Below are 68,958 nucleotides of genomic sequence, written 5' to 3'. Positions count from 1 at the left end.
TGTGTGTGTGTATATATATATATATTATTTTGTATTATTATTATAAATAATAATTAATAATAGTAATAAACAACATGTGTAACCACTATTCACATAAAATTATATTTGAAGCACCTTGTTTTCACACACACACACACACACACCTATATATATATATATATCCGCTTTCCTCTCCTCCCTTTTAGTGAGTGCTGGTAGCCTAATGTTAAAGAAATCACCCAGAAATTATTCTGCTGCTGTTTTTTCACTGAAACACAATCTGAAGCATCTTTATGCAGCTCTTTTCCATTAAAGGACAGTTCATAGTGACTACAGCTCCAAAACGAACATTAAAGAAGTTCATACTATTCACATCTCCCGAAGCCTTACAAAATCTCTGAGGGACAGACTGGCATATTTTGTGGCATAATTATGTCCATCCATTTTCTATACCCATTTATCTTATGTAGGGTCATGTAAGAGTTTTAGAATAAAAATAAAGTTATAACCTGAAGTTATTTGTTATACTATTTCCTTTTTTTTTTTGTAATAACTGCTTCATTTATTGTATTTTATCATGTTTGGAGCTTCACAGTGAAGGTCAGTTGCTCAAGAGCTGCTTGAAGATTAAGTAATTACAGTAATGACAGATTGTCGATTTTTTTTTGGGGGGGGTGAACTATTCCTTTAAGAATCAAGGCTTATTATGCCTGAGCCATTCTTGGCTTCAGTCTGAATTGTAAAGAAACACTCCAGGGAATTTAACCCCAGTGATCAGCAGTATAAGATGCTTTCAGTGGAAAAAATCTGCTAAACGACATGCTGAAGGTCTGACGTCTGAGCCAGGTGTGTAGTGCTCAATCTGTCAGCTCTCAGCTGCATGTGCTGGAATGTGAAATGATGTCCCTCTTTATCGGATGTCGTCGTAAAATGAGGCATCTCGTCCTAAACCCCTAATCCTGTCCAAGAGCTGAATGGAGCTGTTTTGTTGAAGTTAGCTAGGTGTTCTTGTGTTCTTGCTTTTGTTGCAATACTATGTTATCTTCGTCTGCGTATACAGTGGGTACGGAAAGTATTCAGACCCCCTTAAATTTTTCACTCTTTGTTATATTGCAGCCATTTGCTAAAATCATTTAAGTTAATTTTTTTCCCTCATTAATGTACACACAGCACCCCATATTGACAGAAAAACACAGAATTGTTGACATTTTTGCAGATTTATTAAAAAAGAAAAACTGAAATATCACATGGTCCTAAGTATTCAGACCCTTTGCTCAGTATTTAGTAGAAGCACCCTTTTGATCTAATACAGCCATGAGTCTTTTTGGGAAAGATGCAACAAGTTTTCACACCTGGATTTGGGGATCCCCTGCTATTCCTCCTTGCAGATCCTCTCCAGGTCTGTCAGGTTGGATGGTAAACGTTAGTGGACAGCCATTTTTAGGTCTCTCCAGAGAGGCTCAATTGGGTTTAAGTCAGGGCTCTGGCTGGGCCATTCAAGAACAGTCACAGAGTTGTTGTGAAGCCACTCCTTCGTTATTTTAGCTGTGTGCTTAGGGTCATTGTCTTGTTGGAACGTAAACCTTCGCTGCAATATAACAAAGAGTGAAAAATTTAAGGGGGTCTGAATACTTTCCGTACCCACTGTATATGAGGCTGTGTTGTTGCTTGTTGTAATTTAGTGGAGCTTGCCAAGGAAAGGAACACAGCTCATACTTAGGTTGGTTTGTAAATTTGTACATAAATGATACCTCAGATGATCAATTAAAATAGCTTTTCTAGCTCGTAAGATTTGTAATGTTGGCCTAGCAGATGGCAAACGGTAAATAAAATCCTGTAAAGTTGCATTGGAGGAGGGAGTTGTATCTAGAGACCAGAATGCCACATATTGACTTGAGGCTATAGCAACACACTCATAACCAGATTCTGTCTAATCTTGGAAGCTTAAATCTTGTTAACCAGAACTCTAAAATGGAATTAGTGTACATAATAATAATGCCTTTTATATCATTTTCCAGGCATACGCTCGCTTTGCTGGAGCTCCACTCAAAATTTACAAGATTTCTAACCCCTGGAGAAGCCCCACAGGTAAGCAGACAGAGTTTTAACAATCTGTTTCTTGGCAAACACTCCACATTAGCGTGTGTTTTAACTGAAGCACACAGGCCTCTTCCTCTTTCCTGCCGAGCTGCTGATAACTTGCATCTGTTTTTTTTCTCTTTGCACATTCTTGTCTGTCTCCATTATTATTTTCCTTAGCTCCTGAATTCTTCCAAAGATTCTTCTTCAATATTATATTATAATTATTATTATATTATTAATTATATTATTATTCAATATTCCATATTGAAGACCAATGATCCTTCAACAGGTTTATACTGGGTAGACCCTTTGACTTTGCAGGAACAACATATGTACTGTATTCATTTTGACATTCTTTACAAAGAAATAAAATAAAAATAAAGATCATCTAGAGAATAACAGTTAATTAGCCTGTTTATCACATTTTAGCAGACATCATCTTTGGATGTGTAGAACCTTAATAAATAAACAAATTACTTAATTCCTTTATTTATTTAGAAGATCATTTTATTTATTTATATTTTCTGGAAAAAAAAAGAATACTTATTCAGCAATCATGCATTAAATTGACCAAAATTGACAGCAAAGACTTAAATTGTTAGTATATAAATTTTATTTCAAATAAATGCTTTTCTTTTACACTGTATGTTTATCAAAGAATCCTGAAGAAAATGTATCACAGTTTAAAAAAATATTTTTATTAGTAATTTATATAAATGTATATATAATATATTAATCAGCACAACTATTTTCAACATTGGTAATAAGAAATGTTTCTTGAGCAGCAAATCAGCATCTTAGAATGATTTCTGAAGTATCATGTGACACTGAAGACTGAAGAAATGACTTTTTAAAATATATTGAAAACAGTTATTTAAATTTGTAATAATATTTCACAATATTACTGTATTTTTGGTAAAGTAAATGCAGCCTTAGTGAGCATAAGAGAATTCTTTCAAAAAAATGTAAGAAAATCTTACCGACCCCAAATTTTTGTCTAGTAGTTGTATGTTGGTCGTTATGTTATATTGTTATGTTTTCTAAAGATCACGCATTTCTATTATTGATATCCAGAGTGATAATCAAAAGCTTAAATGACTGTTTCATTGATCATCTTTATAGGCCTATAGAAAATAAATTTTTTAATGATGCTCATGTCTTCGCTGAAGGTTCACTTCCTGCTCTCAGGACCAAAGATGAAGGCAGCTGCTCTCAACCCAATCAGATCATCATTCAGTTGAGGAAACAGGTGATTATCTCTTGCCCGCAAAACCTTGCTGCTGTCATGGTCACATTTTGCATTTCATCATGCATTATACAAGTGTCCCTGTATATTTCACGTCGTCATGTGCTCATTTTGTACCAAACAAAGCTTAATTTTGTAGTTTCGGGTTCATTCGAGTACCACAGTCTTTCTAGTTAAGCCTGCTGCCATTTTAAATGCTCCTCTAATTTTTTCATTAATCATGTTTGATTGCACAATGAAGGTATCCATTAAATTTGAATGGAATTAGACACAATAAACATGTGTTTTCAGGAAAGGTTTTAATTAGGTGCATAATCAAAACCCTTCCTAGAAACACGTTTATAGTTTCTACCAGTAGTAGTGCTGTTCTACCCAGAGCCATTTACAGAGTCAAGAGCATATACAGATCAGGTCAGTGCTTGCAGCTTTATTCACAAAACACTACACAGCTTTTTGGAGGCTAAAATACTTTCTCCTATAGAGTGCTGCAAGTAAGTTAAGTAAGTAAGTTAGCATTTTTGAACTTCTGGTTCCATAGTCCCAAAGTCAGTGGGTTTTTTGAATAGGTTTTTGGTTAAATGCCTGGAATAACCTCTGTGGTTAACACAAGCTCAAGATATTTTCACATTTTATTGTACGACATAAAAAAAAATGTTTTTAAGCTTTTACGTGTCTTGAAAAATGGCTCTTGCTGAAAAGTAGCTAAATGAGAATTCAGAGTTTGTCAGAAAAAGAAAAAGTTGCAAACTATTCTAACTCAGACTCTCCCACTTGTAGATTTTAAATAAAGATTAAAAGATTTGTCAAAAGCGACTGTAGTGTAGTTTGTTTATAGCCAAACTTTACCTTTTTGCTTCTGCCTTATGCATTCAGGCTTCAAAATTCATAAAACTTTTATTAGCAAAGATTTTCTTGATGAACAAAATTTGTGGGAATCATAAACTTTTGTTGGTCACAGAGCTTACTTTCTGCAATAATCAAAAAGCCGATGAAAAAATCTTATTGGCGTAGCCAGATCTTCAGACTGATGGCAGAAGGTCTGGACTCCATTGTAATTTTAATTGGTAAAGGACCACCGAAAAGGCCGTCTGAGACATGTAAAACAACCAATCACAGTTTGTTTTGTTCAGTGTCATGTTTAGGGCTGTGAAAATGTAGTCAATGTCCCTACAATAGCAGATCGGCAAGCAATCTTTTTGTTTCCATTAAGTGCCTCAAGCAAAGCTCTTGCCCATCTTTAAAGAGTCTACGCCTTGAACTTCACATACTTGTCAAAGTCCAGTGTTAAGTTGATCCTGATAAGTGCTCATTGTCACAGTTGTAAACATGACTGCCTCTTCCATGAAGGGGTTTAACATCACAATGCCTTTGGTTCCAGGTGGAATGCAAAAGAATGCGACACATCTCACAGAAATCCTGTAGAATTCAACCAATCAGATGACAACTTCGAAACTCCCAAAGTGTTTACCTTTTTGTGTGCCTTGTGCATCAGATGCCAGTGGTCCATGGGCTTGGCATCTGAGGCTGAGTCTTTGGTAATGCTAACTTCCAAGTTGGCCTACAAAATCCCAGCAGCACCATATAAATAAGCCATTCATCAGTTGTAAACACTGGCTCTGCCAGTGACTTTGGGAAGGTTGTCCTGTACCTGTTTTTCCTGAACAATAGCAGACGTAATAGTAATACTGGAAATTTGTGTTTCAGAAATACAATGCCGACTATGATCTCTCGGCCAAGGAGGGTGCAGACACTCTGGCCTTCATCTCATTACTGGAGGAGCGACTGTTACCTGCACTGGTGAGATTCAAATCCTGAACCTCGAAGAGGAAAGTTTTGATGGGTACTAGCTCGAACTCTCATGTCTCCCGGCAGATCTATGCTTTATGGATCGATCCTAAGAACTACGTGGAGGTGACGCGCCGCTGGCATGGGGAGAATATGTCCTTCCCACTCAACTTCTTCCTGCCGGGCCGCATGCAAAACAGGCAGCTTGAGCGACTCCGCCTGATCCGGGGAAACAGTTCACTGGAGGCGGGAGAAGAGGCAGAGGAGGAGGTTGGTGGAATTGTGGATAATGTGCTTGATAGTGTTTGTTTTTGCTGTGCGATATGCATCAGATGGTGAGTGGGCTGTCTTTGTTGTGACAATAACACCTCCTTGAGACACCAGGGCGGCTGTTAGACTCTAGCCAGAGGCAATAGTGTTCTGGTCCCTGAAGAGGACACTGATAAACCAGCAGATGTGTGGAATCTGGGCTCAAATAGAGCAGAAGTTCCGTTCTGGCAGAGAATTCTATGCTAGATAGTTGCTAGTCTGATGTTAGGAAACAACTCTTCTTATTTATGACACTGTGAATCACAATGTGCATGCTGGGGTTATGCTCCCTGTGACTGAGCAATATATTGAATGTTATATTTACGATGAATTTGCTTGGGATAATAAACAAAGTTTACTTTTAATGCAGTGTTAAAGGACTAGTCCAACAAAAAAATTAACATTCTGTCATCATTTTCTCCGCCTTGTGTCTTTCCAAACCTGTATGACTCTTTTTTTCTACAGACAATGAAAGAAGATATTTTGAAGAATGCTGGGAACCAAACTGTTTGGTTACCAGCATTCTTCAAAATATCTTCTTTTGTGTTCTGCAGAACAAAGAAAGTCATACAGGTTTGGAAAGACATGAGGGGAAGAAAATGATGACAGTTCTCATTTTTGAGTGGACTATCTCTTTACTAGCACATTCACACCAAGAAAGAAACGTATATTAGCGTCCACACACCAGTGCATTCTGTTTATTATTAGCCCATACTGCAGCTATGTCTGCACTCAAGCTCTTTAAAGGTGGATTCTGATTGGCTGTCAATGTTTTTATCGTTCATCAGCTGTAAAAAAAAAAAAAATTCTGATAGTGATTCCAACAATAACATGAATAGATGAAAAGAGGACATACGAATCTGTAATCTAGGCAAGTTGTTTCTTCTACATCCTCTCAGTCTCTATTCTCTGTAACTCTCTCCACCTTTCCCTCCAGCTTTACCATGATGCTCTGGAGTGCTTGAATCTTCTTTCTCAGCGTCTGGGATCGAACAAATTTTTCTTTGGAGATTCGTAAGTGTTTTACACATCAAGGTTGATCTTTGAGCTTTACGCTCAGTTGATTATGGGTTAGGTTTAGTACATACATTTTCTATAAATTTTTCTATACATTTGATGTTTTTTGTATGTGTGTTAAAGGCCCTCTTCTCTAGATGCGTATGTGTTTGGTCATCTAGCTCCGCTTATTAAGATCCGGCTGCCTAACTGCCGACTGCAGCAGAACTTGAAGAATCTGGACAACTTGAACACATTTTGCTGCAACATCTTGAGCTTGTACTTCCCCAGCGAGAGTAAAGGTGACCAATAACCACAATAAAGTGTTTGCAAAGAACAAAAAGTCCATTCTTCTTTCTGTAGAATAAGAGTCATTGAGTCCTAATGTTCGTGTCTGTTCTGTTTGCAGAGGGCGTCAATCGTCCGATGTCCAGCACACAGCAGGGGAGCGACTTTGACAACGAGCCATACAAGAGACGCAAGCAGCTGCTGTCAGTGCTGGTCGCCGTGGCAGCGATGTTGAGCTATGCTCTCCTCACGGGCATAGTAGCTATTGAGCATGTGCAGGAGGAGGAGCATGTAGGCTCCGCCTCACTCAGAGGCCCCTCCCATGAGGAAGAAGAGGAGGAGTGAATGAGGATGAATGAAAGTAGGACTTTTTAGTTGCACTGGGATGGTCACGTCTACTTGGTGGAGCAACACACAGGAACAACATATTGTTGGGGATTTATGTATTACTTATTCCTTGACTTGAGTTTTAATTGCGTGATAATCTTTGGTTTTATATCTTTGTTAGACGACTTTATTTTTTTCCATAGAGCTGCACTTGTTGCTTTAATCTCTTGACTGGGTATATTCACCTGTGTTTTCTTTTTTACTGAAATAATAAAAATCAGATCTCTTTATAGCTACTAATGTTAAGCTAAGTTTAGGTGAGAAAGCACTGAAAATTTATTTCATTGTGTCGACCAACTGCTTTATTACAGAGGGGTTTAAACCCTTTTGATAGCTTTATGATAATGAGATTGAGAGATTTACATCTCTTATGTGCTATTGCCTTGTTTGTTTTGAAGCTCAGCGTTTTTCTTGTTTTAATGCACATTTTATTTGCTACCTGCATAAATCATCTTTTCTGCTCTGCTGTCAGTACTGGTCTGCTGTGAGATTATCTCATGTTAATGTGATCCTATTGAGTGAAATAGGAAAGTTAGACTCTTAAAGGCATAGATCACCAAAACCAAATCATTTATGCTCCATGTCTCATTCCACCTTAGTTTCTTATGTGAAATAAAAAAGGACATATTTTGCAAAATGTCGACATTGATTTCCTCACAATTGTGCAGATTTTGTGCTCCAAAAGGAGAAAAAGTAGTTCAAACAACTTGTGTGCTGTTTTCGAAGTATTCTGCAACCATGCAATAGTTTGGTTTATGTAAGAAACTCTCCATAATTTATAGAATTATTCACTAAAAATATCCCTCTTGGGTATTGGATCTTATTCAAATTTGGATCAGCATGCTTGATCACATGACGTGAGAACCAATAGCATTTGGCATCACTAATTTGTGTATTACACATTTGAATATTGTGCCAGAATGATCCAAAACAGTATTATGGCACATTGTATAGAAAACATAGTCTTAAACATGATTGAAAATATGTCTTTTTGTGACAATCACACAAGGGTGAGTTAAAGATGACAGAATTTACATTTTTGGATAACCAAACCCTTTGAAAGTGACATTTTCACCTTACTGCAAAGGATAAAGAGAGAAACTTTCTTACATTATTGAGGATTAGAAATTGCACTTTTTGTAGGAGACTGTAACAGATTATTAAAACCAAAAGTTAATGTCCAAAGGAATCTTGCTGACAGACCACAAAAAAGGGTTAAGATGTTTCAGTTCCTGTAACTTTTTCATAAGGATTTCTGTAAGGCTAAATTAAACTACACAAGTTAATATTTCTCTCTATATTAAACTCTTTGAAAGAGAAACAATGGATTGTTGAAGATGGTTGTTTTGGGTATTGTTACTTAATGTTTGTATTTTGCCTAAATATCTTTGTTTCACACCATAAAGCTTCAAAACTACAGTAGTTCACTGATATGTGTTGATATGTGTGTATTCATTCATACACGAGTAATTTGATCTGTTATGGATAAGGATGGGGTTCTACAGATAGAAATCAAACTACAGACTGAACAGCAGTTCTTCTCTTTTTTTTCACTAACTGAAATGGGATGTAAATACATACTGCTTATTGATTTCTATTTTCATAATTTAAGGGGCTCTCTCTCTCTCTCTCTCTCTCTCTCTCTCTCTCTCTCCTGCACAGCGCAGGTTTGTTCCAGTGGAAAAATTTCGTGTTTCAATGCATCGCCGACGAATCTGTTCTGGATATTTTCTTTATCACTTCTGCGTGTATTATTTGTAAACATGAAAGTTTGGGTCAGTCTCTTCGTGTTTACGTTCGTCTGGCTCGCAGCGTGCGCACAGAAACAAGACGTACCGGGTAATTATTCCGATTTTTTTAAACTTTCATAATTAGTTACACTGGCCTCTCTCGGGTAGTTATCAGTTAATAAACTTGATCTTTCCTATATATTGGCAGATATATTTGAGAGTTATAATTTCTATGTTTTCAATTCGCATTCACTCTTTTTGCTGTCTTTAGTTTGTATTCGCTCTGTTTTGAGAAAGTTTGAGAAACATACCTCGTCCAGTTTCATAAAAGCTCTGATAGATGAAGAGTCAGTGGACATGATGAGATTGACTGTAATAGCTAGGCTATAGTAAATTCCTCATTTACTCACTCTCATGCTGTTTTTTTCAAGTCAGTTTTTTTTTCAATGGGTCAATTCACCCATTTAACAAACCTAGTCTGAAGGATTAATTCACAAATAGATCTGATCCAGTTCTCCAGTTCAACTCCCCGACTTTTGATCAATTTTACAAATTTTAATTGTTTCATTTTTATTTAACCAGCCAAATAATGAACAAGACGGACTTATGAGAGTTATTAAGAATAATTAAAAATAAATGCAATGGATTACATCAGATGGTAACTAGAATAATGATACATAATAGAAATGATGTGTTAGAAAAGATGTGCATAAATTCTAAAAGGTTTGCTAAGATATTGGTCATTATTTAAAAAAAAAAAAAAAAAAGATTGTTGGACTTTACATTGGTGCTTTTATTGCTTTTCATTTGATATCTTATTAGAGTTTGAAAGCTGTGGTCACTATAAACTGTCATTGTACAAAAAAATGAGTAAAGTATTCTGCAGAAATTCTCCATTCTTGGGAGAATATCAGCATATGCATTTGGAACAAGATGACAATATTCATTTACTGTTCCTTTATTTCTAGCTGTCTCTGTTTCTCTCTGTTAGTGATAGACGTGTTGAGTTTGGAGGATGTGAAGCAGACCGTGGCTGCGGTGGAGAAGATCTCATTAGCTCTGAAGACTCTCAGTGATGTGTATGTGATGTCTTCCTTCCGTCTGCCTCCTAAACTGGGTGGAGTCCTGCTGGGTCTCTACAACAAGCAGGATAACAAGAAATACCTGGAGGTTGCCATCATGAGCAAGATTAACAAAAGTAATGACCATTTGTTTTGTTCTTGCTTTTTCTCTGAAACAGCTTTTCTATTCCATTGGCATCACTGCGTTGGCTGTTTCATATTGTTGACCAACATCCAACAGCTTGTTGCTTATTGTTTCAACATACGTACATTCAGATTTGGCTCCATTTTAACCATCCAATCATTTTCTGATGAATAAAATCAAGTCCCGCCCTACATTTTTTTTCTCATCAAATATTCTGTTTCACTTATAAATACATCACATCACAGAGATAAATGGGTTGCGGATGTGGTGTCTGCTCAGAACATCACTAAAAGGTTTGTTTTACTGTAGTTCTGGTCCGGTATGTTCGTGAAGATGGGAAGCTGCACACAGTCAATCTGCAGAGCCCAAATCTAGCAGACGGACAGTCTCAGTCTGTTATACTCCGTGTCGGTGGCTTGCGCAGAGAGTACCTGAGCCTCGAACTCTATGTGAACTGTCGTCTGGCTGACTCTGCCCAGCGGCTGCCCCTATTAGTCTCTCTGCCCAGAGATGCAGAGCTGGTGGAGATTCGTAATGGCCACAAGGCATACACTCGGATGCAGGTGAGACCAACATAATATGACCTTGATAATATGAAATCAGATCTTGGGAGAGCTGAGAGAGGACATCAGAGAACAGGTGTGAGTGAGTTAGTGTATATATGTGAGGGAATCTACTTCTGAGCATGTTTGATTTATGTGTTTTTGCACTATTTAGGTGAAAGAAATGTCTCTCATCAGGAATGCTATTCTGGAGTGCCAGATGTGTGGTGAGTAGCAACATCAAACTATAATACCAACCTGACAAAGCAACAAAAAACAATTTTCAGTCCTATTTGTAGTGCAGTTGGGTTAAAAAAAGAGTGATAACCAAACTAGTTGTTTGTCATGCCTTTGTACATACCAAAGGATTCCTGACATTAATAGATTTATACTATTTTTATACAAACTGTTTATTACATGTGATCAGTGAGTGAGTGATCATTCAAAAGTCTGTGGCTGGCAAGATTTTTTTTTTAAAAAGAAGTCTGTTATGCTTAACAAGGCTGTATTTATTTGATAAAAAATACAGTAAAAAAATAGCAATATTGTGAAATATTAGATATTAAAAATAACCATTTTCTATTTTAAAATGCAATTTATTTCTGTGATGGCAAAGCTGAATTTTCAGCATAATTTCTCCAGTCAGTGTCACAGTTTCATCCTTCAGAAATCATTCTAACATGCTGATTTGCTGCTCAAGAAACATTTCTTATCATTATCATCATCATTATCATCGTCGTCCTGTTGAAAATTGTTGTGCTGTTTAATGTTTTTGTCAACGCTGTGATTTTTTTTTTGTCATTTTGTCAGGTTTGTATGATTAATTGAAAATTCAACAGCATTTCTTTGGAAATAGAGATTTTTTTGTTTTGTTAAAGGTCCTTTGATCAATTTAATGCATCTTTGCTTAATTTTAATTTCTTTAACAAAAAAATGATGCTGACCCCAAACTTCTCAATGGTAGTATGTAATTACTTATTTGCCTGCATATTTATCAGTTTAGAATGAAGGTGAAATATGTATTATTAATTTAAAACAAATTTGAAAATTGTCTCCAATTTTTTCCATGCAAACTGAAAGCCTCTCCACAAACCTTCCAGTATTTAACACAGCACACTCTATATAATGTATCCCATAATCCAATGCAACTGGACTTTCATTCCATGATATTAAATATTTTTTATTTAACACATCTTTTGGTCAAAAGACACTTTTACTTAAAACTGAGTTAGAAATTCAATAATGAGGTCTTGTGACAATGTTTGAAATGTTTATCTCTGCATAATTCTGTTTCAAATAGTACTTTTTCATAGTAGGCAGTGTGCAGTGTACACTATGTATGCGGGAAGCAATATTCTAGTATTCCATTACGAATATATCCAGACAGAGTGCTTTAGATTCTTTTGTGTATGTATAATTTGTATGATATTAGATTCCTTGAGCTTATTGATTGTTATTGACTTTTTATGATAATATGTCTCTTTATTTTGAAGGATTTCATGAGCCGCATTCACTCTGTCAGCCCAACCCCTGCTTTAAGGGCGTGGCCTGCATGGAGACGTTTGATTTCCCAGGGTACCGCTGTGGCCCCTGTCCAGAGGGCATGACAGGGAACGGCACACACTGTCAGGATATAGATGAGGTAGGTGAGGGCATTTAGCGCTGGTTTTATCTTCGTATACTGATAAGTCTTGGTCCAGAAACCACTGTAACTGTTTATGTCCATGTTCCAAAGACTCTTGAATAAACATGCCTTTGTTTTGTATTCATGAGTGTATTAGCATGTCTCTCCCCATCAGTGTGCAGAGGCTCAGCCGTGTTACACACCAGGCGCATGTGTCAACACAGCAAAAGGGTTTACCTGTGAGCCCTGCCCACCTGGACTGTGGGGTCCTCCTCTCTCTGGATTCGGTGTGGAATATGCTAAGAGTCAACGTCAGGTACTCTGCATTTATTTGATCAGAGATACAGTAAAAACAGTAGTATTTAAATGTTTTTACTGTCATGTTTCATGAATGTAATACAATTAAAGTTGTTATAAAATGAACAAAATGAAAAAAATCCTTTGTTGTTCTTACAAAAATGCATTTGAAAGGTTAATTTTGAATGCTAGTGTCTATAATTAATCATTTTAGCCATATATTTGAACAGATGAAAGCAGCTGGAGTATCAAAAAAATGGCAAAACTTTTAAAATAAAGGTGAAATAGGGAATTTTGGAGAAATATGTCATTCAAAATTTGAATGTCAGTGTGGAATATGCTAAGGGTCACCACCAGGTACAGTGGCCCCAAAAAGTATTAAGACACTTAAAAATGCCTTTCCATTAGATAGAAAAATGGCAAAACAAATAGCAATCAATATCTTTTTCTTATGAATTTGTTTCAGGAATGCTCTGATATTGATGAATGTCTTGATTTGGCCAGTGCCTGCACACCCAACTCCATCTGCATCAACACCATTGTGAGTCCAGTACTTTTTCTCTGAAATCATACAAAGTGTATATGTTAACGTTTTTGAACTACTTCTCCCTTCTCTTAGGGATCATATCAATGCGGTCAGTGCAAGTTTGGATATGTTGGGAATCAGACAACTGGATGTTTCCCTCGGAAATCGTGCGCTATGCTCAGTTTCAACCCCTGTGACACTAACGCTTACTGCGTCATTCAGCGGAACGGCGACGTCACCTGCGCTGTATGTCTCCTCAGTGACCAGTACCTGTCACTCATAACTTATCAAGGCTTAGGACAAAAAAGAAATCAGATTTACATATATCATATCATATCTTTTTTACATCGTTCTCAAGTTTTCTGGTAAATTTCTGTATGATTCTCTTAGTGTAATGTCGGATGGGCCGGTAATGGTCACACATGTGGGAAGGACACGGATATTGATGGTTATCCGGATCGCTCCTTGCCATGCATGGACAATGACAAGCACTGCAAACAGGTCTGAAACTCACAATCTTTTAACCCACCATCCTTCTCCCTGCACACACTGATGCTGTATAAACATTCACTGAATTGATGTGACTCTTTGATGTGACCATATTGTTCTATTTATTCTGATGGTTTATAGACTTGATTCTTTCCAGTTCATGTACGATTGCTCGTACATCTTGTACCTTTCATGGAAATTAAGCTTTTCATCCTAGATTAGGTAATGTGTTTACATAGACCAAGTTTGTTTTTGCATTTGCTTGGACTTTTATATGATAGATTCACCACAGCTTGCAGTCAACTTTTCCCAAGTCTGAACACAGGATTTTATGCTCTTTATGCTCTTATGCAATTGCTTCAAGTGTTGCACTAGGGATATTCATATTCTGTGTTTTTCAGGACAACTGCATCTTCACGCCCAACTCCGGTCAGGAAGATGCAGATAATGATGGGATTGGAGACCAGTGTGATGAGGATGCAGATGGAGACGGAATAAAAAATGTAGAGGTGAGTTTGTGGCCCACATTGTTATCATTGTTAACTAAAACTATTCAAAATCATTTTCGTTATTTGAAATAAAATGAAATATAAATGTTAGCTAGAGACGTTAAACTTCAAAACTTAAATGAAAAGGAGAAATGTTGTCTGGGAATGTGTACTAAAATAACAACAAACAAAAAACTGAAAATTATTTGAAGCAATATAGAAATCTGAAAAGAATTAATAAAATTACAAAAGCACAGAACAAAATTACTCAAATTAAAATGAAATTTTAAAACATAAAAATTAAAAGCTAATTCAAAATATTAATAAATACTAAAATACTATAGAAATGATTTTTTTTTCTTGTTTTTTTTTCAGGATAACTGTCGGTTGGTTTCCAATAAAGATCAGCAGAACTCTGACACTGATTCATTTGGTGACGCATGTGATAACTGTCCCACCGTTCCCAACATTGACCAGAAAGACACTGACAATAACGGAGAGGGAGATGCATGCGATGATGACATCGATGGAGATGGTAAAGACTGTTCAGATTGATGAATTGATCTGCTTTGTGTCCCTGCAACATCATCCTTTGAGAATGTGATGTGTGTGGATGTTTTGCAGGAATCCAGAACGTGCTGGATAACTGTCCCAAAGTGCCAAACCCAATGCAGACAGACCGAGACAGAGACGGAGTGGGTGATGCATGTGACAGCTGTCCTGAGATCAGCAACCCCATGCAGGTACTGAATTACATCTTAGTTTATATTAAACTTTATACTTTGTACATTGATGGAGTCTCAAAGACACAATTATCATTTTTGGGCGAACTCCTAATGTCATTCCAAACCTGTGTTTGTTTGTTTCTTTCTTTCTTTCTTTTGTGGACGACAAAAGAAGGCCATATTTGACTCCCCCTCCCAATTTTGGTCTGTTCCTTATACAAAGCTATCATGTGGTTTCAGAAGACTTTAAATATTACTTTTTAGGTTTAATTTGTTTTTATTTATTTCCAGTTAGTAATTTTAGTGCTTGAACTTACACTCATTTTGATTAGTTGCCAAGGCAAATTTGATAATTTTTTGTTAATACTTGTATTTTATTTTATTTCAACTTTATTTCAAGTATAATAGTTTTAATTTTAGTTAATGATAATAACAAAACTTTTGTTAACTGTTTGTTAAAGGGAACTATGCCTTTAACAAATAATTTGAGTAACTGAAAAACAGCTAGCTTTTGCAGTCTTTTATATGTACTTTTATATCATTAATCGTATAAATAATAAACGTAATTATTTCTATTGCAGACAGATGTAGACAATGACTTAGTCGGGGATGTTTGCGACACCAATCAAGACACGTGAGTGAACACAACTCAAATGTAAATTCAAACATATAAATCACACAATTGGTAGATTATTCATTGACCCGTTAACCTGGATATGGTAACACTGCTGCCCTCTAGTGTGTGATAGTAGCTCATATAGTTTATTTTCAGCTCAGACACATATTTCAGCTCATAGTGTTTAATGTTGTGTGTTTGCAGGGATGGAGACGGACACCAGGACACTCGAGATAACTGTCCCGACATTCCAAACAGCTCTCAGCTCGACTCGGACAATGACGGCATCGGAGATGACTGTGATGATGACGACGATAATGATGGGGTCCCAGACAATCACGCCATCAACGGCATCGGACCCGATAACTGCAGACTCATTTCCAACCCCAACCAGAAAGACTCAGACAGTAAGAGCATTCATATTCACTGATGGTGAATAATCCTTCTGATTAATGACTCGCATTTTTACTTTCTTTATTGTCTGTTAGGTAACGGAGTCGGTGACGTATGTGAGAATGACTTTGACAATGATGCGGTGATGGATTCGATTGACGTGTGTCCAGAAAGTGCTGAAGTCACACTTACAGATTTCAGAGCCTATCAGACAGTCATTCTGGACCCAGAGGGTGACGCTCAGATCGACCCGAACTGGGTGGTGCTCAATCAGGTAAAGCATCATGGGATTCCTGCTGCTCTCATTGACACAGGTTCATCATGTTGCACCACTTCTATTCCAGAGATTTAAATTTTACTTATAAACAATAAACTGATGTTTGGGTGCCTTCTGGCTTCAAGTGTGAATGAAACATACATTATATGAGTTTTTAGCCCTCCATATTGTTCAAATCACTCAATTTTGCATAAAAGCATACTAAATAAATAATACTCCTCTCTAAAGAAATTTGAAGTAAACATTTTAGAATCTGAATACGAATATTAGAGCTTGTTTTTTCTCAGTGGATGCATAAAAGGCTCATATTTAAAGATATATTAAAGGCAAGGACTTGATTTTTGATTTTGCATACCTCCTGTATATATTGTCACTATCAGATATTTATAACAAAACAGGTCAAAAATTGAATTCAAGACTTTGTCCTTTCTAATGATTTATAGTTTGTCAAATTTAAATTTAAAGACGTATTACTTTACTTATGCAGTACATAGAAATGGGTCTCAGCTAGAACTGGTTATGAATGATGTCATGCATATAATTTAAAGATAGTCTGTAATTTTCTGTACTTTTCTAGGTGGCAATAAAGAATGAATTAATACAGATATATTTGTGTTTCAGGGTATGGAGATTGTTCAAACCATGAACAGTGACCCGGGCTTGGCAGTGGGTGAGTTTGGTTTCAGATAGTGGTTGACCGATATTGTTTTTTTGACAGCCGATGCCGATATCTTACAGATTTCAGAGCCTATCAGACAGTCATTCTGGACCCAGAGGGTGACGCTCAGATCGACCCGAACTGGGTGGTGCTCAATCAGGTAAAGCATCATGGGATTCCTGCTGCTCTCATTGACACAGGTTCATCATGTTGCACCACTTCTATTCCAGAGATTTAAATTTTACTTATAAACAATAAACTGATGTTTGGGTGCCTTCTGGCTTCAAGTGTGAATGAAACATACATTATATGAGTTTTTAGCCCTCCATATTGTTCAAATCACTCAATTTTGCATAAAAGCATACTAAATAAATAATACTCCTCTCTAAAGAAATTTGAAGTAAACATTTTAGAATCTGAATACGAATATTAGAGCTTGTTTTTTCTCAGTGGATGCATAAAAGGCTCATATTTAAAGATATATTAAAGGCATGGACTTGATTTTTGATTTTGCATACCTCCTGTATATACTGTATTGTCACTATCAGATATTTATAACAAAGGTCAAAAATTGAATTCAAGACTTTGTCCTTTCTAATGATTTATAGTTTGTCAATTTTAAATTTAAAGACGTATTACTTTACTTTTGCAGTACATAGAAATGGGTCTCAGCTAGAACTGGTTATGAATGATGTCATGCATATAATTTAAAGATGAAGTCTGTAATTTTCTGTACTTTTCTAGGTGGCAATAAAGAATGAATTAATACAGATATATTTGTGTTTCAGGGTATGGAGATTGTTCAAACCATGAACAGTGACCCGGGCTTGGCAGTGGGTGAGTTTGGTTTCAGATAGTGGTTGACCGATATTGTTTTTTTGACAGCCGATGCGATATCTTACACTTCATAAGATCTCACAGCTGGATTCGACTAAGCTTGCAAGGTTTGTGAAATTAGATGTTCATTAGTCATTCAAAGATTTGTTTAAATGATATAAATGCGTATTTGCTGAATGCTGACGGCAAACGAGAAAGTATTATAATGTTTGTAAACTAACAATATAAAAGCAATATTTATAATACTTTTTTGTATACATTTTAATTCTTTTGTTTAACAGTTCTATCTGATTATTAGTGGACAGAACTGTTAACGATGACAGCGAACAAGCGGGAGAATGTGAGCACTGTGTGTTGTTCAGGCGCTGCATCGGCCAAACAGAAAAACTTATCGGCCAATGCCGATATTTGAAAAATGCCAAATATCGGCCGATATATCGGTCGACCACTAGTTTCAGATTTCAGAAGCTAGATGCCCAATGGACTTGCAAATGCAAACTGTAAATCGGTTCTCCACAGGTTACACAGCGTTTAACGGTGTGGACTTCGAGGGAACATTTCACGTTAACACCGTGACTGACGACGACTACGCCGGCTTCATCTTTGGCTATCAGGATTCATCTAGTTTCTATGTGGTGATGTGGAAGCAGACCGAACAGACATACTGGCAGTCGATACCCTTCAGGGCCATGGCTGAACCAGGCCTGCAGCTCAAGGTGAAAATGTTGCCTTTGATTCATGGAAATATATTGGCTCGCTAATGTCCATATGAGGTTTTGGGAAGTAAGACTTGAAACTGTGTTTGCGTAGGCGGTGAAGTCTCGTACTGGCCCCAGTGAGTTTCTTCGTAATGCTCTGTGGCACACGGGGGATACGGATGGAGAGGTGAAACTGCTCTGGAAAGACCCACGAAATGTCGGCTGGCAAGATAAAACCTCGTACCGGTGGCAGCTCAGCCATCGGCCACAGGTCGGCTACATCAGGTGAGACCTCCTCCAATTGGGGACAATTGCGTAGCAACACAATATACACTACTGTTCAAAAGTTTGGGGTCAGTTAAATTTAAAATTTAAAAAATGAATGCTTATATTCAGCAAGGATGCATTTAATTGATCACAAGTGACAATAAAGATATTTATAATGTAACAAATTATTTCTATTTCAATTTTTTTAAAATTTCTATTTATCAAAAGAATTAAAAAAAAAGAATCAAGGTTTCTCGTGGGTCAACTGCTGTCAAAATTGATAATAATGAGAAATGTTTCTTGATTACCAAATCAGCATATTAGAATAATTTCTGAAGGATCATGTGAGAATGAAGACTGGAGTAATGAGTTGTTTTAAGTTGTAATCAGGGTTAATATAAGTGAACTAAAATCATAAAAAAATTGTTACTTGAAATAAAATAAACTCAAAATAAAAATAAATTTGAAGAAAATTGCCAATAAAATGTTTTTGATTTTCATTTAGTTTAACTTGATGTACTAAAGTACAACTGAAATCAAAATGAATAAAAACATTATAGACATAATTGAAAAAAACTAATAAAATAGACAAAAACAAAATTACAAAAAATTTGAAATGAAAACAGAAAATATAAAAATATACTCAATGCAAAATATTTAGTATCTCAGTGATACTAAAATAAATATTGCTGTTTTTACTGTATTTTTAATCAAATAAATGCAGCCTTGGTGAGCATAAGACACTTCTGTCAAAAACATAAAAAAATATATATATATTTTTTTTTACACTTTTTTTTTTTTTAAATATCTTAATTGACTGCAAGCCAAAAATTTTACTGTTGTCCATTTTAAATTATATTTAAACTGGTGTATTCCTTTAGTAAAAGTAATAAGTTGTTAGTCCCTGCTGAAACAACTTTTTTGTCTGTACGATTGTGGGTCACTTTTGTCGTCACAAGAGGGTGCAATACCAGACTTGGTCATTGACTGCACTGGCAGCTGATGGAAGTTTGTGCTGGTATGCTGGAGAGAGGGTGGTGGGGGCGTATGACAAGTTATCCTTAAAATTTCTTCTCAGTTGCCCCCCCTCCTCTTGCCCCCCTCACACCCCTGAGACTCTGCTGAGTGGTTGGGCCCCCTGGCCGCCCTTTGTTGTGGTTGCCATGCCAATGAAATCCTTGGCAAGAATTTTCTTGGTGCCTGTTCATATGCAGATCCAACGGAAACTACTGTAGTGGACGGGCCGTTAAAGAAGAGAGAGAACGGACCACAGAGGACAGTTAAACATGTATTGTGTATGATTTCCTGTACTGCGTAATTTCTTGGCATTGTGTTGTAAATCAGATGCTCTTTGCCAAAGAACCAACTCCAGCAAATGCTCAAAAATTAGTTTTTTAAAAAATTGTCATAACAGAAATTGACTATAGTAACTTCTCATTTGATGGTTAAGCAGTTCTGAAGCTTTCAAACTACATGAATATTTAACACTTCAGATCAGAACTTTCCAAAGTTTCAAGTAGTTATAAATACCTACAGGAAGAGAGAGAGCTGTGTGGCGCTCAATATGTGTATGTGTTGTGTGTACGTACACGTATATGCAGTTTTGTGAGACAATGTGTTGCCGAGGCTTTGTAAGGGCCCTTTCAAACACACACACACATAAACACACCTGCTTTGTATTCAGTGAGAGGAGTGAATAGAGCACAGTACGCACACACACTCACACTGGATTGTGCTGCAGACATGCTCCACTCATACATAATGCAATTTAAGTCGGGCCTGCTGCTAAATCAAATCAGATCTCATTTATTATCAGGTAATTAGAGGGTGAGCAGGTGAAGTTTAGCAGCCTGTAGCATAAAACAGCTCTCGGCTTCATTCAGACCAGAATATTCTAGAACAACGCTTCTCAACTGCTGGGTTGTGACCCAAAATTGGGTCAGCATTGCTAAATGCGAATAATTAAAATCAACAAACCTTATAAGTGTGCATTTATGATGGCAAAATAAAGAGGGTTTTAAGTGAGAATATGTTTCCCATTTTGGTTGTGTCCAACAAGACTCTAAAGTACTTTGGTGCACATTTATTTTTCACTTGGTAGAAGATGATCTTTTTTTTATATTTTCTACATTTTAATAATTACATTAATATATTTTTTATATACATTACCATACAGAGATTTGACAAAGATTTTTTTTGTTTTTGAAATATCTTTTCTGCTCACCAAGGCTGCATTTATTTGATCTAAAAATATTGTACAGTCACGCATAAGAGGGCTTTCATGTGTGTTCATGTTGTGCTCCTGTTGCAGGGTGAAGCTGTATGAAGGCACAGAGATGGTGGCTGACTCCAATGTTGTGATTGACACCACTATGAGAGGGGGACGCCTGGGCGTGTTCTGCTTCTCTCAAGAGAACATCATTTGGTCCAATCTGCGCTACCGCTGTAACGGTAAAGATGAATCCACTCTTTGATATTTAAATCATGATCCCCAGACCCCCAAATCCAACACTCAAAGTCTTCAAGAAATCTACAAATTCTGAATAAAAGTTGTTTATTGACCAAAAAAACTGCATTACAACACTAAAAGCAAAACACTCACAATGCAAATGAAACATATATTTTCCAGATACTGTTCCACAGGACTTCAGTACACACCGTAAACAGGTTCTAATGCACATAAAGGTGTGAGGGGAGTGAGACGCCCTCTGTCTCGCTCTAGACCCTCTGAAACCCAGTGTGGCGCCACTGAACTCCTGTGTCGAGGGGCCAAACAACCAGGACAGATGTGAGATTTATCCAGCGTCTGTGTCACTCCGGATGAGGAGACTGAATGAAAGGAGAAAGACTTTTATTTGACGTTTTGTGTGTTTATGTGTCATCGCGGGGCCGTATAATGTGTGAGTATGAGTGTATTTTTGCGAGAGTCCTGTAGCGTGTGTTTACATTAACAAATGTCTTGAAATAAAGGGATTTGATGTATTTTCTAGAACACAACAAATACCCAACAGTACCATGGTTCTATAATCATTATTAATACATTACAAAAACAGAAATCAATTCTAAAAATACCCAAATTGACAGTTTAATATGTCAACCCCAGAATTCTCCTGTTCTGTATGCCGTTAATGATGAATGAGAGCTAAGCTCAAGCATACGTATAGAAATATATGAATTTAACATTAGTTAAAATAAAGTTATATTAAACATTATATTTTAATATATTAATATTCAAATACAATCTACTGTATGCTATGTTTGGAGTAGCATGCTTGTATACTCTCAAACACAGTTTGTGAATTTTCTGTATGCATAAATTTAATGAACACCTGAATTATATATTACATTTTTCTAATTGTGCAGTATACATTGTAGACTGTATGCAATGTAAAAAAAGTACACAGTATACGATGCATACTGCACAATATTCAGTAAGTAGTAAGCTAGTAACTGCCGTATACTCACACTGGTGTTGAATATACACCTGCAGTCTGGCGCCGCCCTAGTGGTCGAGCTCTTCATAAGCTGCTGTAGTGGCGGGAGATTGCAGCGAGGAGTCGCGTGTTCCTCGTGGTCAGGGAGGCCGGGACGAGTGCAATATTGGCGGGAGATTGAACAACAGTGCACAACATCCCACACCTGCCAGACCGCAGGACTACAAACACTCTCCTAAAGACTTCTTCAAAGAGCTACAACACATACACATTGTTTTTCTATAATAAGTTGTAATGTATTGAATTTGAAACACTGAAAAAAGTTATATTTAACTTATTTAACTATATTTAACTAAGAAAAAAAGGTAAATGTTTTTAATTTAGTAGTGAGGGCCAATGAGGCAATTCGGTTTTGGAGCCCATGAGGCCACTAAAGCCAAACACTGTTTGCATCTTGTAAGACATTATGAATATGAAGTACTTTCCCACCAACTTTTTTTGACTTAAAAAGACAATCAGTCAATAATGTTCTTATTAACTCATATCAGCATGTTAAAACCTTTAATGCAACAAAACTATCACAATACATCTTGTGTAAATATGACTAAGTCTATAGTGTGTGGGAAAAGTTATATTACATTTATTTAAGTGAGTTTAATGTTCAGTTTGCGCAAGTTATGATGCAATTCGGGCATCAATGGCATTACGATTATTCGTTTTGATATAATAATATTGACAGACAAATATTTCACGTTTAACTTATGTTTTCTTTTGTTTATGAAGTTTAAAAACGTGAAATCGTAGAGGCTCGTTCCAAGTATCCCTGACGAACGTCTGCTCGCGGAGAAGCTAGACAACCGGTTGCTTAGTAACGGGCTAATCTGTTGACCAGCCAATAGTCCAGCAGACAAAACTGCACAACACAAACGATAGCGTCTATAAAGAAAATAAAGTTGTTTAAGATTAAGTCACTTAACTAAATATCCTCAACAAATAATGATAATAATCATAAAATAGAAAGTTTTTCTCCTGGCCCAACCAGGCGTTCATGACTCACCTACAATTTCACAAAGCTCCTTAAACAAAACCCTGTGTTAGAATCACATCGCTGTTTGTTAAGTTTTTCTTTTTGTATAGTCCGGTTTCGTGCTTTTGGCGCGTCTGCAAGCTCGGTGGTTCTGATTTTGGCCAAAATGTGAGGGGCACAAAAGGACCTGCGGCCGCGCAGCGCCCCGCCTCCATCCAGCCAACAAAGAGCCTGAAACTCACTGATGCATGCATGCATACTGCAGACAACAGAGCAGATCACACTCTAACACACACACACACGGACAGACAGACAGGGTCCCAGATCACACTCTGATGCATGCATACTGCAGACAACAGAGCAAATCACACTCTAACACACACACAGACACGGACAGACACACACACACACACACACACGGACAGACAGACAGGGTCCCAGATCACACTCTGATGCATGCATACGGCAGACAACAGAGCAGATCACACTCTAACACACACACACACACACACACACACACACACACGGACAGACAGACAGGGTCCCAGATCACACTCTGATGCATGCATACGGCAGACAACAGAGCAGATCACACTCTAACACACACACACACACACACAGAGAGAGCGAGAGAGACAGACAGACAGAGTCCCAGATCACACTCTGATGCATGCATACGGCAGACAACAGAGCAGATCACACTCTAACACACACACACACACACACAGAGAGAGCGAGAGAGACAGACAGACAGAGTCCCAGATCACACTCTGATGCATGCATACGGCAGACAACAGAGCAGATCACACTCTAACACACACACACACACACACAGAGAGAGCGAGAGAGACAGACAGACAGAGTCCCAGATCACACTCTGATGCATGCATACGGCAGACAACAGAGCAGATCACACTCTAACACACACACACACACACACAGAGAGAGCGAGAGAGACAGACAGACAGAGTCCCAGATCACACTCTGATGCATGCATACGGCAGACAACAGAGCAGATCACACTCTAACACACACACACACACACACAGAGAGAGCGAGAGAGACAGACAGACAGAGTCCCAGATCACACTCTGATGCATGCATACGGCAGACAACAGAGCAGATCACACTCTAACACACACACACACACACACAGAGAGAGCGAGAGAGACAGACAGACAGAGTCCCAGATCACACTCTGATGCATGCATACGGCAGACAACAGAGCAGATCACACTCTAACACACACACACACACACACAGAGAGAGCGAGAGAGACAGACAGACAGAGTCCCAGATCACACTCTGATGCATGCATACGGCAGACAACAGAGCAGATCACACTCTAACACACACACACACACACACAGAGAGAGCGAGAGAGACAGACAGACAGAGTCCCAGATCACACTCTGATGCATGCATACGGCAGACAACAGAGCAGATCACACTCTAACACACACACACACACACACAGAGAGAGCGAGAGAGACAGACAGACAGAGTCCCAGATCACACTCTGATGCATGCATACGGCAGACAACAGAGCAGATCACACTCTAACACACACACACACACACACAGAGAGAGCGAGAGAGACAGACAGACAGAGTCCCAGATCACACTCTGATGCATGCATACGGCAGACAACAGAGCAGATCACACTCTAACACACACACACACACACACAGAGAGAGCGAGAGAGACAGACAGACAGAGTCCCAGATCACACTCTGATGCATGCATACGGCAGACAACAGAGCAGATCACACTCTAACACACACACACACACACACAGAGAGAGCGAGAGAGACAGACAGACAGAGTCCCAGATCACACTCTGATGCATGCATACGGCAGACAACAGAGCAGATCACACTCTAACACACACACACACACACACAGAGAGAGCGAGAGAGACAGACAGACAGAGTCCCAGATCACACTCTGATGCATGCATACGGCAGACAACAGAGCAGATCACACTCTAACACACACACACACACACACAGAGAGAGCGAGAGAGACAGACAGACAGAGTCCCAGATCACACTCTTAACACACACACACACACAGAGAGAGAGAGAGAGAGAGAGACAGACAGACAGACAGACAGACAGAATCCCAGGTCACACTCTTAACACACACACACACACACACACATACGCACGCACGCACACACACACACACACACACGCAGACAGACAGAGCGTTAAAAAGTTGGTGGCCGCCACGTATTTCAGTGTTTACAGTTATTCTGAAGCACGATTTCATGTGATTTGCATCAAACCGCATCAAACTCGCTCTATTTGCGCACGTTCCGCGCTGGTCAACACCTCCACCTGCTGGGCACTTACTGAACTGCCGCTGTGAGCTTTCGTTTCTGTTTATTTAAACACCAGCAAATATATCTAATAAGTGCAAATTGAGCTACCTAAATTATTGAAATAGGGGCTCTTTGCAGCGTCCTGGAGCTAGGAAGCCCGCTAAATGATGGGCAAACACATCATCAAAGACACACATTTAACACCAAACAGAGTAAAGAGGCAGCGAAATCACAAACAGCCCCTTCGCTTCAACTAGACCCCTTTAAAGCCCTTTAGATTTTCATTAGCACATTCTTTTGCATGTTTTGATGTTATGTCGATGTTTTCCTTGTGACTGCTTTCCACAGTGAATGCTAGGTGATTTCAGGACACACTATGTCTGTCATAAGTTAACTTTAAAAACATTTTGATCAAAGATTAAATTCTTAATGTCTATTAATACAAACTCTATTTATTGGATTCTTTGTGTTTATTAGTTTTAAGTTGTAGGCTATCCATCTTCTTTTGTAACGCAGAAGCAAACTATTTTCTTTGTGTGTGCGAGACTTTCGACTCATTGGAAGTAAATAGCTAGAAGATAAGCATCAAAGTGCAGTAAAGGGTAAAACTGTTTGAGCTGAAAACCGGTGTGTTTATGATAATGATAATAGATTCAAATAATATGATCATAAAATGCCAGTTTATAATATAAAGTAGCTGCTGTTGCACATGAAAAGTAACTGGAGCACCGGAGGCCTTGCACAGTCAGTACAAATGGCAGACAAATGAATAAAGACGCATACCATCTTTAGAAAGTTACATATTTGTGTGTTAACAAACAGCTCCCAGAGAGCGATTGGAGCAGCTCTCTGTCAGCAGGTGCGCACGGCGGGTGATTTACGCGTCTCCCTCGTGCGGGACGGTGACGCAGGGGCCCGGGGGTCACACCGCACATGAGTCAGAAGTGACTGGGAAAGATCTCAGCGACGGTATACAGGAGAGAGTCCCCTGATTCTGTGAGTTTCTAGCTGTTATATTATATATGCATGGATAGTTAATAATTAACAATGTAATTATATAATGTAATGTTTGTGTTTACATTGTAAAAAAAAGTATTTTGAAAGCAGTAGTAGGCTATAGTATTACTGCACCATGGTATTGCTACTGTATTTTCTTTGTAAGGGATTGTGTCCACAATAAAATTGTTTAACAGTACCATAGTACAGTAATGGTAATACTATGGTACTTTCCTATACAATATGGTAATGAGCTGTTACTATATTTATGGTACATGTAAAAAAAATCCTTGGTAAATAATAGTAAGTTTTTATACATTTTCTGTTAGTGCAGTTAGTGTGTTTTTGTTAGTTAGTTCATTATTATTTTTTTAGCAACATATTCTTATGTTTCAAAAGCAGTTATGATTGAGATCATCTATTTTGTTAATTTTTGTGAAATAATAAGCAGTAAGGTTTGACATCAAGAATAAAAATGAGAAATTATTTTATACACTGGAAAAAATAAATAAATTACAAAGTTGTAAATAAAACAGATTATTAGAGTAGCCTATGCTTTGCAAGAAAATACTATTTCAGTTTTAAACTTAATTTCATGTTTAATTCAAAATGTTACTAGCCAAAATTGTGACATTTTAGCAGTTTCTCAGTAAAAATAGTTTCCAAAAAATCTGAACTTTTTTTTTTCAGTGTAAAAAACGCTATTTGTTTACTTTCAAACATACACACACAAACAGAGTAATGCACATGTGCGCGCAGTGCCACAGACAGTCAAACGTCAGTCACGTCTAACAGGAATGCAGGAGCTGATTCACAGGACTCTGTGTTCTGTGTGTGTGAGACTGAAAGAGAAGCAGCTGTTTGTAGGTGGATCCTGTGTCATGAAACGTTTGGTACCCAATGAGCGTTTAGTCACGTTTGGAGTGGAAACGAGCTCTCTTTAAAAATGCTGGCACACCAGATTCAGCCCGTTTCCACATGCAATGCACTTCAGTGAAAGAGGGAATGATTCTGAAGCTGAAATTAGACCGCAGAAGGAAAAGGAGAGCTGTTGAGTTTCTGCTGTGTGTCTCACACCTGCTTCTGTGGCACAGAGCTTTCAGCCCTGTCTATTTCCACTGGGGCAGGTGCTGGAGGATATTTAGACCCCCCTATTTCTGTCCTGCAACTCCCGTAACTGCCATCCCATCAGCTAGAATAAATATCAGCTGTCAGTGTTGGAGCAGACAGGAAAAAAAAACAAAAAAACACTGCTGACATGAATATGTATATGCAATGGAAGTACAATGTGATTTTAATGAGATTTGAGATATTTGCTGAAAATGGTCTCCAGGTTTGCTCTGTTTAAACTTAAAAGATTCAAGTCTGTTTTGACAGATTGTTCATATTGGAGCAAGTGCAAACACACATCTGCTGGAGTTTACTCTTGTGTTCCACCACTGTTTGTTCTTGAGTCTTAGTAAATATCAGTGGTGAGAGTCCAAACTGCGAAATATCCCCCAGCACTGAAAGCATTGCTGATATACCTGTGAAACCTCTTTGCGTGACAGTTTATTTCAGTCAAAACTGATTGAATCTATTATTTCCGTAGAGTAGTTGCAGTATTCAGACTTCAGGAGTTCAAAACATGTACACAACAGTGTGAATGCACTTACTGGCATTTATCAGATTCTGCTTTCTCTCCCAAGGCTGGTCAACATGACATTATCAGTCTCTTGATCTCGATCAAGGTCTCAGGAACTCGATCAGATGAGATCTTGAGGTATGATAATGCCTCCAGATTTGAGTGGATTTGTTTGAGTTTGTCTCTGCCGTGTGGTTGTTTTAATTAGTGTGCTTCAGTGCCCAGAGTTTCAGCACCTGTGAGCAGGCCGTCCTGCTTTTGTCTGTATGGATGGGAATGGCAGCATCAGCTCTTGGTGGGAAACATTTACACACATCATGGAAACACTTTGTGATCATTGATATAACGCTCCTGCTCTTAAGTGCTCCTTCAGGTAAGAATCCCATTTTAGCCTCACAAAAAAGTTCACTGATGGTGTCACATGTGGTACTTTGAAATACACCATGGCAGTGTTATCATAGCATTATTTATATACTGTTAATGATGTTATATACTGTTATCATAGCATTATTTATATACTATTTATATACTGTTATAGTATTTATTATTTTAAATTAGCTTTCATTTTAGTTTTAGTAATTTTTTATGTGCTTTTATAATTAATTTATAATATTTAAATGTAGCTTTTGTAATATTTATTAGGTTTTTAATATTTCAATTTAGATATAGTTTCTTTTTATTTCAGTTTTAGATTTAGTAATTCATCTTAAATTAATTGGAAAGGCAACATTGGTCAATGTTTTTTTTTTAAATCTAACTCATATTTTATTTCTGTTATATTTCAAATAATAACAACCATTTTAGTTAGAATAAACAAGATTGCATTAAAAATTTTTTTACATGGCACTCCAACATATTTAAAAAAAAAATACAATTGGATAAATCCCCACCCCCAAAAAACATCATCATACCATGGTAATTTGTTAGTAAAACCTGTTAATTGTACATTCATTTGGTAAATCTAACTCATATTTTATTTCTGTTATATTTCAAATAATAACAACCATTTTAGTTAGAATAAACAAGATTGCATTAAAAAAATTTTTACATGGCACTCCAACATATTTAAAAAAAAAATACAATTGGATAAATCCCCACCCCCAAAAAACATCATCATACCATGGTAATTTGTTAGTAAAACCTGTTAATTGTACATTCATTTGGAGTCTGACTCATATATCGAGTGAAATCTGGAAATGGAGCACTTTTTTAACATTGTACTGAAATGAGTTTTCTTTGCCTACAGTATGTGCACAGTGTCGAATCTTGAGATGTAATTCAGATTTTGTGGCTGTGACTCTGGAAATTGGCATTATTGGAGGAGGGGGTAAAGAGGGTGCTAATGCCGGCTACTGCAGCGCCCTGTGGTCCTACACGCTCTGCACCCAGCGGACGGCCCGAGCATGCCGTGGAGACCTGGCGTACCACTCTGCCGTGCAGGGTATCGAGGACCTGCTCATCCAACACCGTTGCCCCAAAACAGGCCCCACAGCTCAGCCACGGCCCCTGCCCCGGCCCCATATGCTTCTATGAGAAGGGGTTTATGCAGAGGGAGGGCCGGGCCCCAGAGTACCTGCACTGCGGGGTGTTTGGGGACCCTCATATCCGCACCTTTAATGAAGAGTTCCAGACGTGTGCTGTGCAGGGTGCCTGGCCTCTCATAGACAACCATTACCTGTACATCCAGGCCACCAGCATGCCCACTAGAGGGAGCTCTTACACCACCATACTCACAAAGGTGTGGAAAAAAAAATCACAATCACAATCCTCTTGTATAACTCTCATATAATGAATATAATAATAGTTACCCTAGAATTTATGAAGTAATAATATGTATTTGTATTGTAATAATAATTACTATTCCTCAGAAATGAGTTGTATGTAACTCATTTTAAATTGAAATCTGGTGAGATTTTCTTTAGAGGGTGCACTTCATTGCTGCTAGTAAACTTATTTTGACCAAGAACTGTTCATGTAAAGGCTGAAATATATGGGAGCTTCTGCCACGGAATAAAAATAAAAAGGTAATAGCAACTTTTTATCTCACAATTTAAACTTTTTTTCTTACAATAGCTAGTTTATATCTCGTAATTTAGATTTTTTTTCTCAGAATTGCAAGTTTACATTACTGAAAGTCTGAATTGCAACTTTATAACTAGATAGTAAAGTTTGTAGACAAATTTTAAGTTGGCTTGAAAAAGCTTAGCTAGAAAGTTTGAAGTAGTTTTCATTTTTAACTAGTTTGAAGTTTAAAGTAGTTTTAAAGTTTTGAAGACAATGCAATTTATCAGAAAGATAGATAGATAGATAGATAGATAGATAGATAGATAGATAGATAGATAGATAGGAAATATTAAATTAAATTAGAAAATTTAGATGTAGATTAATAGATTCTATGGTGTTTCTATGTGATTTCTATGGTGTTGCTATGCGGTTGCTAAGGAACCAGGGGTGGTTGCTAGGGTGTTGCTATGCGGTTGCTAGGGTACTTTTTCAAGCCAACTTAATTTTTTTTTTTCAGAATTCAGATTTACATTAATAACTCGTAATTATGAGATATAAGCCAGCAACTAAAGAAAAAGCCATAGAAAAACTTCCATGGAGATACACAACACAACTTTTGCCCCGATTTGCAGTCTGAATACCTCAACAGTGGTTGCCAAAAGTCAGAGCCAGTCTGCAGATTTTGGGCAGTTAAGAGTTGACAGATTTCGCACTCAGACTCAGATTTTTGAGCTTCAGACTACACTCTAAAAAATGCTGGGTTATTTCAACCCAACTTTGGGTCAAATATGGACTAACCCAACCGTTGTGCAAGATCGAGCGGTCTTTGCAATGTGGTCTTTGAAGGTCAGCTGGTTATCAAAAGTTACACCAAGATTTCTGACCGAAGTTGATGGGGTAATTGTAGAAGAACCTAGCTTGATGGAAAAATCATACTGTAGAGTTGGAGTGGCAGGGAAGACAAGAAGCTCAGTCTTTGCCAGGTTGAGCTGTAAGTGATATTCTTTCATCCATGCCGAGATGTCCGCCAGGCAGCTTGAGATCCGTGCAGCTACCGTTGGATCATCTGGTTGAAACGAGAGATAGAGCTGTGTGTCATCAGCATAGCAATGGTAGGAGAAGCCATGTGCTTGTATGATGGGACCCAGTGATGTTGTGTATATGGAGAAGAGGAGGGGTCCAAGAACTGATCCCTGAGGAACCCCAGTGACAAGTTGATGTGCTTTGGATACCTCCCCTCCCCAAGACACCCTGAAAGACCTACCAGTGAGATAGGATTGAAACCAGCTAAGTGGAATCCCTGTGATGCCCATTGAAGAGAGGGCAGACAGGAGGATCTGATGATTGACAGTGTCAAAAGCAGCAGAAAGATCCAGCAGAATAAGGACTGATGATTTGGAATCAGCTTTTGCAATCCGCAAGGCTTCTGTGACTGACAGTAGCGCAGTCTCAGTTGAATGGCCACTCCTGAAACCTGACTGGTTAGGATCCAGTTTGTTGTTCTGTGAAAGAAACAATGATATCTGGTTGAAAACAACTCTTTCGAGGGTTTTCGCTATGAATGGAAGGAGAGAGACAGGTCTGTAGCTATCTGTAAGTGAAGTGTTTAATGTAGGTTTTTTGAGCAGTGGGGTTATTCGAGCCTGCTTGAATGCAGTGGGGAAGGTGCCTGTGAGGAGAGATGTATTGATGATGTGTGTGAGGGTTGGTAAAAGTGAAGGAGAGATTGCTTGGAGGAGGTGTGAGGGGATTGGGTCTAGAGGGCATGTTGTAGGATGGCTGGAGAGCAGAAGTTTTGATACTTCTGTCTCAGTGAGGGGACAGAAGGAGAAGATGGGAGTTTTTGGAGTGGGTGGGGTTGGTTTGAAGTCCTGTGTGTGTGGGGCTGAGAATTGGCTACTGATTGTTCTGGTTTTGTCTGTGAAGAATGTGGCAAAATCATCAGCTGTTATAGAAGTGGTAGGAGATGGTGGAGGGGGACAGAGGAGAGAATGGAAAGTTTTGAAGAGATTACGTGTGTCTGGAGCGCTGTTGATCTTGTTGTGGAAGTATGAAGATTTGGCAGTATGGACTTCAGCAGAGAAAGATGCTGAGTTTTTAAGTTATTAAGTGTATGTGAGGGTATCTGTTAGAAGACTCCACATTTTCAGTTAGTCCTTCAAAATAAACACTTTTATTGCCCTATAAAAGGCTCCAGCATTATTTTTATCTATAGGTAACAGATTTGTCGAGAGGGAGGTAACAGATTTGTCGTCTTTCAGCCAGGCCCGGTTCTACAGGGGTGCTAAGCACCCTCAAATGAAATCAAAAAGGTCCACGAGCCAGGATTCGAACTCGGGACACCCAAAGCGCAAAGGCGCTACATGTCGTCGCGCTGCCCACGAGGTCATCGGCGCTGACCCCCCCCCCCCAGCAAATCCGCCATGGCACCAGTGCAACTGGCTCTTAAAAGGAATGGGAGATCAGACTTTGATTGGTTTATTGCACGTTATGCCCAAAACACACCCATTACTCATTAAGAGAATAGGGAGAACCCTTTTAGACCATGCTCCGGGAGAGCCGACCACTTTTGCGTTGTTAAACTAGCAAAAGTGGATTTGGACACGTCTTAAGTGCACCTGCGCCGTGCGCTTTAGACCATGCGCTTAGAACGTTAAAATAGGGCCCAAAATGTAGACGCGATGTAAATAAGAGATTGGTTGTGCAGCGTAGAGAACTTTATTGATAAAAACGTATCTTTGTGAGATCGCGATAAACTAAGATGAGTGACAGCTTTGTAGTGATTATGAACTGAGCGCTCTTTGTGCCATAGCAACAGACGTCGCTAATATACAGGTGCATCTCAATAAATTAGAATGTCGTGGAAAAGTTCATTTATTTCAGTAATTCAACTCAAATTGTGAAACTCGTTTATTAAATAAATTCAGTGCACACAGACTGAAGTAGTTTAAGTCTTTGGTTCTTTTAATTGTGATGATTTTGGCTCACATTTAACAAAAACCCACCAATTCACACTGATGTTCAGTGCTTTCAAACATACTGGGTTAATGATATTCTACAGCCTGACATCTATTGATTAACTGCTATGAATAATTAATAGGACATGCATAATGAGATATGTGCTTAGATGAGTTTAGAATCAGTCCTGTTTGAATGTCCTGCACCTGACAGTTTTCCGCTCTCTGGTTGTTCATCAGCTCACGGTTATCTTGAAGAACTGGCGTGAGTGTGCAGAGCTGCAGATGTATCAAGTGGAGCAAGATAACGTTCCCCCGGCGTTTGTGGATAGTTCTGTGACTGGCGGAGATCGCAGAGGCCATCAGAGCCTGCGCATTCACTCTCACGATCCTGGCCGACACGCTGAGGTCTGGGCTACGCACATTGGGACGACGATAGTGGTGCGTCAGGTCGGCAGGTCGCTGAGTCTGTCTGTTCGCTCCTCTCGTGCGATCGTGGAGTCCTATATGCCTGAGCAGGACTTGCAGTTGTGCGTATGGGGGTGTCCGGTCTCACAGCGTCTGGAGACACCGTATGCGCATCTGTCCATGCCTGCGTACACTCACTGCTCCTCACTGCTTCCGGTGCGGGATGTGTATTTCCAGGCTTGCTTGTTTGATCTACAGGTCACTGGAGATTTGAACTCCAGTGGATCAGCTGTGGTTGCACTAGAGGATGCTCGCGCGATGATCTCGGACCCTGATAGGGTTCACCTGCTGACGGACAGGGCAGGTAACACCCTCCATCATTGCCGGTGGTGCTGGCCTTAAGCGTCCTTGTAGAGACCCTCAGACATGCTTTCTTTGGCCCAGTGTGACATCAAAAACACTGCACTAAAACATGCCTTATGTGATATTTGAAGGATATTTATACTATTGTTCAATGTTTACATCTCAGTGGTTTAGAAGTTTTTGTTTTGTGAATAAAGGCCGTCTGGAACGGCCGTGGGAAAAAATCATTTTATTATATTTGTTTCAGTTTTAAATGCACATAAGTGTGTGAATTATCAATATTTGTGGATATTTTTATCTGGATAAACGTGAATAACCTTTAAAAAACAATAAGCAAATATGAGTGACTTGCTCATGCAACTCGGTGTATGTTTTCTCATAGGTGGATGAAATTTATGCAGAAGTGTATTTATAATAAAGAAATTTTTTTTAATATTTCCACAGCCCACATAGCATTAATTAATGAAGGTCATCAGAATTATTCTATTTAGTTTAGTTTTTGGTTTTATTTTCAGTGTTTTAGTTTTGTTTTAGTCTTTTTTATTATTATATTTAGTTTTCATTTTAGTTTTAGTATTTTAGGACTGCCAGAATTAATGCATTACCTGATATCATTTAAATGTTCTATGTTTAATGAAGGCGGGTTAATTTAAAAAATTTTAAATGTAAAATTTAATTTTTATTTTAGTTTGGAGTATGGAGAAAAAAAACAGATGATAATAAAACAGAAAAATAATAAATAAAAGAAAAACATAAAAAGATAGAATCAAGACTAAATTTAATTGAAAAGTAATAGAATTTTTAATATATATTTTTTATTTTCTGCTAATCACATTTATTTATTCAAAGCTAAAATAAAGGGTACTGAATTATTTTCCTATCAAACTAGTGCTTATGATTTTAGAACTTTTTGTAAATTATAAGTTTGGGAAATTTACCAAGAGAATCCGCTTTTTTCAGTGATTTTTCTCCCATAAATCTTCTTTGACCAGACTCCAGAGATTACTACAGAAAGCCTGTGGAAGATCATGAAGATGGGTCTGTGGGATTCTCCATAATCATCTGTTGGTTTAAGTTACAGTAATGCATCATTTATGTTGGTAAATCATGGTTTGCAATGGGTGAGATGGAGGCTTCAGTTTCATCTGAGGATCACAGTTGATGGAGGTTTCACTCCTTGAATGATCAAAAATTGGTGACTATACTTCTAAGTTCTTCACACTTGAGTGACACTGGATGGTTTTCATTTGTATGAACTTGTATTTACATTATATTGGTCTGGGTTACGTGATTCAAAGCTGTCTTTTCCCTGCTATCTTACATTAAAAAGGTAATTCACTGTACTTTTTATGCTCATTTGTTTTATGTTCATATAATGTATAGGACAGATAATACTATGTACAATATAGACAGCCATCCAAAACAGAGGGAGTCAAGCATTACGCATGTCCCACCTTCCTTAAACAGCATTGTAACTGGGGATGGAGGGTTCAGGACAGACCGCATAATGAATGAGGTAAGCAGCTGTTTGTTTATATACATGTACTCTTATCACCATGAAGATGGATGGTTGGATTATATAAACACACTCTTCCTAAACTTTCTGTTGGGACCCGTGCAGTCAAGTGTGTTGGATCAGTCATCAGATGGCAGTGCTCATCCAATCAGAACAGTCCATATGAACGGAGTCTCCATCACACATGCACGTTTCTGAGCATGTGGACTGTTCATGGTTGCATTTGTTTGGCTATCTTTGATGACCACTGTATTTCACTGTACATGTCCATTCAGTCTGATATCTCTAGCATATTTAGTTTTCACAAAGTACCAAAACTACAATACAATACAAAATGAATTGAGCATGTACCAGGACAATATCATAGATTTTAATATGTACCAGGATAATACCATGTTTTTTGGACATGCACCAGGGCAATAAGCATGGCATTTTGACATGTACCAGGGTAATGCTATGTTTACTGAACATGCACCAGGGCAATAGCATGGTATTTTGACATGTACCAGAATAATACCATGGTATTTTGGACATGTTCCAAGGTAATATTATGATTTTTTGCCATGTACCAGAGTAAAACTGTGGTATTTTTGACATGTACCAAGGTAATATTGTGATTTTTGCCATGTACCAGAGTGATACCATGGCACTTTGGACGTACCACAGTAATATTGTAATTTTTGGCCATGTACCAGGATTGTACCATGATATTTTGACAATATACAAGGGTAATACCATGTTTTGCACTAGTACCAGGGTAATACCATGGTATTTTAACATGTACCAGGTAATACCATAGTTTTTGGACATGCACCAGGGCAATACTATGATATTTTGGACATATACCATGGTAATATTGTGGTTTTTGGCCATGTAATATGGTTTTTGGCCAGGGTAATACCATGACATTTTGACATGCACCAGAGTAATAACATGTTTTGGACATGGACCTTGGCAATTCCATGGTATTTTGACATGTACCAGGGTAACACCATGATATTTTGGACATGTACTATGGCAATACAATGGTATTTTGGACATGTACCAAGGTAATACCATAATATTATCTTAAGTATATATGGAGTGCCATTTAAACACTATGGCAAATGCATCTGGCCATCATTTGGTACTATGGTACACCCTTAAATAAACATAATGTGGCAGTACCGTCATACTCTGACAGTATCATATGATAATACTGTGCAATGCATTTACATGGTACTCTATACCACATTTTTTGGTGCCATGGTTCAGTTTAGGTACAAATAAATTCTTAATGCAGAAAGAAATCGCCTCTATTATGAACGTGTCACACGTGCGTGTCCGACTCTAACATGTTGTTTAGGAGCAGGGCACAGGAGTATCCAGTATCCAGTGCTCCACATTATTACTCCACCTCCTCAACGACTCCTGCCCCTTACCCACGAGCTGTCCACGCGCTCTGGACGGGCTCTCATTGGCCTGGGTGGACGCAAACAGCATGTGTGTCCTATGAGAGAGACGCGCGAGGGGAGATCCACGAGGCGCATGTGGGTGTCCAGCACTGATGCCCATGTGTGTCCAGCTCGCATCATCAGCACAGCGGCCGTGTGAACTATAAAACCGCTCACTCCCACTCAGTGTTTACTGACAGATCACCAACAAACGACCAACGCATCTAATAGTAATCAAATAGTTAATAACACCAGCCATACTGGTGAGCTTATTGCGCAACTGATTCATTCAGTAACATTAGAAAGAATTACAATTAGGCCTATAATAAAACGTTTAGTGACATTATTGGAATTAATATTCGCACAATTAATAAAACAGCCAAATGGGTGTACTAACAAAGAAACCCAAGACCTTCGAGGTTCAGTTTAGTGACCCGAACAAGAGCGCGTATAGCGGCGGAGATAAAGTGGCCGGGTGGGTGATCGTGGATGTGGCAGAGGTGGTGCAGATCTCCGCAGTTAAACTGTTCGGAATCGGATGCGCTACAGTCGATTATAATAAAGGGAAGATGCACTGCAGGGATGAGATTGAGTACCTGAAATATGAAGAAGTTCTTCACCTCGATCATCAGCCAACAGGTGAGACACAACCTTTGGTTAACTCGGTGTGCGAATTCAATCAGTCTTTTCCGGGGGGCATTTTAAGTTGTTTTTGCAAAGCTAACTAACCGTCAACAATCTTAAAGATATGTTGAACAAAAATAAATTACTTGATATATTGAAATATATTTACTAAATCTATAATAAAGTGATAAATAATGACTAATACGTGTTTTCGATGTTACCGTCCAGCGTAAAGCGTTCAGGTACGTTCATTTTTTGTTCTGACTACCTTTAGGGTGGTTCAAGCGTTAATTAAGGTGTTCAAACCCCCCTAATATGTGCTGTTATGTAGCCTACTACTACAGATTTGGGTGTCTAACTGTTGTCTAAATGGTGTCTTTAGTCTGTTGTATTTAGTATTGTGCATAGTACGAAAATCAAAAGGTGGTAAATTAATATATGGGGGGTTGTAAGTTTAACATGTAAGTTTAACAATTGTTTATTGAAAAATCTTTCCTAAACTGAAAATTCGAAAGATGAACATAAGTAAATAATGACAAGTGAATCTTTCTCAAAGCGCAATCTCTCCTTTGCAGACTCAGATGGCTCCATCACTCTCAGGCCTGGAAACAGATATGAGTTCATGTTCGGGTTCGAACTTCCACAGGCAGGGTGGGTTTTCTTTTCAAAATTCCCCATTACAAATGTTGCATTCAAATTATCCACAATTTTAATGTAAGATCTACCCCTCCTGACCAGGTGCCTTGTTTCCTCCTATGTGGGAAAGTTTGGCTCAGTCCAATACTACGTGAAGGCAGTCATAGAGAAATCAAGTAAGCCATATGTGGAATGCAAGCGGTATTTTGAGGTGGTGGAACCCATTGATGTCAACACCCAAGAGCTCATGGTGATTAAGCCCAGACAAGTGACACATTTCTTTGAAATGGACATGATTCAAATGTAAGAAACTAATGCAGCCCCTTCTGCTTACTTTCAGGATCCAGTTACAGGAGCAAAACAGAAGAAAGTCACCTGCATGTTTATTCCCGATGGCAGTGTTTCCGTGTCCGCTCGCATAGGCCGGAAGGGTTATTGCGAAGGAGAAGACATTTGCATTGATGCCAAGTTTGAGAACTCTTGTTCTCGAATTGTCATTCCTAAAGCTGCCATCATAGCCAAGCACATTTACCGGGCGAATGGCCGCACCAAAGAGTTTCACAAGAAACTCACTTCTGTCAGGGGAGACCACATCATCTCCGGCATGTGTGACGTGTGGCAGGGGAGAGTACTTCCTGTGCCAAAGCTGAAGCCAACCATCCTGGGATGTGACATTATCCACATTGACTATTGTCTAAGGGTGAGTTAAATTCTTGATAATCAATGCACATGCTTCAGACTCCATCGGCACCTGCGGACCTGAGTTTATACTTTTAAAAATAAAGGTTCTTTATGGGCATAGATGGTCCAATGAAGAACCTTCTTCACACTAAGAATAAAATCTTTTAAGAACTGTTCACTGAAAGGTTCTTTGGGGAACCTAAAATGGTTCTTCAAAGGCATCACTGCAAAAACCTCCTTTTGGAACCTTAATTTTTTAAGAGTGTATGGTGTCTCTTTCTCTCCGGGGTTAGATCTACTTGCATATCCCAGGAAGTGAGAAGCTCATCCTAGATCTTCCTCTGGTCATCGGGACGATCCCCTATAACGGCATGAACAGTCGCACCAGTAGCATGAGCAGCCAGGACAGCAGTGATACCTCCAGCACCTGCGTGTCGCTCCCATCCTCTCCGCCCAGCTATAGCGAGATTTCCCGGGACAATCGCATGGATAGTTCCTTCATTCCCCTCCTGGATGATTATGATGAGGATGACAGTCCAATATTCATGCGAAGTAGCGAGTATCATCTCCCCCCATCTCCCCCGGCATACACTGAGGTACACACGCACATATAAATAAATATATATATAAACACAGCCTCAACCCTAGTTGAGATTGCACTAAGGATTGTGTCTATCTTTTTTCTGATTAAACAGCAAAACTAAGACTGCATTGGACGTGGAGTTCTCCTTCACTTGCTGTCACCAAATTTTAAATTCCAACAGAAGATCAAATGCAGGAAGACCTCAGAATGACACTGCTAATGGACCATGCATGCTTTACTCCAGAGTTGCGGACTATGAAATGCTGCATCATGCCAAGAACTGGTCGACTGCAAGTCAATGAAGTCGTCTGAAGCTGGACTGTTTTGCTGATGTAAGAATTCACCGCTTGAAAATGACCATTGACGTCTTCATGTATAATTCTGAACAATTCTCAGCATCTGAGAGAGTTTTTATATTTATGATTTTGCCATATTGGTATAATATTCTGTCTACACTTATTCCAAATTGGAAAGTGATTAGGGACAATGTTTTTGTGGTGCATAAAAATGTGATGCAGTTTTGTGAGTGAAAACGATTATATATCGTATTGAGTTGTTTGTTGAGCTGTTGGTTTGCTGTTAGTCTAGTATTAAAATCTTTCCTAGCAGCATGTGTATTTCTAATTTAATATAGAAATTAGAATTCACATTTATATGATAGGCCTATATAGTCAGTTTTTAATAGTATATAATTGAGTATTAGTGTCAAATTAATCCACTTTGAAATTGGAAATGGATTGTTATGTGCATTTTGTACTTTTTATTTTTTTTTATTTTAACTTATCAGTTCTACAGATAACATTACAGAATACAATAAAAAAATTAAATGATCAAATGCAATCAAGTGTAATTTGTATGATATCTATCTATCTATCTATCTATCTATCTATCTATCTTAAGGGGCGGTAATATTATAATGAGATCCCTTTGCCACGTCACCAAGGGAGCGAAATCAGACGCGCTCGTTTTCTCAGATGCTTGCAGAGAAAGGCTTACCAAAACAAAATTACTGGGTTAATCTTTTTCACGTTTCCTTGGTTGGTAGATGCACCGGGGACCTGATTATAGCACTTAAAACCTGGAAAAGTCAGATTTTCATGATATGCCACCTTTAAAGGTGAAATGCATATTTATTTCTAAATTAAATGGATTGTCCATTCAAAAATCATTTATGTAGTAACAAATCCACAACACACACAGCTATTACGATGGATTCTGTTTACTGAAACTCACTCGTGCATGCGCACAACTACAGGTCCCGTTTTGTTTTGGGACATCTACTACAATTTACACCCCCATGCCATTCCAAACCGATATGAGTGTCGTTTTTTTGGGGGACACAAAATAACATATTTTGAAGAATGCTGGTAACCAAATAGTTTTGGTTCCTATTGACTTCAATTTTTTTTTGTTTTTGGAAGTCCATGGGAACAAAACATGTCCATGTTTGATTCCAAACATTCTTCAAAATATCTTCTTTTATGTTACACCGAAGAAGGAAAGTCATATAGGTTTGGAACAAAATGAGGGTTAGCAGCAAACACTGTTCGAATTAAACATTTTGGGTGAACTATCCCTTTCAAAAATGTAAATATAAACTATTTATAGGTCGATTTCCCTGAAAAAAATATAAACACTGTGCTATCAGAACATTGCAGTGTTTGTTTGATCATAGCAACATAGGTTGAACCTATGGTGGGAGTTTGGGGCGTGGCTATTTGTTTTTATCAACCAATGGTAGATGGGGGAGGGTTTGGGGAAACCTGTTTATTTTTGTTATTGAAAATCTGTTTGGTGATTCTAGTGTTAAAGAAATGACACACTTTAACATGGTAACACAAAAACCCTTTCAACCAAAGATTAGTTAGTTGTGCTTTGTTGTAGCAAACCATACAAAGGAGAATCATTGTTTTTAAATGTGAAAGAAAACAATATGTGAACAGAATATGTGGCTTCATAGGTTAGCTGTGTATATTCAGATACATTCTAATTCTTTACTTGTTGTAAACAAACAGAACCCCAGGCATTTATTCAGTGGCTAAATTAATGAAAAATAAAGCATCAACAGGCGCAGACATTTCCCAACAGCATAGTTGTAATGAACTTTTCTACTTCCAAGATCGATACTATTAGAGATAAAATTGTAACAATGTCAGCTACAGTATCACATCAGACAGTGCACTATAGATCCCCTAAGGAACAATTCCACTCATTCTCTGCTATTGGAGAGGAAGAATTATAAACTTGTCCAATCATCAAAACCAACATGTATATTAGACCCTATTCCATCTAAGCTACAAAAAGAGGTCCTTCCAGAAGTCATAGATCCTCTTCTGAATATTATTAATTAATCAAAGTCATTAGGATATGTCCCAAAATCCTTCAGATTGTCTGTTACTAAGCCTCTCATTAAAAAAACACAACTTGATCCTAGAGAATGTTAATTACAGACCGATCTCAAATCTCAGTTTCTGTCAAAAATACTAGAAAAGGCAGTATCCTCTCAGCTATGTTCCTTCTTAGAGAGAAATGGTATCTGTGAGGATTTCCAGTCAGGATTTAGACCATAGTACTGAGACTGCCTCTCATCAGAGTTACTAATGGCCTGCTCTTATCATCCGAGCGTGGTTGTTTTTCTCTGTTAGTGCTAGTGGATCTTAGCTGCATTTGACACTATTGACCACAACATTCTTTTGAGTAGACTACAAAATTATGTTGGCATTAGTGGAATTGCATTGGCATGGTTTCAGTTGAAATTTTTATTTAAACATAACACATTGATGTCGAATTTTTGTCCATTTTGTTCTCAATAGTTCGTTATAAAAGCACAGATTGTAAATGTGGTATGGTACAATTATATTTGAGAAATAGAGAAATGTTCTATTTTGATACATATTAATATTTAGTATATTGAACTATTGGTACACTGTAAGGCTCTAGTCATATATTGAAGACTGGGAAAACAGATTTAGAATTTGTATTGTATGACCACTGAATTTTGCCCTCTTATGGAGGTCCCCAAATTTTCTGCCAAAAATGGCATTATTTTCTAAGCATAAACATGCTGTACATTATTATTGACATTTGTCATTAACTCTGAGCTCAACAGTGTAGCTAGATTAAAATCAGGATATCTTTGACTTAATTGAGCATTCTAGATTTCTCCTCTGATTGTTGGCATTGAGTGTGAATATATCACTGCAGCACATTCTTTTGACTGCTCTTATGTCACTCATCTCCGCCTGCTGTAATCTTCCACTGGAGATGAACTGCCTTCTGTTTCCTTGAATAAAAGCCTAGATTTATTCCTGGAAGGATTCCGCTGCCTGTCCTCTGTAAAGCATGCCTGAGACAGCTACTAAATTCATCTTCAGCAAATTTGCCCAACTGGTGGAGTGTTCTCGGGATGAAGAGTCATGTCAAGAACAATTCATTTGCTCAAAAGAACATGAAATGTTCTATTTGGATTCTTTTCAGGTGTATCTGGTCAAATGAAATTCCAGAGACGTGAAAGAGTCATACACAATATATCAAAGGTAATGAGAGACCTTTGATTCAACTTAACCAAGGACATTTACTGTGGTACTTTAATTGCATAATACACACACAATATATATATATACATACACCCACCCACACATATATATGTATACGTACTGTATATATGTATTGAGAACACATTTTATGTTAGTCAGCTTTACAAAAGCAACTCATATACAGGTGCATGATGAGGTTAATCAGAGATTCAGGTGTTTAGTTCAGGTGCTCTGTAGGAAAAGGCCATTTTGTTCAGGAAAACATTTTTCAGTTGCTTCTTCCATGATAAATGAAGCTTTTATATTTATAGTGTTTCTATTTAGAATATAATATATATATATACTTTCAGATTGTCCTGTTATTTATGCAGGAAAGGGTGTATGGTTATTTCAAGAAATAATCCAATTTCATTATTTCAAGATACAAATATGTTATTCTCAAGTGCTCAGTTTTGTTAATGCAGGCAAAGGTTTATACACTTAAATGTTTCCATTCAAAATTATGTATGGTTATTGGGTATGTGTGTGAATATTGATTATACATTTAAACATAAACAGTGAAGTCGAAATGATTGTGCCATAAGTACTTTAATGTAGTATCACACCCCCTACAGGCCACATGACAGAACTGTCAATCAATCAATCAATCAATCAATCAATCTATCTATCTATCTATCTATCTGAGACAAAGTCTTGACACAGTGTGACTTTATTGCATAAAATGGCAATAACATAAATATTTACAACTACTTGACATGAGAATTTATAAAATATTATGTAATTATCATCTAAAATAAACATTTACTGGTCTTTTTTCACAAATCTAAGATGTATAAAAGCAATTTTTTATACAAATACAACGGTCTAAAACGTACACTAAAACATGTTTTAAAAGTAAGATTCTAAAAAATTATTTCATTTATGAACTAATAATAATTTACAAAGCTCTAAGAACGTATAGCTGCATTAAGGGAGAAGTTTGTGCCTCAGTGTCTTTCTCTGTGTCCTCCAGCCATGGCTCTCAGATTCAAACGCTCTTCGTCAGCAGTCAGCCGCCCTGCCAACCGATGGGATGAGAGGAAATCCACTGCATACAGATTTCAACATCAGCTGCCAAACATAATGATCCAGCCCAGAACGTTCCTGAGGGACAGACCGGTTTCAGAGACACTCACTGGCCAGAGGAGGACGCTATGGAGCCGCCATCACCTGCTTCAGTAAACAGCTTCATCTATATTTTCATCACTGTCTCCTCCAAACTCCTCCCCATTGTCAAAGTAGGACATGATGTAATCTGTTTCCTGTTACAAACATACATAGGATTAATTGGCTAAAACTTATACTGAATATTAGTTTAATACAAGTTCACTTCAATCAGTAGCATTTGTGGCATAATATTGATCACCACACTATTTCAATTCATCTGTTGTATTCTAAAAAGGCAAAAATCAAGGCACTTAGAAGAAGTAAATGGGGGACATTTTTTATAGGGTTTAAAAGCAGAAATGTGAAGCTTCTCACTGTAACCCAGATTTTACCCCTTTTTTTGGTAAATAAATGGAGGGACAAGTTGAAATAATAAAATCAATAGAACATTATGCCACATATACTGCCACATATACTACATAATCTGTTATTGTTAACTAAAACCCATTAATTGAAATAAAGAGGAAATGAAATATAAATATTCAATTAAAATTTTAAATGTGGCCTTGGCAACTGACTGGAATAAAATACGTTTTAACTGAAGTGCTAAAATTACTAAAACTGAAATAAAAATAATGCTAACTAATATATATAAAATATAAAATGACAAAAGCACATAACAAAATTACTAAAACTGAAATTAAAATGAAAAATAAAAATAAAACCTAATTCAAAATATAAATAATCGGTAAGACTTTACAATAAGGTTTAATTTGTTAACATTAGCTAACTATATTAGTTAACATGAACTATCAATGAAATTAATCAGAGTTGATGTTAATTTCAACATTTACTAACTATTAAAATCAAAAGTTGTATCTGTTAATATCATTTAATGGACCTAAGCTAACATGAACTAACAATAGTTATATTTTTATTAACTAATGTTAACAAAGATTAATAAATACTGTAACAATTTCTTGCTCTCTGCAAGTTAATGGTAGTTATTGCAGTAACCAATGTTAACTAATGGAACCTTAGTGTAAAATGTTACTGATAAATCCTTGTATTAGAGTATATAAATAATACTAAAATAACTCTGCTGTCAATTGAGCCCATCTTGTATTAAAGCCAGAATATTTAAAGTCAATTGATCAGTTGACCAGAATATTTTATCCAAGTGACTTAAAATGCATTCAAGGTATACATTTAATTAAGATTGTAAATATACAAATTGCAGGTTCATTTTTCCTCTAAACTGAACACCATTTCTTTACATTCCCTGTTGACCTAGAGATCAAACATACTGACTTAATATCACAACAGAAAAGAGTCACTTACATCCTCAAATTCCTCTTCATCATACTCCTCCTCTCCCTCAGCCTCTTCCTCTTCTGGCTTCTTTTTCTGTCCCTCCTCTTCATCAGAACTCCCCTCTTCCTCTTTCTGCTCCAGAGTCTGTATAGAAACACACAGTCTGTCACATTATATATGCAAATGTGTAATAACATAGATTAAAACGCTTTATTTTTGAGTGCACTACACATGAGTGGCACCCGAAACAGGTATTTGTGCACCTCCAGTTTGCGTATGATCTCTTCTTTGTTCACTCGTGGCTGTTTGGTTTGTTTGGGAACTTTGCTTTCTGCAACCATATAAGCAAAACCGAGTTTGTGACAGTGGAAATGACATCAGCAACATCCTCCCATAATAACATCAACTCATTGATCACAGCTACTCTGAAAAAAGACACAGAAGAACTCAAAATAATCTTGTCTCTCGTTTCTTGGTGACACATGCTCTTCAAGCCTAAACTTTCATCCCTCTCTCATCTCCTCTTTCTCTCTATCCTTTCATTTTGGAGATGTGTGCGCAGCGCGGCTGAGAGCCGTCTCTCTGATTTCCCCAGAGACACCGATGAGTCAGAGAGCGAAGCGCAGACCTGCCGGTGCGGCTCGTCTTTACACACTCATTCATGAGCACATCAGCCTCACCTGCTCCCTTATCTGGGCTTTAAAAAAACGCATGCTTCCAGGACTGGGCATCACTGCTCGACTGCAGCATAACACAGTGTCCAGTATTAGAGCGTAAGAGCCAGTTAACAGCATCAGACACACTCACTCTCAGGGTCTCTCAGGGGTCTCTTCTCCCTCACGCGCAGCTCCTTCGGAAAACGCCTCCAATCTAAAACACAAATGGATGTAGAGGATCACACAAGTGTGAAGAGACTGTTGATATTGTTAACTAAAAGTATTGAAAACATCTTTAATTGAAATTAAGCTGAAAAAAATCTATAAATATTAAATAAAAAATTAAACTAAATGAAATTTATGTGATATGTGGCCAAGTATGGTGACCCATACTCGGAATTGGTGCTCTGCATTTATCCCATCCAAAGTGCACAGTCACACACACAGTAGTGAACACACACACCCAGAGCAATGGGCAGCCATTTTTGCTGCAGCGCCCGGGGAGCAGTTGGGGGTTCGGTGGCTTCCTCAAGCACATTCACTCCCCCCACCTACAATCCCTGCCGGTACGAGACTCGAACCCACAACCTTTGAGTTACAAGTCCGACTCTCTAACCATTAGGCCATGACTTCCCCACTTCCCCTCAAAATGTTGACTAACTGAAATAAGATTATACAATGTATTTTTGGCTATTGCTACAAATATATCCCAGCGACTTAAGACTGGTTTTGTGCTCCAGGGTCACATTTATGAATTCACTTTCATTGTAAGTATCTTACTGTAACCCAGGTATTTCCCTTTTTTGGTAAATAAAAGGAGGGGCATATTGAAATTAATTTTTGTGTGAATCAACATTATGCCAGTAAGTAATAAGACTAAAATAAAAATAAATTAAAGCTATTTAGAAATATTTTCTAAACATAAACACTTAAAAAATGTCAAAAGCACATAAATGCAACAAAATTACAAGAAAATAAACTGAAATTAAAATGGAAACTGTAAAATCTAAAAATAAAAGCTAATTTAAAATATTATTAAAAACTAAAATGATATATAAATAATTCTAAAATAGCACTGAAGTGAATCGCTGAGATAAAAAATCACTCACCTGGTTTCCATTCCAGACTGTTGTCAGAGGTTTCAATTTTCTGGTATTTGTCAGAATAACGCTCCACATCTGTCAAGAGGACAAAATAACTTCAAATTGCTAATCACACATTGCTATAGAAAGGGGTATTTACACTTATTGTGAATATTTGCCTTGAATTTATAAATTACAGTCTGAAACTTGGAATACAAATATCTGTTTCAAAAACACTGTTTTGCCTTCCTACAGTCCAGGATGTCTTAATGATGCCAGAGCTCATCCTTCACCCTGTGCTGACCTTTTTTGGGTGCAGCGGGACGGATGTAAAACGGGAGCGTCTTCATGGCTCCTCTGAACTCCTGTTTGAGTGCCAGCATGTACTCGGCCTCCTCACCTGTCTGCAGGGGCACCGGCTTCTGGTCCAAGGGCTGAAACATCAAACAAATGTCAGGAGGGACAGCTGATACACATCTGGCTAGTATCAGGGGTCAAACAAACACCTGCAGGGACAGTTAACTCTCCACTAAATGAAATGTTCATATAAATGAGCTTTTAATAAGGGATATCTGATAGATATATGTTTTGCTTATGATAAATAACTTCACTATTCAATTTTTGCAGCGACTTCATCACATTGCTTCAATAATGTCTTAACAACCACTTTTTATCTTAATAACAGTATTTTTTAATAATTTTAAACTTGCACTTATGTTTGTAAAAATGTTTTGATAGTGCTATTTTTAATTTATTTGTATTTTTTTTTTTACTTGTGCTATCTTTCTTTAAAGGATTAGTTCACTTCCAGAATAAAAATTTCCTGATAGCTCATGTCTTTCTTTCTTCAGTCGCAAAGAAATGAAGGTTTTTGAGGAAAACATACCAGGATTTTTCTCCATATAGTGGACTTCAATGGTGGCCAACGGTTGAAGGTCCAATTGCAGTTTCAATGCAGGATCATAGGGCTCTACACGATCCCAGCCGAGGAATAAGGGTCTTATCCAACGATAGGATAGGTCATTTTCTTTAAAATAAATAAATACATTTATTTATTTATCGACTTCACGCATTGTTTTTTTATTTTATTGAAATATTCACATTCAACATTTTACATTAGCCAGGGGGTGAAGACAAGGAAAAAACTAAAACAAAAAAACGAATTAAATAAAAACATGGAATTGCTTGCATGCATTAATACACTTAACAGCTCTCTTGTTTATCAGATTATAAATAGATTTTAGGTGTTGTTTAACTTCTGATTTCAAAATGAAAAATAATGGTTTATAATCAGCATACTTGCATTTATGTATACTAAACTTTGCTAACAAAAGTAACAAATTAATCAAATAAAATTCCTTATGAAATGATATGTTGTAAGTGAAAAACCCAACTTCACGCATTATGTAGTCACGTTGGAAAGATCACGCGTGACGTAGGCGGAAGCACCGACCCAGTGTTTACAAAGCGAACGTGCAAAGAAAGTCAAGCACCCTTTAAAAAAAGTTAAAACAACGATGTTGGTAAATTTTGAAGTTGGAGGAGAAAATGAGATGGAGTTTTTTGCCCTACTCTACCTTTCTGAACCAGAGTACACAGACGAAGAGCTAACCGTGCGTGGCCTTTCCAATGTGATTGCATAATGCGTGAATTTGCAGACGCACATCGTGCATTTGTGGTTAAAAAGTATATACATTTTTATTTTTTTTAGAAAATGACCCTTATTCCTCGGCTGGGATCGTGAAGCTGCATTGAAATGCCAATTTGACCTTCAGCCCGTTGGCCACCATCGAAGTCGACCTTAATTTCTTTGCGACTAAAGACAGAAAGACATGAACATCTTGGATGTAAATTATCAGGACATTTTTATTCTGGAAGTGAACAAATTCTTTAAAATAAATGCCACTTTAATAATTCGTTGTGATGACATTCAGACATTTTTTGTATTTGTTTTACAGTTTTTGGGGCCACTCTACATCTGACAGTTGAACAGGAGAGGATGTCATTAGCTGAGGTTTCTGTAGCTCCAACAGTAGCGCATGATGCCAGCAACGCCAAAGTCCTGGGTTCGACTCTCAAGTAATGCGAGTACAATGAATACAATATAAGTCGCTTAGGATAAAATCGTCTGCCAAGTGCATTGATGTAATGTAATATGATGAGTATCAGTCCGATGAGGCTTTATTCTATCTTGAAACACTCACAGGGAATAGAGGGGTCGGCTGGACGGAGGATGGAGGGAGACTTTCTCCTTTACCGATCCCAACAATCTCCACAGAGAAAGTGCGGTGCCCTCTGCCCCTTCCTGCCATTATCTGAGACACAATCACCACATATCACATTATTAACAGATTTATTTATTTCATTTCAATCATATGACTCACGCAGTTCAATTCCGCTACAAAAATAGACATTTAGACCAAACTGATGTAAATATTTTTCACCATTTACTAAATATATATGTGATGTGTATTTTTTTTTATTATGTATTTGTTTAAACCGAAATGTAATATTTAAACGCCTCGTTCACTCACAGACAAAGTTCCGCCCAAATCCCTCTCTATTTAAAACTTAATTTCATTGTGCAAAGCATTTATTGGATAATCCGTAAATATTACACGCAGTTGGTTTTCATGGAAATTCAGATTTTACTGATGTAGAACTGAGCAGTAAAATCACCCGCCAAACATCTGCACATTTGTTTTCGCCCGCTGCTGAAAATGTTCCTGCCAGAAACGAGCGCGCGTTCACTTATGGTTCCGCTTCTGTCTGCTGTTAAATTGAATTAATCCTAAATAAAGTGAGTCATGCAGAACTAGCAAATAAATAATAATCAAAAAGGTTTATTTGAACTGCTCTGATGGAGGATCAAATGCAAAAATATGATTTTTAAAATGTATATTATGTCCCAAGGGATGATTTGTATTAAAACTAAAAAAATAAATAATAAATAAATCAATAAATAAATTATTACGTTTGAAACTGTGATCTAAAATTTTGTAATTATTTACTATGAAACTTGGTGAAATTGCTTTTTTTCATCCGAAAACTATGACTGTCCCACGGTCAAATCATTTCAATCATATGACTCACGCAGTTCAATTCCGCTACAAAAATAGACATTTAGACCAAACTGATGTAAATATTTTTCACCATTTACTAAATATATATGTGATGTGTATTTTTTTTTATTATGTATTTGTTTAAACCGAAATGTAATATTTAAACGCCTCGTTCACTCACAGACAAAGTTCCGCCCAAATCCCTCTCTATTTAAAACTTAATTTCATTGTGCAAAGCATTTATTGGATAATCCGTAAATATTACACGCAGTTGGTTTTCATGGAAATTCAGATTTTACTGATGTAGAACTGAGCAGTAAAATCACCCGCCAAACATCTGCACATTTGTTTTCGCCCGCTGCTGAAAATGTTCCTGCCAGAAACGAGCGCGCGTTCACTTATGGTTCCGCTTCTGTCTGCTGTTAAATTGAATTAATCCTAAATAAAGTGAGTCATGCTGAACTAACAAATAAATAATAATCAAAAAGGTTTATTTGAACTTCTCTGATGGAGGATCAAATGCAAAAATATGATTTTTAAAATGTATATTATGTCCCAAGGGATGATAATAAATAATAAATAAATAATAAATAAATCAATAAATAAATTATTACGTTTGAAACTGTGATCTAAAATTTTGTAATTATTTACTATGAAACTTGGTGAAATTGCTTTTTTTCATCCGAAAACTATGACTGTCCCACGGTTAAATGTAATTTAATTAAATTAACAGTTTGCCTCATTATAAAGTTTTCTCAAAAGTTAGTGTACAAAAGTTAAACACACAAGCGTCGGGGAAGATCATGATTGATTTGACATGTAATGTGTAAAGAAAAATGAGGGTGAATATTTTATTGTGCATCAAGCTATAATTTTGTCAAATTGTGAAGAAAAAGTGTGAAAATATTATTTAAATGTTTAAAATGTCATTTTAGAATAGTATCAAACACAAACATTCCCATCACATATCAAATATTTATGACATTTCAGAAAAATCACACAATTCTGTGATGCATGTGTGTCCATGATTTGACTTTGTTACAGACAAAAGTTATAAAATAATGAGAGTGAAAAAAAAGTTGTTGTTTTTTAAGTTTAAATTTTCTAAAAGTCCAAAAGCACCCATAATTTATCACTGCAGTTCCATTCCCATCTGTTCAGATGAAGCTGCTCACAGCACTGAAATGCTTTTCTGGAAAACCTGAGAACAGTTGAAATTCAACTAAATCTGCATTTGTTAAAAAAAGAGAAAAATAATGAAAGGAAAACTAACCGTGATATTGCTGACTCACAGCCTCCCCCGTCAAAATCAGAAAATATGTGTGAGTATGAGAGACAGAAATTAGGCATGTGCTGATTTTAATAAGGTAATCTCATTTAAACAAAACATAACATAAAACATTAATTGAAGTATTGGGACATAACATTCAAACTATAATTTAAATCTAAACACGGAGAGCAAGAGTACATTCACTACTATAACCTCTCTCTCTCTCTCTCTCTCTCCTGCAGCATGTGCATGTCACCGTGGGAACGCTTCTGTCGGAATCCACTGAATCAGTTGCCATAGAAACTGTGTTCAATAATAGCTATAGTCACTTAATTAGTATTTATGCAGTCTGAGAATTGTTTCACACCCCCTGCTTTCTTGCAAAGAGGGCCTTGATATATATTTAGCCCCCCAAAAAAGAAAAAAAAGTCAAGCAAAAATCCAGATTTATGTTGAGGGAGAATATGCTCCTCTGTAAATGTGTGTTAAGTGCATTTTAGCTTAAACGTTAAATTGACCTAATACACGCTGTCTTTACTTTGCAAAGCCGGCATAGAGGCTGCATACATGCATTTACACAGATTGCGCAAGTATGTTATTAAAGTACTTCAAAAATTAAATTCTGAATATAGAACATTCTCTGTCATGACAACAACAGGCTGCACCAATGCATCATTTACATTCATCACTGGATGCTTGAATTGTTTCACACCCCCTGCTTTCTTGCAGAGAGGGCCTTGATATATATTTAGCCCCAAAAAAAGAAAAAAAAAAGTCAAGCAAAAATCCAGATTTATGTTGAGGGAGAATATGCTCCTCTGTAAATGTGTGTTAAGTGCATTTTAGCTTAAACGTTAAATTGACCTAATACACGCTGTCTTTACTTTGCAAAGCCGGCATAGAGGCTGCATACATGCATTTACACAGATTGCGCAAGTATGTTATTAAAGTACTTCAAAAATTAAATTCTGAATATAGAACATTCTCTGTCATGACAACAACAGGCTGCACCAATGCATCATTTACATTCATCACTGGATGCTTAAGTGGGTCAAGGCTGGCATATTTTATATTTTGCATGGGTTTAATGCACCATTGCGTCTTTACGCAGAATTTAGAGCAGGCACAGAGCCTGCTCAGAGCAGCCTTAACTTGGCTATGTAAAGCATACACACATTGCTTAAATGTTATCATGCATCAAATCACAACAAGCTAAATTTTGTCTATTTCTTAGACAAAACTGTTATTATTATTATTATTATTATTAATAATGTAAACTCATTTAAATGTTCTGCATCAAATTCTCTACATCTACTTGTGAGAAACAGCACACTATGGCACACAAATGCAGGGGTGCATAAAAAAATCAGCGAATCATACAATGATAAACTTAAAATGATCAAAGAATTGAAATAATCGGATAAGTTTCCCCCTAGTGGAAAGCAGAGATGGTCATGTGCATGTGAACAGTCAGTAAGTCCGTCAGTCAGTGTTTGCTCGGTGAAGCTGGACCTCAGTGCGTCTGTGCGTGATCGTGGGAGCCTCGCATCAGCTCACTGCCCACTCCACGCCCCCGCAGAGTCTCCCAAACTCTCGGTCGCAGGAGGAGAGGTGATGTGGGGGATCAGCAGACAGCAGCTGGATTCTCATGCTAAAATCAGCCGCTCTGATGGAGTGAAGACAGCAGATACACGGTGAGACTCTGTCAAGATACTCTCCTGCAAATGTTGCTTTCAAAATGCTCGTCATGTTTAAGAGAACATTTATTATTATTTAATTTTAATTTTGTATTATTCTCAACTGAGCGTGGTCTTAATTCAGCAGACTTCAGTCCTTCATATTGAAGCGATATCTTAATATTCCCTTGCACGGTCTTTCTTATTATTTACATTGCAAACTACTATTTTCGAGTCTTTCGATGTTGCGAAGCATGCTAGCGATTTTCTGTTGGCATGTGCGCTGATCAGAAATGGTTGCTGGCTACTTATTTTAGGTGTGAGTTGTTGAAGCTAAAAGCAAATGTTTTATTGGAGGAACGATGTGCATTGGAGGAACAGCTGTTCATGAGGCTTTATGAGCGTTCGTTGCGAATTCATGCGCCGCAGTTCGGATTCTCAGTTGCACTGAATGTCTGCTGGCATTTCCTTAAGACGCTTCTTAAAAAGATCTCTGAAGATTTGCTGGATGTCTAAAGTAGACGATTTAAGACTGATATTAATGCTGCTGTGATATCGTTTTCTCACTTCACAAAAACTGAAAAATGAAAATATGAGCGTTTATGTGGTGATTGGTGCACGTTTGCTCTAACAGAGGCTTGAAGTGTGTGTCTGCTGTTTGGAAGTTCATTTGTGGACACTGAAGCTTTGCGTCAGGCAGAGAGCTGACGTGAATAGACACCAATTTTGATGCTTCAAGACTAAAAATAGTCCTGAGCTGAAGATATTTGCAGCTGGCGCTGTGAATCGAGTCTGTAACGCATCAAAATCGGTATCTGCTCCGTTTTGCGAATGACATTCAGCACCGCGGACAGCGACACATAATCAGCATTTTCTCGTTTGATTTGAGTAGCTAATATTTCCACTTGCAGAATCAAAACATGATAATTGTTGCTGTTTGCTTTCTTACCTGGTTATATTAGAAGGAAATAATACCATTGTACTGCAATGAACATGCTGCTGACAGGGTTTTTGAACATAGCAATGGCAATGCCATGTTTTTGGACATGTACCATGGTAATCTTGGAGTTTATTGAACCACCATGGTGTACACCATGCCACATACATTCTTTTAGTACATAAGGTATGTAGAAGAATCTCACTAAAAATACAAAAACATGCCCCAGTCATACTTCACTCCACAAAATAAATTGTATTTTGCATATAGAAAATGAAGCCTATTTTTAGAACGATTTGGATTATTGATTTTCTTGAAAGTTAAGTACATTTTACATCCCAGTTCTCATTATTGTAGTATAAAATACTTAGTTATTAATACCATGTGAAAAAAGGTGTTAAGTATTTATTCATAATGCTAGTAGATTATTTGTTGCACAATTAGTTTTTTACAATAAAATAAAATAATTGAACAATAAGTTTACTGTACGACAAACTTTTTTATTCATCATACTAGTAGATTATTTGTTGCATCATCTTTATTTTTTATTAAATTACCTTTTTTTCTTTGAAAAAAGCATTGTATAACAATTTTTTACTGTAAGACAGTAAAAATATTTTACAGTATTGAAAAATATTAAGGAAAAGTAATTGGAACAGTAAGAGAGACATAATCCGATGCATTGAATTAGCTTATTTGTCCTAAAACAATATCACAATGGAAAAAAACAAATGTAAGGATCCTAAACGCATGATGTATCCCCTATATGTTGGACAGTATATGAATCATCGGATTTCTGCATTGATCACATGAAGTTTCTTTCCTGTCTGCATAAAACCTTATTTTATTTCTGACATCTACAGTTCGAGGGCAGAGAAGAATACATTGGTATGTGGTTGTGTGCATTTATGTGAAAGGAGGCATACAGATTGCTCTCGAAATGGAGAATTCGTTCTCAGCTCTGTAAATCACTGAACACTCAGTCTAGTCGAGTCAAGTGGTTTAGTTGTCATTCATCTCATTACAGACCAAGTGTAGAAGAAAAATGAACTTGGCATGACATGTGTGGCATTGAAAATGGCAGCAGGACCTAAACATGCCACAGTAAACAATACGGAATAAATGCACGGCAGTTCAGAGGACGTGTCAGGAACGCTTAGGACATTTAGTATGAAGGAGATAATCTCATTGCCCCTCTGCAGGATGGTTCTCTTTGAAGCTGCCAAAATGAGTGATGAATTGCCTCAGCGGTTCTGATACGACTGGGTCAAAGGGTCATCGGTGCACCACTGATGGATGCTGTTCCCTCAGCTGCTGTAAAAGTGATTGCACCTGCCTCGATCCGTGTGATCTAATGAGGCAAACAGCGGCTCAAAGGCACCATGGCACTCTCGGTGGGTCGATAACGCTTGACTGCGCAGCCCCTTCTGGTCACGGGCCCCCTCGCGCAACCTCAGATGTAGCCTTGAGTCACACATTGCTGTTACGTAAAACAGAAAGCCAGGGGGTGGGAGCTCTCAGAGGCGTGAGAATGAAGACATGATATTAATTTCCATCATCTGTTGGGAAAGCATAAAGAATTAGATACAATTTGTCCCGACAAGACAGCTCGGTATGTCGCCTCCCTCCTCTGGTGCGGCGCTGAAATCCAGACCCTCTGCAAGTGCTATTCAACATGCTGCAAAATTGGCAAGTTTATTTTGGTCATGTCGAATGGCTCTCCACTACGCTGATGTGTACACACTCAAAGATCCATAGGGAATTCTGGGAAGGGCAAAGGCTTTGTTCAGATGGCACATAAATCCGATTTATCTGTCAGATTCAATCTTTGGACTGTCTGCTTCTCTGTCATTTTTCAAGTGATTAAAATTGGATGCGTTCCTTCAAATAGCGTAGGCAATATCTGATATATTTACACATACACCAAATATTGACTGGTCATCCTGACATCCTTCAATACATAACGGATGCTCTAAAACCTAGAAAGCTGTCTACAGTCTAGAACTGTGTATCTAAACTGAAATGAAACACACAAAATAAACTGCACTTTGGTTCATGACACATGTTCATGTTTGCTTAATATCATGACACATTGTGAGTTTCACTGTGAGACTGAATACTTGACCAAAGTTAAGGGAAACATGAGGAATGTTTTACACAGACTTATGATTAAGCAAAGACCACCTGTGAATTATGATCACAGACAAGAGCAATAGAATTAAACTTCAAAATAAAGGTCTTGACATTAACATTCATGCATTTGGCCGATGCTTTTATCCTTAGCGACTTACAATATGGAGCATAAGCAGTTTGTCACAGAGCCAACAATATTAGCAGTATACAAAGTCATGCAGCGTCCTCAGCATAACTAGAACAAAAGCCCTGGCTGATGTCCTTAAAGGGATAGTTCACTCAGAAATAAAAATTCATCATCATTTATTCACCCTTATGTCGTTCCAAACCTATATGACCTTCTTTCTGTATGCTGGAATTTTTTTTTGAAGAATGTTGGGGTCCAAACTATATTAGATATACTGACTTTCATTGTACGGACCACAATAAATAAATAAAATAAAATAAAATAAATAAACTGAGACATTTTTCTAAATATGTTCTATAGAAAAAGTAGTACAGGTTTTAAATGAGGTTGGGTAAGGGGCGTTTAAATGACACCGTTTTCAACAAAAAATGTAAAACTTTTTGTGTTTTGGCCATTCATTTACACAACAATGGCGTTTTGGGGGCCTTTAAATGCAAACCTTTGAAAACAGATTTCAAAGTGCAAGTTTTTGAATACCGTTATTGTCTCCGTGAAAACTAAAAAAAACGCAAATTTGTAAAAACTGTGCTTCAGCACATGTCTATTACGTGTTCAGTCTACTGTATATGAATGCATATGTGAGCAGGTGAGTGTTTCTTTACAAAGTGACATCGCCAACTACTGACCTGGCATGCATAATACAGCTTTTTTTTAGCTGTTTTCACAGATATGTTTGAATTGGGATTGTTTTGACAACGTTGTCATCTAAACATTTCAAAAATGCAAAGTAAAAGCTTTTCCATTTCTTGTACATCGTTGTCATGTAAACGTACCGTAAATGAAGACCCCCCCTCCCTTTCCTTTTTTCCCCCTTTAATTCTCTCTAGACTGGTGCATTTAGAACAGGCTGGTCACAATGCACATGTCAGGTCAGGATACAAGGAGGCCTGTGGGTTTCAGCAGGATGATCTCCTGAGAGACAATGCCTGCCACATCTCTCTAGTGAGTCTATCATGGAGATGAGTCACCCATGCTGCCCCGTGTGTGTGAAACAGGAGATTAACCTCACCGTCTCAAATCCTGGAGACCCCAGTCTCTTAAAGATGGATTTTTTTGTGATTACATTTTCAAAGAACAGTTCTTTTCTTCCTGTTCCTCTCCACCCCCCATAATCAGTATGCAAAAACAGCATTCCTATTGCTATTCTGGGCTGAGCTGGCTCAGAAATCACAGAGAATTCCTTAAGAAGGCAGGCAGGAGGAGCAGCTCGGGGTGTGTTGGTGTGATTCAGGAGGATATGAATTCTACACAGCTTGTACACACTCTTGACGTTTCCAATGTTCTTCACATCGCTACCGAGAGCACTGAGACACTTCTTCTTGGGGACTGGTCGATTTTGGGGATGGTTGTTGAAGCCAAATTAAAATATAATGTACATATAAAAAGGTTTAAAAGAAAAATTAATTTTTCCATCCTCAGGCCGTCTCTTTTAAACCACAGATCCTGGCATATGCAGATGATATAGGCAATGTTTAGTAAAACAGCACTGGGTGCAGCACAGGAAACATCACTTCCTAGAGACTGAACATATGGTTAGGAATCCATACTATACAAGTCAAATGAATTATAGTTATTATTAAAAAAAAGTATTTTTAAATAATTGTGCTGTTTTTATATATCAGTTATTTAAAGCCTATCAAAGTACAGTTAAAATTCAGTGTAAAGAATGTTAATTTATTAGGCAATACATTTTATTATATACTGCATATACACTACTGTTCAAAGGTTTGGGGTTGGTAAGGTTTAGTTTATCTATTTGATCAGAAATAGTATTGTATGGATGCAAAGATGAATCTTCAGTAGCCATTACTCCAGTCTTCAGTGTCACATGATCCTTCAGAAATCAATCTAATATGCTGATTTGCTGCCCAAGCAACACCTATTATTACCAATGTTGAAAACAGTTGCTGCTTTATATTTCTGTAAAAACTGTGATGCATTTTTTTCAGGGTTCTTTGATAAATTTGTTAAACATTATAATTGTCTATACCGTATTTTTTAAAATCAATTTAGTGCATCCTTGCTAAATAAAATTATGAATTTCTTTTTTAAAAATTTACTGACCCCAAACATTTGAATGGTAGTGTACATACATTGTAGTGGGCTGTTATATGTGTTGTTCTGGGCCAGCATAGGTCTCTGCTTTATATCACCAGTGCTCAGGAGCACAGCGAGAGGAAGACCATTTGGAATAAATCATACAAATTATATATGAAAGAATAAAGGTCTCACTGCCTTCAGTTAATCAGACTGTGAAGGATTAAGAACATAAATAGCAAGAAAATACAGTATAACATCTTAGTTTTGACCTTGTGCAGATAATAACTCTCTTAACGTCACCAGCATCCATAGCTGAACCTCCCTGACAACCCTCCGTGACGATACATGATCGACCGCCAACTTACAGTGGGTACGGAAAGTATTCAGACCCCCTTAAATTTTTCACTCTTTGTTATATTGCAGCCATTTGCTAAAATCATTTAAGTTAATTTTTTTTCCTCATTGGCATGTTAATAATGCTATTATTGGACTGGATGCCCTCCTGCCACACCCCCTGTCGTTTGCTCTAATCATCTTACCAAGATAGTTAGTGTAAGATCTAATGGCCCTACGTTCCATATAGCTCATGCATTGCACAATGGGAAGGTTTCTGGTTGAGGGTGAATGTGCATGGGATATTTTAGGTATGGAGTTTTTATTGGTCTTAAAATTATGATGTTTCACACTATCACTAGCTTGCACAACATTTTTTTTTTCAGTCCAAAAAACATCCTGTACTGTCAAGAAAAATTGTTAAACATTGGAAATATGGTTTATTTGTCATACCGTGCAATTGCAATACATCAGATAACAAATGAAAAATAATTTCGAACAACATCATTTTTGTGTTAGTAAATGCCTGGTATCTGTGTGATGAATGCATGCCATAAATCATTTGTAGGTTTGCAGAGCTGACTGAGCTTGTCACATGTCTTGATGCTCTTTCCACCACTCAGGAATTCAATTTTCTTTTCTTTACTGCACTGCCATTATCATCTCTCTCCTGCCTTCATTACCGAAAAGATGGAGAGAAGACTGTGTTAAAGAGTAGAGGGTAGTACAGAGTGTCAATCCACAAGACACTGTGTTCAGAACACAACCGAGTAAGACGGCAACACCTTACAATAAGGCTGTATACATTAACTTTAGTTAATGCATTGGGTACATAGTTAAGTGTTACTAGTGACACAGTATGGAGAAATTAGAGAGTTTTGTGTGCTGTGGATTATGAAGTTTTGAATCTGATCAAAATAATGTGCTTTTAGATTTCAGACTTTGTTTGATTGATTTGAGTTGTGCACCATTTAGAACTGAATTGAGAATTCCTGTTACAGTGTTTCTCAGTCGCTTTGGTGCATTTCTCAGATCAGAAATTAAATTCTCAAAACTACTTGTTCAACCTTCACATCATCTAGTCACTTGTGCACATCATAAAAGCAGTTTCTCATTCTTTTGAACAAGTTGCGATTGCTTTGGTACATTCATGCAACTGATTATGTATATTTGTCTGTGGTTTCCTACATTATCAGTTGCTAATGTCATGTTACTCAAAATGTATTATATAGTTCTTTTTGCAAGTCTTACCAATCAAAACATCTAGTCATTAGTTATCGTAGCAATTAAATGCAAAATGGTTGATCTAGTTGTCATAAACTGTCAAGCATATTTTTTCTACACATTCCTATTAGAATTTTTGTAAATTTGCCATGAATTGTGAAGGTGAATCTTGACTTTCACTAATGAAGAGAATGTAGATCAACCAATTATAAATCAGTTCTCTGAAATAGCTCAAAGGTGCGTCTCACCTTGACACTATTTTCCTAATTAATGCTGTTCAGTTGCTTTGACACAATCTGTATTGTTAAAAGCGCTATATACATAAAGGTGACTTGACTTGACTTGACTCATGAATCTTCAATTGGAAAGCATATAGACAGAGGACAACACAAGAGTTACAAATTCTGACAATGGATGAACATCTAGGAAATTATCAGGATCAACAGCTGAGAGGAAGAATAGGGGTAAGGATGCATGGTGGAAGGGTACAGAGGCAAAACAGAGGAAGAGGCAGAAGAGGCCAAGGACGTAGGTGCATATCAGATGAAATAAGGGCCACTATTGTGGACCATGTTGTCAGTCATGGCTTACAATGGCTGAGGTGGGTTTCCTGTGTTTGCCTTTCTAATTTTGTATTTTCACCTTTGTACCCATATTTATTTTTTTTCTATATCGCAATGAGAGTGTACTGTGAATCCTATCCAGTCTCTTTCAATACCTCACATACAGTAGTGTGTAAATTTGTACTTTTGAAATGGATATATGGCATGCAGAAGAAGTGCAGCCTTCTGCATTTCAATACAGTAACTGCCATCCAAACTGTTGCCATAGTTTACATCAGGTAATACAAACAGAGTGCAGTTATCTTGTTTGTGAACAATGACACAAGGACTTTTCATTCTGATGGCACTGATATGTTCATTGACAAATACTTACTTTTGAGAGATGAACTAAAGATTTTGAGTAAGTTACAGTCTTTTACAGGTAATCCGTTGTGTGGTGCTGATTGTACAAATTGTTCTGAGAAATGTACATACTTCTTTGCAAATATTAAGGATGATTCGAGAAATGCACCAAAGCAACTGAGAAAAACTGTAAATTCCAGTTAAATTCCTGAATTTCAACTAAATTTACTTTGAGGTAGCAAACAGGATGCATAATTGCCCTTGAATGTAATATTTTTTTTAGTGTTAACTAGAAAAGCAAAGTTTGTCAAATATTTAAATGTTGGCTTGACAAAGCCTCATTTGAAAGGATAGATAGATAGAAAGACAGACAGACTGACTGACTGACTGACTGATTGACTGAATTTGTGGAAACTTGGTGTCAGATCAGTGTCTGTGATTTTGGAGTTGGAAGTGCTCTTTAGCAATAGTCAAATGTCAAACAACCCCCATGATAAACCACTTTTATTTGTTTTCATTCCAGGTTTGCCAGAGTCTGAGCCAGGATGTCCCAACAGTGCTGAGGCCGGAGGAGGAGAGGGGTTCTGGGATTTTAGCGGTGGAGAGCGAGACATCATGGGGGATGGAGGGCTCTTGCACACGGAGGGGAATGCCCTTCTGAAGGCAGTGTTCCAAGGCAAACTCCGCCTCGCTCGCCTCCTCCTGGAGGGCGGAGCCTATATCAATGAAGGGAACGAGCGAGGGGAGACGCCCGTCATAGCTGCCTGTCTGGCGGGGTACGATGATCCGCAGACCCGGCAGAGAATGGTGCGGTACCTGCTTGAGAAGGGAGCAGACCCAAACATCCCTGACAAATCGGGTCGGACCGCCCTGATGCATGCGTGTGCAGAACAGGCAGGCAAAGAGGTGGTGTCACTGCTGCTGGAAAACGGCGCCGATCCCAGCTTGAAAGATTACTCCGGGGCCTCGTCACTCGTACACGCCATCAATAGGGGTGACAGGGACACTCTCCAGGTCCTGCTGGATGCCTGCAAAGCCAAAGGTAAAGAGGTAATCATAATTACTACCGATACATCCCCCTCTGGCACTAAAAAGACCAAACAATACCTGAACTCCCCACCTTCTCCGGCTATAGTGGACAAGCTCTCCCCTGCTTGCATGTCTCCGTCTGAGGTGGAGATCCATACCTCTGGCTCTGCCCCTGGGGAGGAGGAGGAAGGTATCTTCAGCTTCGCCGTGACTTCAGCACTCCCACTACCCTCCAGCAGACCACAAGGGGAGAGGAGACCAACGCCCCGTAAGCTTCTGAAAAGACTAAACTCTGAACCATGGGGCCTGGTGGCTCCTTCTGTACTTGCTGAGAGAGCGGAGCGGATAGAGGGCGATTTAGCAGAGGAGGACAAGTTGGTTTCGGAGATGAATGGGGTGACAATTTCTGGTCCAGGCAGACCTCTCCTGTCCCGAAGGCACAGTATTGAGACCCATGACCCATCTTCTCCAAAGCTGATGGACCGGACCTGTTCGGAAGACTGTGCAGCACTGTGTGGCTCTTCCTGGGCGGATAAAGTCCATCAGCACCAGTCATTGTATCGTCGAAACACGGCCCCTGAGACTCAGGACAGTGTGGCTCAGGCACCGACAGGAATCCGTGGCTTGCCACACCCCAAACTCACCCGCATGGAACACTACGAGTCGGACACCCACCTGTGCCCTGCCTCCATTCCTGGATCTCCAGATTCTGGACGTGTCTCAGTGGAGCGCCGCAAGTACAATGCCTCTCCCTTGTCGCTGCTCACCAGCTCTTCTCGAGAGTCTCTGGAGAGCATTCCCAACTCGGTGTCTCCTATCCCAATGCGGCGGCGTCCAACAGGACTGTTGGAACGGCGGGGATCAGGCACTCTCCTTTTGGACCACATCTCCCACACAAGACCTGGGTTCCTTCCTCCTCTCAACATCAACCCTCAGCGACCCATTCCTGATATCCGAGCCAACGGAAAGCCCACTTCTCCCGTTCACTCAGGTAGTAAGATCCTGCTGCCGGTTGCGCCATCGTCCCCAAAACGTGGACCAGATTTCAAGATGAAGAAGAAACTGATGAGACGACACTCGATGCAGACAGAGCAGATGAAGCAGCTTTCGACTTTCCGGGAAATCCTCACAGAAAAGGTGATGGAGATGAATGGAGATTGAGGGCAAGAGAGAAGGAGAATGAGAGAGAGTCAGAGCCGGCCGAGAGTTTTCATCACTGGGTTCATCTACATCTTCTTTGAGGCAAACCTTCTCTGGTCCAGTTCAGCTCCTTTAGAACTTAATACATACATCAAAAATATGCATTGTGGAGACAAATCCATCTTCAAATCCAGACAATTAAAGAGAAAACAGTCATTCAAGATCATAAAAGGGATCAGTTATTCCAAATTTGGAGACCCTTCTAATGTTATTTAGGATTATTCCTTGATCATCGAGAATGCTTGAAGATGGACACATTAGTGTCAGTGGAAGTGCTGTTGGTGTTTGAAATTGCTGCAACCCTGATAAAACCTCACAGATTTTGTGCTCTACAGGTTTCTCTTAAGTGTTAGCGCTGTTATGGCTATCAGCCTTCTTATTGTTGTGCACTGTCAGAAAAAAAAAGCAAAAATTGTACCTTTAGGGTGTACAGCTGCTTGTTGATGGGGCAGTACCCTTAAAAGGATTTAATACTTATTATATTTAATACCAATTTATACTTTATCTACCCTTAAAATGTGTGTATTTGTACCTTAGAATAGTAATATATACACTTAAGATACTACTATGCATCTTTTGGGGGTAAATAAGGTACAAAGATGACCCAATAAGGGTACAAGCTGTTGCATACCTAAAGGCACAATTTTTGCATGTTTTTTTTTGTGATGATCCTGTGGAATAATTGGGTTAATACTCTTAATATTCCTTTGGTAACAACATCAAGTGTAGTTCAAAACTCTAAAATTAATTTCTTCAGCCATTACAGTACAGCTAAATTGATTCAATATTTTCATTCAAATGTGAATTGAATTTAAAGTTGATCATTTACTTACTTGTAAATAATAGTGCTCAACTCTTTTTAATGCGATATTTATTTCTGCGTGGTTGTTTTGGACTGAAGGTTCGGAATTGTAGTCCTTGAAGGACTTTTAATTTGGCAATGACAAGCTTCCTGATTTTTTCCCACGGGATGTACAATATAGATTATCGGAGATGTCTGACTGCTAAATATTCCTGTAACAAATGATAGCGTTAGATGATGAACACATTTCTGAAGAACATTTTATTGCGTTATGAAAGTGCAATAAAATACTACAGGAATCAATTAACATAAAAACCATTTAAAAAGCTATATGACTAAAAACATAATTGTACCAGTTAAACATACTGCATGTTTCAGGGCTTTTGGATGGGTCTTTTATCTTTCTTAAAGTCTGCTAAGTGATACAAAATAAGTGAAGTGCAATTCTTGAAACTCAAAATCCCAAAGAAACTCTACAAAGCCCATCCAAAACCACATAGATCCACCCTGACCAGACTCAGTGGATGGGAGAGAGAAACCCCTCGCATAACGCACACTCCCTCTGGAGACACAGAACACAGATATTGTGTACATACTGTACAGAGTACAATTGTGTCTCACGTTTGAACGTGCAATATTCTGTGCTGCCTCAGCACTGATTTCATATTATTATCGTGAATGTGATCAATCACTTGGACGTGTGTCTGTGGTAACATGCTGCGGTAAATAGTTCAAGACGAGCTAGGAGCTCAGTTTACATTCAGAGGAGGAATCTCTGCACAAAATACATGAGAATCAATTTCCCTAAAGAGCTGCAGTGCACAGTGTGTCCATGTCAAACAAATAGTTCAACTCAAGCTTATGATGTGAGTGAATTTAGTGCTTCTGCTTTGAGATGTTCTACACTTGATGTGAATTAAACTTGGTGTACTTGAAATGTATCATGAAAACAAAAAGAGGAATATTTTTTTATGCCTGTAGGGTTTTATTCTTGTTGTTTTTTATTTTTATTGAAACAAATTTTAATGTTTAATACCGAATTGTTGGTGGTGCAGTTTCACTTTGACGTAGCTTTTGTGTTCCAGGATGTTTGTAGGAAATAATATATGAGCAGCCGGAGCTCAATGGTTACAGCAATCTTCCTGAAAACGATCGCGATAAAACCCAACCGGCTCCTGTTAAACCGACGGACTGAAATCCAGATCTCTGTCTACTTAGCTCTTTGTTATCCTGATGCGATTACGAGAATCTTGGCACTTTGCTGTGTATTCATTGATTTCAGCGATTCTCCTCTTTTCATTTAACACACAAGCGAGATAACTGGGAGTTTGATTTGTTTCTAAATGTTTGTATCTAAATATCTCCATTATTTCTGACCTGCTGTACAAAAACATCCATTTAAATGAGTTGGAATTGTGTTCAAGTGTACCTGAAAAGATGTTAATAGTGTAAAGGGTGTTTTAGGTGCTGTACACAATGGACCTCCATCTGTGCTATTCTGTCGTTGGGTAGTTTGAGCCTACACTAACGTCTCTGTTCTGCTCTCCATTCACATAGAAGGGTTACAGTTACACTATCAATGCATCATTTAATGGATTATGGATGAACTATTTCTTGTTATTTGGTATGTTTAGTGTGATACACAGGTCAAATGTAGTAAACCAAATCATTTTAAAAAGTATTAAATTATTTAAAACTAAAAAAATCCCTGTTGTGCTACTTCTCTGAGGCGATCATTTTCTTCAAGAGCTTTTATCTGCTTTGAATAAATGCAAGACTGAATCACCAATTTATCTTAAATCTGTGGTTCTCAAGTGGTATGTTTAAGGTTTGTTCTAATACGGTTGCGGACAGGAAAGAAAAATTATGCTAAATTGTGCTAAATGAGTACCAGAATCAGAATAAGTTTGGCGCTCAATACTCACTTATGAGGGTGAATTTTTGTCTTGGGAATGATGTTCGTTTTGGTCTATGTTGTTTCTCTATATAAAATGAACAAAGAATTTTATTGAGTACAGAAATGACTACATAAAAACTACATGTTCAGTCGACTTAAATCGTATGCTACGTGCACAATGTATGTGTTGTCAATTGAACATATACACATTAGGCTAAATGTGCTTTAGAAATCTTGGTACAGTTAAATCACAAATTCTATCGGGCTAACATGGGATTTGTTTTTATGTGAAGTGAACAATTTTATTGTTTAAGAGTATTTGTGTGCACTGGACGTCATGGATGAGTGTGTAGTGGTGAATGGAAGTCTTTTTGTCACACCAAACGTTTTGTTGATTTTATTTTATTTATTTTTTAATATATAGATACAGAGATTGATTACAGCAGTTAGGAGAAAGAAAAATGTCCAATTTACAGTCACTCTCTGCTAATATAACACATAGTGCGTACATATCTTAATACAAATATCTTTAATACTTAATATTATATTATATTATAATTCTATTAATATATTTATTCTACTATTATGCTATTAATATACTTACAAAAAGTACACATTTTCTTATAAAATTCCTTATAAATATCTTAACACAAACACAAATATATTAATACTTAATACAAATATCTAAATAATGCCGCTTCAAGGTGCCAGGCTATGATGCAAGACACAAGGCCAAAGCGGAGAGATGGAAAGACCACTCATGTCAGCCTGCCAGACGCAAAGCTGACCAAAGATAGAAAACAACAGAGTGGCTGTGACAGGGAGTTGTTTTTGTTGCTCTCCATGTCTTACTCCATGACCTGAAACAAAACCTTAACATAATTAACTGTTATTTATCTAAATATATTACATGTAGAGCAAATGTGACGGATTATATGAACAAACATTTAGCAAATCTTAGACTCTAATCTTACCATAAACCAGTCATGGAGCTGCATCTCCTCCAGGATAAGTCTCCGCTGCGGCTCAGGCTGCAGACAATCACAGATCATCTGGCAGCATTCTGTTCAAACAGATGAGAGAGATGTCTGATTATTTCCTTATATGTTACACCTTTTATATTTAGATTTCAAATTGCATACTTTCATATTTAGATTGATTCAAATTGTCCAACTTTGTTCTTTGATGAAGATCTCACCTTGTGACAGGTCAGGTTCTTACCAGTCCTTCTTACTGAGCCTGTGCATGTCTTTGTCATCTGGATAATACCCGTACAACATCACGAACAGCAGGGACCCTAATGACCAAACTGTCGCCGGCTTTGCGTGGTACCTTGCGTCAACATCAAACTCCGGTGGACAGAACATTTCTGTGCCTAAAGGAAGAGATTTGAATATTTAATGCATTTCTACAAGCAGAATGTGTTCAGTGAGCTAAATAACCTGCTAGCAAATCATAAAACATACTATTGAAGGCCATGTAGGTGGAGTCCTTCATGAGCGTGCCGCACCCGAAGTTGGACAAAAATATAAATAAATAAACATCTCCAAACAATGTAAATCGATTTGTTTAATTGGAAAAGTGAGAACTGGATTAAGGCAGTACATTTAAAATTTAAAGAGGAGAATACCAATAATATGAATCAAATCACATAAATAATATGAATGAAATATTGCATACTCAAATTAGAGTGGTTCTTCATTTTGAAAAACTGAGAATGTGAGAATGTGTGCATTGTTTTAGATTATGGCAGTAATCTTACCCTTGTCCAGCTCTTCTGCCTTGTCCTCTTCAGTCAAACTAACTGGAGTGTGGATGTCCTGAAGTTGGAGGACGTCCTGCTCCAGCTGTTCTTCTAACAGGACTGTTGGAACGGCGGGGATCAGGCACTCTCCTTTTTGACCACATCTCCCACACAAGACCTGGGTTCCTTCCTCCTCTCAACATCAACCCTCAGCGACCCATTCCTGATATCCGAGCCAACGGAAAGCCCACTTCTCCCGTTCACTCAGGTAGTAAGATCCTGCTGCCGGTTGCGCCATCGTCCCCAAAACGTGGACCAGATTTCAAGATGAAGAAGAAACTGATGAGACGACACTCGATGCAGACAGAGCAGATGAAGCAGCTTTCGACTTTCCGGGAAATCCTCACAGAAAAGGTGATGGAGATGAATGGAGATTGAGGACAAGAGAGAAGGAGAACGAGAGAGAGTCAGAGCCGGCCGAGAGTTTTCATCACTGGGTTCATCTACATCTTCTTTGAGGCAAACCTTCTCTGGTCCAGTTCAGCTCCTTTAGAACTTAATACATACATCAAAAATATGCATTGTGGAGACAAATCCATCTTCAAATCCAGACAATTAAAGAGAAAACAGTCATTCAAGATCATAAAAGGGATCAGTTATTCCAAATTTGGAGACCCTTCTCTTAATACTTAATATAAATATCTAAATAATGCCGCTTCAAGGTGCCAGGCTATGATGCAAGACACAAGGCCAAAGCGGAGAGATGGAAAGACCACTCATGTCAGCCTGCCAGACGCAAAGCTGACCAAAGATAGAAAACAACAGAGTGGCTGTGACAGGGAGTTGTTTGTTGCTCTCCATGTCTTACTCCATGACCTGAAACAAAACCTTAACATAATTAACTGTTATTTATCTAAATATATTACATGTAGAGCAAATGTGACGGATTATATGAACAAACATTTAGCAAATCTTAGACTCTAATCTTACCATAAACCAGTCATGGAGCTGCATCTCCTCCAGGATAAGTCTCCGCTGCGGCTCAGGCTGCAGACAATCACAGATCATCTGGCAGCATTCTGTTCAAACAGATGAGAGAGATGTCTGATTATTTCCTTATATGTTACACCTTTTATATTTAGATTTCAAATTGCATACTTTCATATTTAGATTGATTCAAATTGTCCAACTTTGTTCTTTGATGAAGATCTCACCTTGTGACAGGTCAGGTTCTTACCAGTCCTTCTTACTGAGCCTGTGCATGTCTTTGTCATCTGGATAATACCCGTACAACATCACGAACAGCAGGGACCCTAATGACCAAACTGTCGCCGGCTTTGCGTGGTACCTTGCGTCAACATCAAACTCCGGTGGACAGAACATTTCTGTGCCTAAAGGAAGAGATTTGAATATTTAATGCATTTCTACAAGAAATGTCCAATTTACAGTCACTCTCTGCTAATATAACACATAGTGCGTACATATCTTAATACAAATATCTTTAATACTTAATATTATATTATATTATAATTCTATTAATATATTTATTCTACTATTATGCTATTAATATACTTACAAAAAGTACACATTTTCTTATAAAATTCCTTATAAATATCTTAACACAAACACAAATATATTAATACTTAATACAAATATCTAAATAATGCCGCTTCAAGGTGCCAGGCTATGATGCAAGACACAAGGCCAAAGCGGAGAGATGGAAAGACC

General features: G+C 37.9%; 6 protein-coding genes across 8 annotated transcripts in view; 5 read left to right on the top strand and 1 right to left on the bottom strand.

The window, feature by feature from the left end:
• Positions 1 to 7,543, top strand: part of mtx1a (metaxin 1a) — an 8,074-nt gene extending 531 nt beyond the window's left edge. The window contains exons 2-8 of the mRNA XM_016281767.1: positions 1,998 to 2,067; positions 3,231 to 3,310; positions 5,012 to 5,104; positions 5,180 to 5,362; positions 6,339 to 6,415; positions 6,542 to 6,699; positions 6,807 to 7,543. Coding sequence (XP_016137253.1) covers positions 1,998 to 2,067; positions 3,231 to 3,310; positions 5,012 to 5,104; positions 5,180 to 5,362; positions 6,339 to 6,415; positions 6,542 to 6,699; positions 6,807 to 7,030 — 885 coding nt within the window. The 3' untranslated portion in view covers positions 7,031 to 7,543. The remainder of the gene's footprint in view (positions 1 to 1,997; positions 2,068 to 3,230; positions 3,311 to 5,011; positions 5,105 to 5,179; positions 5,363 to 6,338; positions 6,416 to 6,541; positions 6,700 to 6,806) is intronic.
• Positions 7,544 to 8,634: 1,091 nt separating this feature from the next.
• On the top strand, positions 8,635 to 21,579 carry thbs3a (thrombospondin 3a). The gene is made up of 22 exons (XM_016282184.1): positions 8,635 to 8,641; positions 8,735 to 8,911; positions 9,794 to 10,000; positions 10,318 to 10,571; positions 10,612 to 10,647; positions 10,726 to 10,777; positions 12,044 to 12,192; positions 12,350 to 12,490; positions 12,938 to 13,012; positions 13,091 to 13,243; positions 13,388 to 13,498; positions 13,888 to 13,995; positions 14,350 to 14,509; positions 14,599 to 14,717; positions 15,281 to 15,333; positions 15,520 to 15,722; positions 15,804 to 15,982; positions 16,607 to 16,655; positions 18,000 to 18,196; positions 18,291 to 18,463; positions 20,757 to 20,896; positions 21,075 to 21,579. Exons 1-22 carry the CDS (start codon positions 8,635 to 8,637, stop codon positions 21,134 to 21,136), a joined length of 2,805 nt encoding a protein of 934 aa, XP_016137670.1. The 3' UTR covers positions 21,137 to 21,579.
• Positions 21,580 to 26,072: 4,493 nt separating this feature from the next.
• Positions 26,073 to 33,767, top strand: hjv (hemojuvelin BMP co-receptor). The gene is given in 7 exon segments (XM_016281708.1): positions 26,073 to 26,228; positions 27,917 to 27,990; positions 28,071 to 28,225; positions 29,099 to 29,372; positions 29,374 to 29,590; positions 33,054 to 33,591; positions 33,594 to 33,767. Coding segments are annotated over 5 exon segments (1,209 nt in total). The 5' UTR covers positions 26,073 to 26,228; positions 27,917 to 27,990; positions 28,071 to 28,122; the 3' UTR covers positions 33,671 to 33,767.
• A 2,473-nt stretch (positions 33,768 to 36,240) lies between these two features.
• LOC107592283 (thioredoxin-interacting protein-like) lies at positions 36,241 to 39,722 on the top strand. The gene is made up of 6 exons (XM_016281722.1): positions 36,241 to 37,172; positions 37,733 to 37,808; positions 37,896 to 38,043; positions 38,134 to 38,493; positions 38,768 to 39,070; positions 39,170 to 39,722. The coding sequence occupies exons 1-6, from the start codon at positions 36,917 to 36,919 to the stop codon at positions 39,176 to 39,178; spliced, it is 1,152 nt and encodes a 383-aa protein (XP_016137208.1). The 5' UTR covers positions 36,241 to 36,916; the 3' UTR covers positions 39,179 to 39,722.
• A 3,451-nt stretch (positions 39,723 to 43,173) lies between these two features.
• On the bottom strand, positions 43,174 to 50,213 carry LOC107592290 (DNA-directed RNA polymerase III subunit RPC7-like). Of its 3 annotated transcripts, none has more exons than XM_016281743.1 (8): positions 50,035 to 50,213; positions 48,996 to 49,106; positions 47,096 to 47,225; positions 46,819 to 46,887; positions 45,861 to 45,923; positions 45,317 to 45,384; positions 45,081 to 45,197; positions 43,174 to 43,894 (listed from the first exon to the last, which is right to left on the bottom strand). In XM_016281743.1, the coding sequence occupies exons 2-8, from the start codon at positions 49,101 to 49,103 to the stop codon at positions 43,808 to 43,810; spliced, it is 642 nt and encodes a 213-aa protein (XP_016137229.1). In that variant the 5' UTR covers positions 49,104 to 49,106; positions 50,035 to 50,213; the 3' UTR covers positions 43,174 to 43,807. The 3 variants fall into 3 exon arrangements, with proteins under 3 accessions (XP_016137229.1, XP_016137239.1, XP_016137221.1); XM_016281753.1 differs by lacking the exon at positions 50,035 to 50,213 and adding an exon at positions 49,471 to 49,528; XM_016281735.1 differs by lacking the exon at positions 50,035 to 50,213 and adding an exon at positions 49,326 to 49,515.
• Positions 50,214 to 52,580: 2,367 nt separating this feature from the next.
• Positions 52,581 to 64,590, top strand: LOC107592270 (ankyrin repeat domain-containing protein 34A-like). The gene is made up of 2 exons (XM_016281694.1): positions 52,581 to 52,817; positions 61,082 to 64,590. The coding sequence occupies exon 2, from the start codon at positions 61,174 to 61,176 to the stop codon at positions 62,746 to 62,748; it is 1,575 nt and encodes a 524-aa protein (XP_016137180.1). The 5' UTR covers positions 52,581 to 52,817; positions 61,082 to 61,173; the 3' UTR covers positions 62,749 to 64,590.
• The last annotated feature ends 4,368 nt before the right edge of the window (positions 64,591 to 68,958 follow it).

Source organism: Sinocyclocheilus grahami, unplaced genomic scaffold (assembly GCF_001515645.1).
Source record: "Sinocyclocheilus grahami isolate Dianchi unplaced genomic scaffold, SAMN03320097.WGS_v1.1 scaffold9.1, whole genome shotgun sequence".
NCBI lineage: Eukaryota > Metazoa > Chordata > Actinopteri > Cypriniformes > Cyprinidae > Sinocyclocheilus > Sinocyclocheilus grahami.
This window is presented reverse-complemented; position numbering and strand designations above follow the sequence as displayed.

What these genes read in the sequence shown, in the direction of transcription:
- LOC107592283 (XM_016281722.1), top strand. Translation starts at nt 36,917, where the DNA reads ATGGGTGTACTAACAAAGAAACCCAAGACCTTCGAGGTTCAGTTTAGT. An exon ending in TTCGAACTTCCACAGGCAGG is followed by an intron (nt 37,809 to 37,895) that starts GTGGGTTTTCTT and finishes CCTCCTGACCAG; the next exon opens with GTGCCTTGTTTCCTCCTATG. An exon ending in ACATTGACTATTGTCTAAGG is followed by an intron (nt 38,494 to 38,767) that starts GTGAGTTAAATT and finishes CTCCGGGGTTAG; the next exon opens with ATCTACTTGCATATCCCAGG.
- thbs3a (XM_016282184.1), top strand. An exon ending in CATGAGCAAGATTAACAAAA is followed by an intron (nt 10,001 to 10,317) that starts GTAATGACCATT and finishes GTTTTACTGTAG; the next exon opens with TTCTGGTCCGGTATGTTCGT. An exon ending in ACGGAATAAAAAATGTAGAG is followed by an intron (nt 13,996 to 14,349) that starts GTGAGTTTGTGG and finishes TTTTTTTTTCAG; the next exon opens with GATAACTGTCGGTTGGTTTC.
- LOC107592290 (XM_016281743.1), bottom strand. Translation starts at nt 49,103, where the DNA reads ATGGCAGGAAGGGGCAGAGGGCACCGCACTTTCTCTGTGGAGATTGTT. An exon ending in AGCCGACCCCTCTATTCCCT is followed by an intron (nt 47,226 to 48,995) that starts GTGAGTGTTTCA and finishes TTGATGTTTCAG; the next exon opens with CCCTTGGACCAGAAGCCGGT. An exon ending in AGATCATACGCAAACTGGAG is followed by an intron (nt 45,198 to 45,316) that starts GTGCACAAATAC and finishes GTTTCTATACAG; the next exon opens with ACTCTGGAGCAGAAAGAGGA.
- LOC107592270 (XM_016281694.1), top strand. Translation starts at nt 61,174, where the DNA reads ATGGGGGATGGAGGGCTCTTGCACACGGAGGGGAATGCCCTTCTGAAG.